This window comes from Pezoporus flaviventris, unplaced genomic scaffold, assembly GCF_033815535.1.
Source record: "Pezoporus flaviventris isolate CSIRO_AGI_PZ_B2104156 unplaced genomic scaffold, CSIRO_AGI_Pfla_v1 ptg000018l, whole genome shotgun sequence".
Lineage (NCBI taxonomy): Eukaryota > Metazoa > Chordata > Aves > Psittaciformes > Psittacidae > Pezoporus > Pezoporus flaviventris.
Genome location: NW_026892566.1, coordinates 4,765,150 through 4,826,135, shown reverse-complemented (window position 1 = coordinate 4,826,135; position 60,986 = coordinate 4,765,150). Strand labels below are relative to the sequence as shown.

The 60,986-nt window shown below is 38.6% G+C and overlaps 1 protein-coding gene across 2 annotated transcripts; it reads right to left on the bottom strand.

Annotated features, from left to right (window-relative positions):
• Nucleotides 1-5,626: 5,626 nt before the first annotated feature.
• Nucleotides 5,627-60,728, bottom strand: PTBP3 (polypyrimidine tract binding protein 3). 2 transcript variants are annotated; one of them, XM_061455147.1, is made up of 14 exons: nucleotides 60,692-60,728; nucleotides 32,113-32,227; nucleotides 29,979-30,148; nucleotides 28,981-29,127; nucleotides 24,219-24,383; nucleotides 20,123-20,233; nucleotides 18,486-18,660; nucleotides 14,518-14,595; nucleotides 13,746-13,882; nucleotides 11,168-11,201; nucleotides 10,084-10,176; nucleotides 9,303-9,519; nucleotides 8,087-8,164; nucleotides 5,627-7,386 (listed from the first exon to the last, which is right to left on the bottom strand). In XM_061455147.1, the coding sequence occupies exons 2-14, from the start codon at nucleotides 32,174-32,176 to the stop codon at nucleotides 7,254-7,256; spliced, it is 1,602 nt and encodes a 533-aa protein (XP_061311131.1). In that variant the 5' UTR covers nucleotides 32,177-32,227; nucleotides 60,692-60,728; the 3' UTR covers nucleotides 5,627-7,253. The 2 variants fall into 2 exon arrangements, with proteins under 2 accessions (XP_061311131.1, XP_061311132.1); XM_061455148.1 differs by having other exon boundaries at nucleotides 32,152-32,227; nucleotides 60,692-60,727.
• Between the last annotated feature and the right edge of the window lie 258 nt (nucleotides 60,729-60,986).

Below are 60,986 nucleotides of genomic sequence, written 5' to 3'. Positions count from 1 at the left end.
GAGGATTCACTTCAAGGTTTCTTCTCCTCTGCATCTATTTCCCATGCTTCCCCTCACCTATGTATTCTACCACATGATTTCCACTTTCACATCTTCTGTTTCATAGCCTTGTACTCACCTGCTACACTCTGAAGAACTTGAGCCAAATATCCAAGAGCACTTAAGAAAATGCAAGAAGGTTTTATTTTATTTAAAAAAAATACAGTATCTTGTGTCCAGCTGTGTAAATGGGTGAGCCCCAAGGCTGCAGAGTAATCTTTCGGCACTGATAAAAAACATATGAGATTTTATCTGATGGCAAATCCACCACTTACTGACCTTTCTATTTCAGGTACAAGTAAGAGAAGAAATTCTGGTACCAGAAAAATTATACTCATGCTTTTACAAGAGATTTTTCATTTTCCAAGATGGACACTTATATTAACTATTTAGGGAAAAATAATTACCTGTGATTGTATTACAGGGGTACAGCAGGCAATAATTTGAGATGGGATTTACTTTTTGGTTGAGGAGGAAAAGAAGTAGGAATTCCACTCTCCTACCACACTTCCTCTGGAAAATCAGGAGTTGCACTTGGGGACTATGTACCTAACATTTGGAGAATATGCATTTTGCTGAAAGCTTCAGTCCAGTCTAAACTGAATTAGATTTTTCTCCCTACAAAAGCATCTGCATTCAGTGATTGGTAGCAGCATAGTTTTCACTAGATTTGCTCACTGCTCTAGTCCTAGCCTTGAGACATATACAAGACTTCAGAGGCTTCAAGATCTGCTAGGCTTGTACTTAGTGATAAACAAATTCTTGCCAGACTGACTCAGATTTTTAGGTCAGTAAGAGGCACTGCGCTCCCGATATACCTCTATCTATTGCTTTAGACTACTGCCAGTTTACCATCAATCCTGAATTTTGGGTGCAAGAATAAAATCGTTTAAATTAGTGTTGTGTAACACAGAGAAGGACAAGCAGAAGAATATGAAAGAAAATCAATCAGCAGGAAAATTGAGAAGCAGAATGCTGACAGCAAACCATCTTTTTTCAGCCACTATTTAAGGTTTTTAAAGTCTGTGCAAATGATACAAACTTGAATCCTAAGGCTAGAAAGGAGTATGGCGTAGTAATATAAAAAAAGAATTCTAACTGATGAGGCCCTAAGGCTTAAAGTCTCAAAGAATGAAGCAATCTTCAACTGCTGTATTGGCTCACAGCTGTAGAATAGATTTCCATCCTCCTGAAAATTACAACTTCTTTCCTGCTCAGGGGAAAGTTTAGATGCTGCTGAACTTCAGCTGTCTGAAGATGTGCATTAGTCCTTTTAAAATACTTTTGATAAATAGCTTTTGCTTACATGGCTGTGTATGCTAAAAGAAAAAAAAACCAACAAAAAACCAACCAGAAAATAAGAGATTATTAGCTGCATAATTATAAGGCAAAAAAAAACAAAAAAAAAACAAAAAAACACACACACCCCCCAAAAACACCAAACCCCATAGCAATAGACAAGAACACAGGAAAATTTAGGAGAGTACAGTTGTAATGAGATTTATTAAAAGGTATGCTACTACAACTAGAGTTAGGAAAAGAGTTAAGTATTGATACCAAGCAATCAGCAAATACACTAAACTAAAAGAAACAGCATTAAAAAAAAAAAACTAATTAAGCATGCACTACCTGGTCAGAAAATAGATTTCTTTAATACTACATCTTCTTTTCAGTTCTAAGTCATATCAACAGACATGGAATACTTTTTATGCAATGACACAAAGATGCTTTAGAAATTAAAGCTGTTGCTTATTAACTTACACGTTATTTTTTTATATAAAACACTTTACACTTCCATTTGTTCTCCGGAACACTTTTGCCAGGTTTAAAAAAAACACAAAATGTGATGTTACAAGTATTTACAGCATTTTCTTTTGTTAGATGAACATTTTTATAAACTGAAAGGGAACATCTATGAACAGATCATGTAAAATGAGGGCATGTCAGCAATTCTTAGCCATGCTTTACATGTCTTTAATACTGCACTAAAAGTAGTCCATTAACCTTTTTCTTATCTCACACTCATTTTCCACTGGGTTTCATCCACCAATAGTGATCTCAGGTAAAGGCCACTTTGCATTGGGTCTTCCCATCAGAAATGAGCATGAGATAGAACACAGGTTTTCCAGAAGATGTCTCAGTAAAACCAGAACCATCAGTCTTTGGTCAGAGAATGAGGTGATGTTCTGATGCAAGAATCGAAGTGGCTAGCAACCTTTGTCTTGTGCTGCTGCAGTTCTAGGGTGAACCTTTGCAGAAAGTGGGTAACATATTCAAAAATAATTGGAAAGCACTTAAAATCAACTAAGTACATAGGTGATAGCTTCCCACTCATAAACAACGTGCAGTTTCCAAGAACTGAAAAACTGCTTACAGCAACAAAATAACCCTGCTAAGGTAAAATCTTTCTTCATCTGTGTAGGCATTTAATTTATTTGGGACAACATGTTATTACTATCCAAAGTTAGAAATAGGTGGGTTATGCTTGGATTCCTGCATATTGTGGTACGAAAGATAAAACTGCAATGGTAAAAAAAGCTGAAACAGCTGTAATTCACTTCTTGTATAGTCAGTAGACAACATTCATTTTTAACAATGTAAATATACAACTTATAGGGGAAGATAATGTGTTAGACTTAAGCCAGCAATAGATACGAAAAAACTCTACATCTAAAACTACTGAAGGCACATAAATTTTGGTCCAATTTTGTGTACCATCACTCCCCCTCCCCGCAATAAACCCTGAATGTAAATACGTCTGAAATTCTCCATTCTTTCTTGAAATAATTCACAATCCCTAACTGTTCAGATTTGCTTTGAAAAGAGCAGGCAAACCATCTTGCATATAGCAAATAAATCTTCAGAAGACAGAAGATAAAGTTAATACAAAGAAAAGGTAGTTCTGCTGTAGATAACAACATACAGGACAAAAGGTAAAGCGAAAACAATTCATTTTGTAAGCAGTTGACCTCTCATTTGAAAACAGCAGTATGACCAAACAGTATACAAGAAGTAGGTCCATACCCCTTATAAGAAAAAAACTCATCACTTTCCTACTGATGTGAATCAGAGGATGGCAAGATACTTGATTACACAAACCACACTGGCAGTATTATCAGAGAGGTGAATAGTCTTCTCAACATGCAGACAAGTTTGCCATCTATAATCGTAAAGTGTCATATGTAGGCAAATCATCTCAGGTATGTGAAATATCTTGGGCATAAAATCAGTGCACAAAAAATAAGTACAGCTGACAGGACCAGCAGACAAGGCAACCATGTCAAATCACAAACCGAAGTTTCAGAAATTCTTCTGATGTTCAAAGACCTTTGAAAAAATTCAAAGAACCAAAAGTTCTAACATTATGCAACAAATCACAGGTCATTTGAAAAGGCACTAAGCTGGTCCTAGGTTGTTAAAAAGGCTATTGTACGCTTTGAACTGAGGGTGAATTCGCAAAAAAAATACAGAGCTAGAGGTAACCCAAAGCCGATTGGTGGATTTAATACATACATAGGCAGAGAACTCTGCCCTCAACCATTCCAGTAATTGTAGTCAGGATATAACCACTAGTGGCTTAGAGTACAAGTTCTGGGTTACACTATGATTCACAAATAATTTAAACAGAAATTGAGAACTTACATTAAAGAAATCATGAACCTACCTTCAACAACTTAAGGCCACTGTATAGAGAAAATGGGGCCAGAATCTTCTTGTTACACAAGAAGTTTGCACAACTACAGGACAAAAGGCAACAGTCATAGGATGCAGTATGTTTAAAGCCTATTTGCATATTAGATAAAAAATGAGGGCAGTCCAGCACTGGAACAGTGAGGAGAATAAGGAATTTGTAAAATCTCAATTCTTGGAAATAACTGAAAACTTAACTGGACAATTCCCTGAGCAACTGCTCAAAGTTGGCCCTAATCCAACTTTGAGTCAATATTAAGGCCTCCAGAGGATCCTTTCCAACCTACATCACTAAGAATCTGTAGAATAATCCCATTCTTTCCCATATCTTGCTTTTTTTCTTTTTTTTTCCCCCCATAGGTATCACTGCTCATATATGCTTCAGAGAACCAAGACATGAGATGCAACTGTGCTTTAACAGCCAGGTACTAAAGAGCCAAACACAAAAGTCTAAGAATTACTCCTTTTTTCCTGATCCTTCACTAACAATTCATTATGATAAACAAGGGGTTATGGGTTTGCTTTAAATTATTTAAGGCAGACTACTGATTGAGATAAACTAGCCTTAACTAGTGCCTTCTTTCTGCAAACCAAACACTAAGATGCACTGTTAGTTTTGAAGCTTGTCTGCACTTCCTGTAAAAGCAAATCTCCCTAAGAAGCAGCATCTTTAAAATATACACAAATCTAAAATTAAGTTGACAGAAATAGCTCAAATACAGAAGTACAACAAAGGAGAATGAAAACAAGACACACAATAAATTTGTAACAAAACCAAAAATCCTTTATTGTTTTTTAATTTTTAACACACTCAGAGTTATCTTACACTAAAAAACCATAAATGTCTTCTAATTTAAACTACAGGTGTCTACATTTCAAACAGCAAAGAGTCCAGAGCTGATATTAGCTGTATTCTAACACTAAGTTAAAAGAGAAATTAATCCTTTCTCTTTTTCAGAGAAAGTCAGAAGCCCTCATCCCTTTATGCTTAAGCTTTCCCATCTTTTGCTGTCAGTCAATTAATTAAAATGCATGATTCACATGTTTGTATACACATATTATCAGTATCCCTGTACCACTCCTGATATTGCACATGTCAGTATTAGATCTCAAACTTAATGTTCCATTTTTCCTGCTTTAGAGTTACATTCATATCTAATACGATTCCTCTCCGCTGTAGCTGTAATTCTTGAGAAAAGTGACAAACCATATTTTATGGATAATGGTGTGGTATTATCAAAGCAATTTATGTGCAATAAACAAGGAATGTTCCCAGTCCAGCAAAATTCTCTATATCAGTGTGACTGCTAACAAGGTAAAACATAGACATGAATTAGAATTAAGTATCCTGGTGAAAAAGAGTCTATGCAAAAGAGCAAGCCTTCTTAAAACTGCACTTGGCTAAAATCATAAATGCGTAATTTTGTATCATGCTCTGGCACCCCAGATTTTTTTTTTTTCTTTTTTTAAAAAAAAAAAAATTGGTTTCAAACGTCACAAAACTGAATTAGCTATTTCTGAAAGAGGAAAATAGAATGACTACCTTAAATTCTAGTGGTAACATTCTGTGCTATTCTCAAGCCAATTTGACTTTTCAGTAAATAGTATATTCTGAATACTTCTTTATTTGTGTTGTAGAGCACTTATTATCACTGAATACGTATTTAGTCAGCATTTTATCTACTGTCAAATAGCACAATTTGTTGCAGTCTGGCACCATCTTTTACTGTGATTGGCTGCTGCAACTGATTTACATATATTAAAAGAAGGCAAGCTAGTTTTTCTCAAAATCCTGCTGATTTTGAGAAATAATACAGAGAAAATTTGAAAAAGCTTACTACAGAATACTTAAGGTCATGTGAGAAACATGCTTTTTCTTTGGGAAAGAAAGTCATACAATTTATACAAATTTATTAAAAAAAACAGAAGTGGCTAAACATTTCAGCAGGAGTTAGAAGTTAATAAATGTTATGCTTGAGAGGAATACCTCTCTAAAAGGTAGTTAACACAAGAAAGAAAATTTTTAATAATGACATTTAATTTTTTGAAATAAAAGTCACAAAAGTTTATATGTACTTTAAACACCAAAGCTAACTCTATCTCAGCATATTCTCCAAAGAGAAATATGCACTCACTATCAAATATTTCTGCCTACTTACAAGAGAAAGAATGACAGCTATTTATTACTTAAAAGATTAATACTGGGAGAAAAATGCAGCAACTCGGATGTCTCTTAAAATGTTAGATGAAGTCCAGAAACTGGGGTGAAATTTGCTGTGTAGTCTTTCTATACAGGTTTTTTTTAGTGCATTTTTTTCAGCCAAGTACTGGCATCAAGTAACTGCAACCAGGTAAATTTGAAGAATCCCCACACAATTACACAAGAAGTTAAACTCATTCTCACTTAAACTCGTTAAAGTCATTCCCACTTCTATCCAATCTCTATACCGAAGCACAAAAGACTGGAATTCAGATTACTCTGTGGGAACAAAAGTATCAAGGAAAACATTTCTAAGAAGACCACAAAGAGAAAGCCCACAATGTATTTTTCAAGACACTTCAGAGAAAACTCTAAGCTATTCTATCATAAGCATATAGTAAGGCACATAATAAGAAATTAAGTAAATACATAGGAATTTAAGTATTAGACATTATAGTGGTACTAAAAACTCTTGAGGTTCAATTTTTCTGCTCCAAAGATGACCTTAACAAAAATAAGTTCTTAAAAAGTTATCAAACCATCAAAGACCTGAATATTTTCAATAAGATTGTAAACATTTTATTCTTTAAAGAAATGTAAAAAAATTCACTGATTTCAGGACTATTTTCCCATTTTCTCTAAAGCACTATCATACATCGCTTCATAGGAAAAAGAAATTAATGCCGGGGCTAAGTCAAGCTAGGTGTCTGATAGCACATCTTGAAGAAACTTGTCAAATATCTTTTACATATTTATACAGTGAGAAGGCACTGCCTGTTCTCTAATAATTTAACCCATATGAACAGCACAGTTTGCTTTTAAAGGAAGTTATTGTAAAGATTTGCCAAACTATGAACACATACCCTGGTGACATAAATACTATTTAGAGGACACTCACAGCCAGTGCTTCCATTTCTTCAAGAAACCCAAGCATTATTTCACATTCAAATTAGCGTTTAATCTGTGTAGTGTAGATTGACTATTATTTTTGTTAGAAGTATTTTTTGTTTGGTATATTGTAAAAATTCTCTGAAGTGTTTTGTAAGGCAGATTTTAAACAAAAGCTAAAGGGATGTTCTTTATGTAGGAAACTTGGGGATAAATATTGTTGCTAAAGCACTTTCATAGAGGAATTTTTCCATGGATGAATATTAAACTTTGATCACATACTGGCAGCTAAATCAGAAAAGATAATCACCTAAAACTGCATGTACGAATGAGCTTTTTCTTTTAAGAGACAGAGCTGGTTACAGCTGTTTCAGTCTCTATTTGAAGATTTTATTTAATGTGTGATGCAGCCTTAAAAGGAAAGTTCACAGAAAAGTCAGATTGTATATTTTGAGAAGGAAATTCGGAGGTGATGCTTTTCTCCAAGGTCATGATTGTGAAGCTCAATGAGAGCATGAAATGCTTCTTCCACAGAGCCCAGCTGGATAAGAGCCATTCTGCAGTCTTTCCTGAAGTACAATAAAAACCATTATTCATCCTGAGCAAACTTTCATTGCACTAGCCAACACAGAAAAAGTGGTACAAGTATTTTTTCAGCCACATCACACACACTGGACACACTTGTACAGGGAATCAGAGCTAGTTATGCACATGCTAAAATGAGGAGATGTAGAAATATTGCAGATCAATGGCCTACAGCCATGCCTTTCTTCCGTTACACCATGCTTTGAAAAACAGGGTCAAAATAAGGCTTGAAGACCTCTAAGAAACGCGTGTTATGTCCATGTATGTGGGATTGTTTAGCTGGTATGATCATGCTAAAATAATGCTGCCAAGCAACTTTAATGAATGTTAGAGCAGGTTCATTGTCTTCTTTTATATGACATTTTAAGTATTCACAGCCAGTATTTCTTTTTAAAGAAAAGAGTATTTACTTTACTTGAACTTATTGTACTTTGAACACATGTGGAATTCATCAAAAGGCTGAATATTTTTCATTTAATTATGCTAACATAGTTTACCATTAAAAATTTTAAGATTTGGATTATCAAAAATTGCCATAGCTGTGCAGCTTTTGACTATAGATTTAAACACATGGAATTTTGCCTATACTTTTATTTATTTATTATTTTATTTATATATTTCTCAAAAACAATTATCCCACTCCCAGGGTGAAAATTTGCTCAGCATTTTTACAAGAGAACTTACTGGATGAATCTGAAGGCTTTCACAGTAGATCCTATTTTTTCAAAAAGGTTTTCCATGTCCTCAACAGTAACAAAAGGCCTATTTAAAATAAAGAAGAAAACAAAACTGAAACAAACCCCCCTCAACCTGTAAAAGAATACAGGATTCTGTAATAGTATCAAAATCTCAGTTCTGGATTCTAGATTAAATTTGAACAGCAAAAACTATCTCCACCAACAAAAGCCGTGTCGACTTTAGCTCAAACATCTTGGCTTTGACACTAAGATTTAGCACCACAGTGTGCTACAAATACATTTCAGATACACTCTACCACTTTTCATCCTACCATGTTCCTCTCTTAGTTAAATTAAGATTGCATAAAGATCATTTAAGATCTTCACCAATATCTTCAGAAATAGTTTCATCTGGTAACTGCTGCAGATGTGCTTCACATATTTTCAATTTTGAAAGCTTTCTATTTTACTCAGAAAGCCATTTTTTAAGTGGCTTTGTTTTTTAGTTTTTTGTTATGTGTTTGTTTTGTTTTTTTTTTAAATTTGGACAAAATTCCATAGTTTTCCCTTTTCCCTCTCTGCACAGCTGTTGAACAAAAGATGCTTGTAAAAACTTATGTTTGTTTCTCACTCCTCACATTGTTGACAACATTCTAGATAGGAAAAAAGGTTGGTCCAGTTTTAAAGAACATGCTTCTTAATACTTTTTCTTTATAACAACTTCCCCTCTACGTAAGATGTCTGAATTCTGTAGAAACAATTCTTTAAAAGTGTTAGAATTATTAAAAACTGCATCTACATTAAACAATGATGCCAGTCAGAAATCTGATGTAATGTAACTCCAGTACATTATCTCAAAAACCATGAATTTAATATTCACAAATATTTAACATTTATTTAAGTATTTAACTTTATTATACATATAACAGTTATTAATGTTTATTAAACACAGGACTTAATATTTGTAAAGTAAAAGCATATTCTCAAGCATATGTAAACTGTACTGAAATGCAAAGAAGAGCATTCAATCAGTTCTATTCTTTGCTAAGAATAAAAAGTAACAGTTAAAGGATTCACTTACTGCTAATTACACAGCAGAATGATCCAAATTCTTAGGAAACGGTAAAAGGCAAAGGCAATGTAAAGCTTATATCAGATTATATAACTTAAGAACATAACCTAAAAACCATCTTTACAAGAGGATCACACATGTAGATACTCACGGGATGTTGGAGAGATGCAGGGTGTCAGATGGAGGAAAGATGTTTTGGAAGTTCTTAGAGCCAGATTTCCTAAAGCGATGCAGAGGGCTATTGCTATAGTCCTTCGTCAGACCATTGCCCCTTTGTCCCTCAGGAGGAAGCTGAATTATTTGATGTTTTGAAAGAGTAGCATGGATGACCCTTCCATAAAGCTTCTGTCCATTCAAGTGACCCATAGCTGACCAGTGGAAATACAATTAGAACAGGAATGAAGAGAAAGGAAGCAAAAAGGATTCTTTGCCTTCTATTTAGTGTCAGATTTCACATTCTAAATTTAAACTGCAACTTCCATGTTTACCAGGTGGGCTATGTCATAACATTATATTTAAAACAAGTATAAGAACGTAAGATATCCTCCAGTTCAAAAGCAAAAAAAAAATGCAAACCAGTATTTCAATAACGAGCAGTTGATTATCCTTAAATAGCTAGATATAGGATAAACTACAGTAAAACTGCATGATGCATTAGTAAGATAAGCTACAAGAACCTAGCATAATGTTTTAATTCTATCATTGACTAGATGGAGATTCACAGGATTTATTTTTTTTTATCCACTACAGGAAAATAATTTTTTTATATGAAGCAAATATCATAACATTAAAAAGGACAAGCTTGTATGTAGTAAAGCATCACGATGATGGATTTCATTTGTTCATGCTTTTGTCACTCACAGATGGCAAATTCCTCATCTTTATCGCACTCACTCTAGTTTAAAGCATAACTGTGCCTTAAAAATCAGTACCTAACTGAGCCTGGGTTGCATCTGCCATCTGAACCAATGCGTTGCTTTTCTTCTTAAACATGATCTTCACACGATGTACATCACCATACATACCTGTGAAAATCCAGAAAGAAAATTTGTCCAGAGCATTACTACAAACAGCACAAGGGCAAATCTGAGGTTTTTGACTGACATTATGGTTACAAAGAATAATCACCTCATTAAACAGGTTGGTTAGAATATTAGTATGAAGGAGATCTTTAAATTTTGTGTATTATTTTCTGAGGCTCAGAAATGGGGGAAATCCCACAGGATTTTAGTCTCCTGTGTGGAGACCTCATAGCAGCCTTCCAGTGTCTGAAGGGGGGCTATAGGGATGCTGGGGAGGGACTCTTCATTAGGGACTGTAGGGATAGGACAAGGGGGAATGGATTCAAACTTAAATAGGGGAGGTTTAGATTCCATATAAGGAAGAAATTCTTCACTGTAAGGGTGGTGAGGCATTGGAATGGGTTGCCCAGGGAAGCTGTGAATGCTCCATCCCTGGCGGTATTCAAGACCAGGCTGGACAGAGCCTTGGGTGACATGGTTTAGTGTGAGGTGTCCCTGCCCATGGCAGGCGAGTTGGAACTTGATGATCTTAAGGTCCTTTCCAACCCTAACTATTCTATGATTCTGTTATTCTATAATACAGCATATTTATATTCAGCTGTTAAATAGTGCAACAGTGTTAATGTCCTCTTAATAGAGACATATTAAATATTACTATGCCAACAAACATTGTCCTCTGCAACTAACGTATGTGCCAATTCTTTACTCCATTTCCCCTGATTCAGTCTTTGTTTTTTTCATTTCACTTTGCTTTCCTGTTCTTTGTGGTAAACAAATTGGACCACACACTGAAATTCTTCTGATGATGTAAATATTGTGCCATTTTGGTACCTGTTGCCTACAACTACTGACTCAAACAATTGCGATTTTAAAACCAGCACATTCTCTTGTGCATTGTCTGAACAAAGATAGAGGAATGGATCTTGCATTAGCAAGCATACATCAGATAAATAAAAAGAATGTTAGCCCTCAAGGTATATTTGACATATCTTACCAAATAGGATGAAAAGTCCATGTGGTGTGATAGCCTGTTTAAATGATAAAATAAGTATATTATTTTTAAAGCCATGGAAATAGTCTATTCCATAAATGCATGGTAAACAAAAAGAATGGAAGAGATACATGAATTTGTCTCTTCAAAAGCCATTCCCTAACTACAATAAATACAGTGTATAGCATTATTGTTAATATGTATTTGCTATGCACATATAAAATATTTAAACACACTAACACTACAGCTTATGCTTTTTCATCAATAGAGACTCATTCTGTCATGCTGAAGAAGTTATCAATATTTCAAGTGGCTTAATTATTTGAGCTCATTCTTTCCAAGCTAGCAGTTTACTCTCTGAAAAACAAAAGACATTTGCTAAACTAGAAACAAAAAGGAACATTCAAGAACCCTTTTGTATTTTCTAAACAGCAGACAATACCTTAAAACTAAAAGCAGTTGTTTCAAAATGTTCAAATGGATACACATACCATGTTTATATATGAACCAGACAGAAAGCAGTATTTAAATTGCATTCAACTAGAAGCTGAGAACAGAAAGATAAATATTGAACAAAATAGCTTTCCTCCAGTGATTTTTAATTACATCCTTGTGTTCCAAGTTTTCCAAGCACCAAAGAGAAATTTACACCCTAATGCAGCCAAATTTGATTCAGCTGAGGCAAAGGTTTTGCCAGTACTGAGTATTAAAAATACCTGGGTATCAAAAGCACTACTCACACTCTTTAGTCTTATTCATTCTCAACTCACATTTGAAATGTGTACCAAACATATCTAAATTATTTCAAAACATCAGATAGTGCAGTTTAAGTGTAACCCCATACCCTTTTATCATCAGCATTATTACTAAATAGGAACAATTACTAGCAACATAAAATTTAAATGCTTCTAAGAGTTTGGGCTTTCTGGCCCAAATATTTTAATTCAGCACAGAGTTTATTTGAAGAAATTTTGTAACCAAAGGAGACTGCAATACTTATACTAAAAAAACCTTCTGGAAGACAAAACCAGTTAATTTAAAAGTCATGAGGGAATGCTAAAATGCACATTGAAAGCCTGCAATATGGGAGAAATATAAGTTGAAATAAGGTCAACAGATTTTCTATACACAGAAAAAGAAGTGAAGGGCTCAGACAACCACTACTGAAGAGCAAGTGTTACACAGTTGCCAAGAAATGTATTTACAATAATTTGTATTTCCAATAATAAGCACTGTTGTACATTCTTATTTCTTATCTTTTAAGAAGTTGAGCATTATTTAAAGCATTTATGTTGTATCATGCATTACAGCACAAGGTTCCATATGACAGCTTCTTGTATATGATTAGTATTAAGTAAAGCAGTCCAAAAAATAGCTCTGACCTTGCTTCACACATCCTTAGTCTTAAAAAACACACTATTTAAAGACTCAGATTGCTTGTGGATTGTGTATCCACAACAATCATAGAAAACTTACTGATCAGATATATTGACAAATTAAAGGAAAGTTGACTTGTCTTACAGTCCTAATCTGCAGCTGTTTCTTTTGATGCTTACTGTTAAGTTCAGCTCTCAGAACAAAGCCAGAAATACAGGAATTACTTAAAGATTAAATAAACTGTCAACAGATTTTTGAACTTCAGTAATACAAAAATAACTTCCATTTTGCCAATAACTCCTAATTTTATCAGTTGTTTGGTTAAGCAAGTCTAATGTGTGTGTAAAACAAACAATTGCTGTAGTAGAAGTGCTTATCCATAGTCAAGCAGAATTGTGGTTTTAGTCACGGCCTCTGTAAAGCTGGATTCTTTTTTATTTTTTATTTTTTTTAAGAGATGTACATTGCTTTTAGTAAGGCATAGAGCAATGTGTAGTATTTGAGTAACAGGAGTTACTATATAATTTTCACTATAAAAATAACTGCAAGCTGTCCTTGGCAATTCTACTGCCAACATATATATATATAAAATAATAAAATCTGTGTGTATTATGACATGTGAACATGTGTATTTATTAACTTTATAAAATTTTTTTTTTTTTTTTTTTTTTTTTTTTACAGTGATGTTAATAGCAAAGTGCACCCGTGATCTTCCTCTCCAACCTGGGATAAGCTGCAAAAACTAAAAGATCTTGCTTTGGAATGCTTTTATCTTCTTTTCTCTTCCCTCCTGTTTCTCTCACTCCTCATGCTTTGTAACAAATAAACGTCTTTGGCCTCTCTAATGACAAAGTAGCCCACAGAGGAGTCATATTAACAGAAGCACCATTAAGTTTAGTTGTATGTTATTTACCTCCTCAAGCATTTCTCACATCTGACCATGGACTTTTCTATGATTACCAGCTACCCTGCTAACAAAAGTTTTCTAAAGTAAATTGTGTTGGAAAGCATTTCACTGCTGACTGGATTTTTCAAACATCGTCAATTTTGCAAATTATCCCAAACAAGAATAGAGCTGTCCTTTTTTTTTGCATTATCAGCATTGAGATTTTCTCTTACTTCTTTAGCTAATGTCAATTTGCAAGGAGAATTCTGGCAGTTGGTACAAGTTGATACTTGCACCTGTTTCACCAAACAAACTTACTTCAGGGTTGAGGTTGCTGACTAGTAAAACAGAATTGGCTGGAACAGTATTAACTGCAGGAAGAGCCACTGGTGCAGGCACTGCTGATGTGGGAGCAACAGAACCACGTGGTGCAGGAGCAACTGGAAAGGAATAACCTGAAAGGGTATTAATAGCATGACTTCACACCTCAAAGAAGAAAAGACATTTTAGAAGACAAAAGCAGGTTACATTTGGCAAAAAAAATCAATACTCAATTAAAAAATGCTTCTAAGGAATTTAGTTATTACTAGTATTTGACCGATAAAGCAGAAAGCACCTCCCCTCCAGAAATGAAGAAATATTCTGCTATACCAACAGACACACAAAAAAGGGACAAGCCCAAGAAAGAAGAAAAATAATTTATCACAGAAAGGAAAAGATCACTGAGACTAGAAGACTATTTATTTCTCATTTTATAGCCAGAAAAAGGGAGATTTCCTTCTTTAGCTTTGAATGTCACTGAAGTCTTATGATTCTTACTAAAACATATGCTTAGTTTCTGCAACTGCAGGTAATCTTTATCATGGCATTTAATCTATCATATTTATTAAATGATAAAATACTTCAGTATCTGGGTTTTTTATTCAGAGATTAGTTTTGCTGAATAACATGAGAAAGAGAACCAGAGTGACTCAAATGAGCACTGTGTTCCAACTGCAATGTTTGAAAACAATTTGTTGTGAACCAGTGTATTCAGATAGATCACTAGCCACAAACACATACACTGCATTTTTAGAAAACGGAAGCTTACTTGCAACTGGAGTAAAGGCCATGGCTGGGGCAAACCCAGGAGCCCCTGTATATGACGGGATGATGAAATTTTGGGTGCCTAGAGAGAGCAGACACATCTAATTTTAAAATTTTAAAGATTTTAAAATTTTGAGAAAATGGAAGAGACTTCAGCAGTAAGAATCAGCTTCTAGTGTTCTGATCTCAGTCTGTGATTATGTCTTTTATAAAATGTTTGTGTTAAAAACTCTCATTAAAATCCAAGATTCAGTGTTTTACAAAGACAAATTTCAGCCACATTTGAAGACAAATATTCCACTTAGCCTCAATTTTCCTTTTTAAAATGAAGCCATAGCAAGACGTAATATAGACAAGTTTGAACAGTAAAGAACAGCATAGAATACTATCCATTAAAGTTAAGATACATTAAGATACCTGTGATGCAATGCAGCACACTAACTTGTATTCTAAGACGTAGTTATATATAAACTCAAGTTGTGCTTTCTTTCATATGTTGGCACACTAGACGTTTTTAAATGGGGTATATGTATTTAGCAAATACATCCTACATGCCTGGTAATCACAGAATCACAGAATCCCAAGGGTTGGAAGGGACCTCAAAAGATCATCTAGTCCAACCCACCTGCAAGAGCAGAGTAACCTAGAGTACATCACACAGGAACTTGTCCAGGCGGGCCTTGAATATCTCCAACGTAGGAGACTCCACAACCCCCCTGGGCAACCTGTTCCAGTGATCTGTCACTCTCACAGTAAAGAAATGTTTCCTGATGTTCACATGGAACCTCCTATGCTCCAGTTTACACCCACTGCCCCTTGTCCTATCACTGGACATCACTGCAAAAAACCTAGCTCCATCATCCTGACACTCACCCTTTACATATTTGTAAACATTGATGAGGTCACCCCTCAGTCTCCTCTTCTCCAAGCTAAAGAGACCCAGCTCCCTCAGCCTCTCCTCATAAGAGGGATGTTCCATTCCCCTAATCATCTTTGTAGCTCTGCGCTGGACTCTCTCCAGCAGGTCCCTGTCCTTCTTGAACTGTGGGGCCCAGAACTGGACACAATATTCCAGATGTGGCCTCACCAGGGCAGAGTAGAGGGGGAGGAGAACCTCTCTTGACCTACTAACCACACCCTTTCTAATGCACCCTAGGATGCCATTGGCCTTCTTGGCCACAAGGGCACATTGCTGGCTCATGGTCATCCTCCTATCCACCAGGACCCCCAGGTCCCTTTCCCCTTCACTACTGTCCAGCAGGTCAGCCCCCAACCTGTACTGGTACATGGGGTTGTTCTTCCCCAGATGCAGGACTCTACACTTGCCCTTGTCGAATTTCATCAAGTTCCTCTCCTCCCAACTCTCCAACCTGTCCAGGTCTCTCTGAATGACAACACAGCCCTCTGGTGTGTCAGCCACTCCTCCCCGTTTAGTATCGTCAGCAAACTTGCTGAGGGTACACTCAGTTCCCTCATCCAGGTCCCTGATGAAAATATTAAACAGCACTGGTCCCAGCACCGACCCCTGAGGCACTTCACTAGTCACAGACCTCCAGATAGATTCTGCCCCATTGACCACAACTCTCTGCCTTCTTCCTTCCAACCAGTTCTTGATCCACCTCACTACCTGATCATCAAGCCCACACTTCCTTAGCTCATCTATGAGGATGCTGTGGGAGACAGTATCAAATGCCTTACTGAAATCAAGAAAAACCTGTCTGTTTTACTACTCAAACCTCCATCATTGACTAAAATAGCTATATTCACTAACAGATGGTCATTGACAGGGATGATACAACAGTATAAGAAGTATCTGTTATGGATTACAAAACCAGCAAATGAAACAGACATCACAGATCAGGTACTCGTGAATGCTGCATCACATTACACCTCCTCTTATCTGTAGCAACAAAGTGTGATTCATACAAACAACTGAATTAATTTATCACACCAAAGGAAGTCATCATGTTCTTGAAATATACACACTGGTGCATTATATCCACAAGTCCTGGCAATATAGAAATGAATCACTTATTCACAATCCAGGAATGGTAATGGAAATATTAATGAAGAAATAGAGAAAGCACTTTTATTCTGCTAAATAACACCTGCATATTGCACACTGATACCAAAAATCAGGCATGCAAAAATTGTCAAACAGAGGTAATGCAGAAAGGTATGGAATTCTTTGTTGCACTTTTTATGTGTAAAATAATTTGTTTCATGGCTAGCTTCCAAAGCAAGCTAATTCATGTATTTCTGCTTACGCTCATTGGGTTAGGGAATTCTTTAAATGCAAAACATTCACAAAATCTGCTTATTTATAGTGCAGCATCTTTTCACCACAAGAAAAAAAAAAGGAAAAGGAAAAGAAAAATACAAGTTTCAAGAGCAGTTTAGTTTTTGTAGTAGGATAACTTCAAGTCTACAGAAAAAAATGCATGTATTATTCTGGTAGTTACCTGCTTTATCTTCTAGTTCTCCATCAAAAATGTACCCCCTAGTAGCAACATTGGAAGTGTTAAGTGCTAAAATGACTCCCAATATCTTTTCCTCATGTCATGCAACTGAGGACTATCAGTTTTGCCTATGGCAAAGTATGTGTGTTGTCACCACTGACTGAAAGGCTAGAAGCATGCTTCTTCCAGTCTACAGCTGTTTTTTTTTTAAAAGAAGAACATCTATGCAGCTGCTTCACTGTGACTGCACTACAAACAAATTTTGATGACGATATCAGAATCTTCTTTACATTAGCACCTCTGCCGTTCTTACTGTTACAGTAAATGTTCATACTGAAAACAGGACTACTAGCAATGACAAGGCTGGAAGACTCTGCTCTATAAACAAGTTGGTCCTTAATCTACTCTAATTTTACTTTCCCCTTTCATTGACATTTCAAATTTGCAAGTCTAATGAATGAGAACATCAGATCTATAACAGCATTTTTCTGTGATGATCTACAGCAAATCCTCAAAAACATTATAAAGATGGTTGCACATTAAGTTAGGATCCAAGGCCTGCCTTCAAGGGAACTAGCAAAACAATCCAGAAAGTAGTGGGTACAACTCACTTTCTTACTCTAATCTAATCTACCAAAGCCAGCTATCCAAAAAACCCAAGCCAAACCCAGCATCTGCCCTAGCTATCACAGAAAACTAAAGGAAAAACGGGAATTCTTCCCCAGCCCTTCCCCAACCTATTCAACATGCTGAGACAGTTCTTAGCTGTGTCTTAGTGCTAATGGTTGTCATTAGAGAGAAAGAAAAATAGCTAAAATCACTCAAATTGTATTGTGAGTACTTCTGCCAGATCATCATATTAATCTGTTTGGTGATCTGCATTATTACCAAAGCTGATTAAATGAGGATACCTGAGCTATTTACGCCAAAAAGGCTTCTCCAGTGTAGCTTCAAGCAGACATTGTATCCTCTACATCATGGAAATGACTTCTAAAATTCACAAAAACTTTCTAAAAATTTATCTTTTAGAAGGTGACAACAAAACATACATATATAGATATAGATATCTAGATGTAGTATTTCAAAGTTTCTCGTGGTTTTGTTACAGGAGGCAGTTATCCTAAAATAACAACAAATAACTAACACTCTTCAAACACTCATTTTCAAGCAGTTTTAGGCAAATATTGTCAACTTTGAATGACTGCCATTGGCCATTCTGATATGTAATATTTATTATACTACCTGTACCAATGATATAATTTCACAGCATTTTACAAATGCAGCTTTTTCACATCACTTTGAATTTGCCCAAGCGCATTCCTCATGTTATAGCTTCAGATACTCACGTGTCTTGAGTAGTACTTTCTGCTTTGCATACAAACTTTGTTTGACCCAACAAACAAATGTAAACAAAATGTACCTTTCTATGAACTTGATGTGAATCTAGAGCATAAGTGCAACACGAAAAGCATAGCAACCTTATTGTGTATCACTAAAAATGAAGGTTTCTTACCATAGGCAGGAGCCATGGGTAGCTCCGGAGGATGCTGGCCATCACCAAAAGGAAGATCAAGGCGAGTGAAATCCCTACTTTTCTCATTGTTGTACTTCACTTCAAGGCTACCTAACTTGGAGAACTCAATATGCAAGGTGCAGCACATACCGTAGATATTATGGCCATCCAGATTCTGAAGAAAAATAGCAATTTGTTATTTTTGTTATAATTTGTTTTCAGAGACAAATCACACAGTGGCAGCCACCACTGTAAGTTTGTTTTCACTCCACAGTTTTATCCATACAGAAAGGCATCTTGTTTCTAAGGTGCTGCTTTTACACACTAAGTATACAACTATGCTGCCGCCATCCTTACCTAAATGTCCTGTGTAGAGTACTTGCGCAGTCCACTAATTTGTATTACGTTGCCTCGTGCCGATGGACAAAGCAGCTTTAAACATGACTTGTCTTTCTCGCTGTGCTTCTAATCTTACTTGTCTCCCACTCAACACACAATATCAGATGCTAGTAGCAATACTAATTTGGAGCTTTTATTGCATGGAATTATCCCTTACATAAGCTGGTGAAGGACCAAGAGCGCAAGTCTTATGAAGAGCAGCTGTGGAAACTGAAGTTGTTTAACCTGGAGAAGGCTCAGGGTGGGATCTTAATCACTCTCTGCAACTACCTGAAAGGAGGATGGAGCAAGGTGGTGGTTGGTCTCTGCTCCCAAGTGATATGACGAGGAATCAGCCTCAAGTTGCACTAGGGAAGGTTTAGATTGGATGTAAGGAAAAATTTCTTCACCAAAAGGGTTGTCAAGCACTGGAGCAGGCTGCCCAGGGAAGTGGTTGAGTCATCATCCCTGGAGTTATTTAAAAGACCTGGAGACATGGTTTAGTGGTGGACTTGGCAGTGTTTAGTTTACAATGGGAATCAATGACTTCAAGGGTCTTTTCCAACCTAAATGATTCTATAAAATCGGTCTCTTTAAGAGTAGCTATGCTCAGAAAGACCACTAAAGTAGTGTTTTCTGCTTAAACCAGTCATAAAAGAATCATGATGGATGGTGTGGGGTAAAACACAATCAAAAGATACTGGCTTGTTATAATTATTTAACGTAATCTAGACTGGAATTATAATTTCTGTGACATCTTTAATAAGGTACATATTATTATTAATACTGTTCTTTAAGAAAAGATGGTATTGTTAACAAACAGGCTGTAATCCCACTTACCTTTAGTAATTTCCAGTATACACTTATTCACTAAAACACATAGTGAATTTACTTACTGGACTAACTTGCAAACAGCAATAGATAAATATTCTGTGCCTTTGATTTTGAAGCTGAGAATAAAAAGTCAATTTCAGTAACAGAAGTAGGGTAAAAGTTCCGTTCACTCTAGCCTATTGGTAATTTAAAAAAAACACCTCTAATGCTAAATACCACTTAATACTTAGCAGAATCTGTTCTTCTACATACCTTATATGGCAACTTTCAAATTGATTTTATTTATTTACTAATACTGAAGTGGCCACACAGATTAAAGAGAAATACAAAGTGTCTCAGGCCCAGCTATCCCTAATGTTCCCCATTTCCCTGGGAGGGTAGGAAGGCGTCCGGCAAAATAATCAAGCTGAATACACTACACTTACCATTTTGGCATAATATGCATTCATTGGATCAGCATACTGGAGCAAAGCTTGGAACTGATTGTTTCTAGTGAAGGTAACAATCCTCAAGACAGATCCAAACCTAGAAAAAATCTTGAGAAAGAAAAAATGAGCTTTCAGAAACAATGAATAACTTGTACATACTAAAATCTAGCATTTAATATATCACAAAGATTGCTGAAAATTATTTCTTTTGTGAGAGCTGAGGAGAAATTGAATGAACTTAGAGGTTTTTTCATATTAAAAAAAATAAAGAGGCTATAAAAGATAATGAAAAAGGATGAAATTTCCTTAAAGATTTAGCAATGGCTGTTCAACAGTCAAAGAGCAGGGAAGGGCAGCCCAAACAGGCATTTGTCCAACCCCTGCAGAGAAACTGTGGATAATCAAAGTTGAGGTTTGAGAAATGGACTTTCACAAGCCAGTTGAGATGGGAACTGCAATCTGCTTTTCAAGGCATCCACCTTTACATTCTATATTTCAAACAAGTTCTGCAAATTTGGTGACCAAAAATATATTTTAAATAGTTGATGTGTCTACAGATTAATTACTCACAACCACTGTCCAAACTAGAAGACAAAGAAGGAAAGAAGCAAGACAAAGACCAGGTTTGGGACCAATCCCTCTAATTTACAATTGAATGGCATTTAATTTATTGCAAATGCAAGCATTGCAAAAAAAAAAAAAAAAGAAGTCTGATATTAATATACATACACTCAAAATGAGAGTGTGAACTACATGAACATGTCTGTACAAAAGAAGAGCCACAAAGAATGAGGACAAAAGTATATCTAGGGCACATCACGTAAGTGCAGAAAAACTATGTCCAAATCAACAGTGGAAGAGGAAAGGTGAGTTTGGAAAGTACTAACAATTTTAGAGCAAATTGTCAGAATCAATGCAAGTCAGGAAAGCAGAACTCTTGCACCCCTCCCCCATCCCCAGAAAATACTAAGCCTGGAACAGAAAGAAAAGGGCAGGAAGGATGACCTTAGGAATTATAGGCCTGTCAGCCTGACCTCAGTGCTGGGGAAGGTCATGGAGCAGATGATCCTACTGAGATCAAAAAGCACATACAGGAAAATGGAGGGATCAGGCCCAGTCAGCATGGGTACATGAAGGGCAGCTACTGGTTGACCAACCTGATCTTCTATGATATGGTGACCCACCTGGCTGATGAGGGAAGGGTGTAGACATTGTCTATGTGGACTTAAGTAAAGCATTTGACACTGTCTCCCACAGCGTTCTCCTGGAGAAATTGGCTGCTCATGGCCTGGATAAGTGGATTCTTCGCTGGGTTGGAAACTGGTTGGATGGCTGAGTCCAAAAAGTGGAGGTAAATGGCATGACATCTAGTTGGCAGCTGGTCCCTAATGGTGTCCCTCAGGGCTCAGTGTCAGGGCCAGTGTTGTTTAATGTCTTCACTGATGAGCTGGATGAGGGATTGAGTGCAGGCTCAGTAAATTTGAAGAGCACACCAAGTTGGCTGAGAGTGCTGATCTGCTGGATGATAGAAAGGCTCTGCAGAGGGATCTGGACAGGCTGGATTGATGGGCTGCCGCCAGTAGTATGTGGCTCAACAAGGCAAAGTGCTGGGTTCTGCATTTGGGCCAAAACAACCCCATGCTATGCTCCAGGCTTGGGAAGAGTGGCTGGAAAGCTGCTCATGGAAAAGGACCTGGGGGTGCTGATGGAGCTGAACATAAGCCAGCTTGTGCCCAGGCAGCCAAGAAGGCCAGAAGCATCCCAGCCCGTATCAGCAATAGCATGGCCAGCAGGGCCAGGGCAGTGATCATCCCCCTGTACTGGGCACTGGTGAGGCCGCACCTCGAATCCTGTGTTCAGTTCTGGGCCCCTCACTACAAGGAAGACATTGAGGTGCTGGAGCTGGCCCAGAGAAAGGCAACAAAGCTGGTGAAGGGTCTGGAGTACAAGTCTTATGAGGAATGGCTGAGGGAACTGGAGGTGTTTAGTCTGGAGAAAAGAAGGCTCAGAGGGGACCTTATTGTTGCCTACAACTACTTGAAAGGAGGTTGTAGTAAGGTGGAGGTCAGTCTCTCCTCTCAACTAACAAGTGACAGGACAAGAGGAAATAGCCTCAAGCAGCAGCAGGGGAGGTTTACATTAGATATTAGGAAAAATTTCTTCACTGAGAGGTGCTCAGACATTGGAACAGGCTGCCCAGGGCAGTGGTGGAATCACCGCCAAGGAAAGCATTAAAAAACAAGTTGATGAGGCCCTCAGTGATATGGCTTAACAGTGGTCTTGGCAGTTCTGGGATAATGGTTGGACTTGATGATCTTAAAAGTCTTTTCCAACCTAGTTGATTCTATGAGATACGGACAAGCATCTCTTGCCAGCTTATTAGGCCTAGAATTATGGATATGAGACACACTACGCCAACCCTTTGCGCCCAGTTTCCAGGTTTTCAGAATCTCAGAAACAAGGGTTTTATGCTGCAGTCATCATTTTGTAATAGAAGACAGAACAAAAAGTTTTTCATAGCAATTTAAAATTAGCCACTGAGTTCCTGTTCATAAAGCACTTCCCCTTAAGAAAGGCCTAAATGCAGCTTCTGAACATAGGCTTTTCCATGTATATCCATGACACTAAATACACCTTTTTAAGATAATGAAATTCCATTTATTCCTGTTTGCTTTTAAATCTAAAACTCACTGTATATCAATTTTGTTTCTGCGAAGATGACACTAAATGTTCTGTTTCTTATAATAAATATTGTAAGGTGAATTCTTGTTAAAAGAAAGTGTTAGTTTCTTGACAAGCAATTGTAACTTTAAAAATACAATCTAAGTTTTGGATGACAGCTTGCCTATTGGAGGTCCCTCTGTACTTACCCACTACATGCTTAGTAAAACAAAACGAAACCCCAAAAACAAAAAAAAAAACCCAAACAAAAACCCCACAACTAAACAAAATCCCATACAAGATTACATCCAGGAACTACACTATTAATCTAGTACAGCTCCCATAACCACAGGAGTTTGTTCATGCGTTGAGTGCACTAATGATCCTAAACAGTTGACAGTATTTGCACAAGCTCAATAATGAGTAAACAACACTCAGAGATACAAACAAGAGTTTAGATAGGACAAATTGCTACATCACAGTGACAACTAGTATTCTACTTAGTATCGTGGAGGAGAGACATTGAGAAAGAAAATATTAAGAGGTAAAAGGAAAAATAAAATGTTGGTAACAATCAACAACTGTTTGAGATGCTAGTAAAGCAGCAAAAATCTTCCAAAACTGCAGGTTTTTGCAAAAATACACCAATTGTTTTAAATCACATTAATTTAAGAAACTCAGATTTGGGGCATGTTTCTTTTTACGGCACACATTTACTAGTAATTACGAAAGCTTCAAGTATTAAAGCCTTTGCAATATCTGAAAAAGCAACAGATTCTTTAGGCACAAAGACATAATCTTATAAAGTTACTATTTTTAAACTTAACAGCTCTCAACAGAGCACAACAGTGCACTAGGATAGCACAACCACCTAGCAGGAGTTAACGGTAATGTCTTTCATAGCTATAGATCACCTTTGTGCCAGGCTTTCAGAGGTAAAGTAAATGGCATTCTAACAGATGATAAACAATCAAAAATATTTGTCCAAGCAACTACACTTGTATGTTACATCACTTGCCTCAAATTATAAAATTGAATATAAAAGTTTAAAATATAATGAAAACTACAAAAGTTACTCAATAGAAAGAATATGGGTCCACAAGTTCATAACAATCATTATTTTACTAGCTTATCATGTGGGCATAAATTAGAAGTTACACCTCAAGTTTGTGGCTGCTTCCACAGAAACCAAGGAACTAAACAAAATGAAAAACAACATGTAAAGCTGTAAACAGAAGCCCTGTTTACTATGATTCTTTTTTGTGCAAAACTGATTCAAGCCTAGATCCTCATACTGCAATAAATAATTTTAAAATTACAGTCCTCATTCAAACAATTAAGGATGCACAGCTACTTAAAGAAAGAAAAAAAGTTAATTAATTTACAATGGAACAGATTTTAACTTTTTTTTGTTTTTTAGCAATCACATTACCTGATACAACACTTCTATAGTGAGAGGGTAGTGAAGATTTTCAACAATGATTCGAAGAACTGAACCTTGATAGGGACGGTGCCCACCTTCAACAGCATAAGTACTTGGAACAGCCTGGCTTCTACGCTCCATAGCATTCTCAGCTTCCAGTGCAGCTTGGGCTCTCTGAAATGATGACACAGGAGACACCACAGTTACACACATACAAATTATTAGTTTCTAAACAAAGTTCTCATACAATGAAAAGCATGTATAATGCATTTAACATGCAGCTTTGAAAAAAAAAATATTCCCTTTATCTATTATCAGTTCAAATTCCCTGATAATAGGAAAATCATACCACTTCCTTCCCTTCCCTTGCCCTAAAAGAAGTTAGATCATAGTTTCACATAATTATGACTCTTTTTTAGTTAAACTGTTCCTACTTTGTAATGCCACATAGACACAATTTTGCTTTGGTTCAGTAAGCTTTTGTTACTCTAGAGAGTCTCCAGCAAATCATTATGATGACAATACTGTAATAGACTAACAGTCAGTGTACCAAAAACTATTAGCTCGGCTTTACTACGACTGCATTCTCTTCAGGAACTAAGTTTTGCTGGGGATAAGCTTAAAGGTGCATAGCCTGCTCTTCCTTCTGAGCCAAACTATCAACACAAAAATAACCCTGAAATCTCACTCACCAAACTACCTCATTGGAACTTTCAAAGTCTCTATGCTTGTTTTTGATGGGCTTTCCTCAGAAAAGTCTTCAGACTACCTCTGAGAGAACTATGGATAGGTGTTCCTTCCCAAATGTAGTGCTGTGACTTTAAGTCATGTCTCAGTAACACTATTTCCTTGGAAGATGGACTAAACATGGCACACAATACAAATGTTAGCTAGTTTCAGAAACCCCTGCAAAATAATCTGTACTTTAGGCCTGAGCCTAGACACTAAATCAGTAATGTAGTGTTCAGCCACTCTGTTAGTGCCTCCAAAATTTAAATAAAACTCAAATGTAAAAGTGGGGGGGAAAAAAAGTAAAATAAAAGTAGACAATGTTGTTTTTAGAGAAGGAAAAAGCAGGTGTCATGCACTGAGCTGAAAATAATCTGAGAAACAGCTACAAGCAGCCTTATTTGCAAATATGAGTAGAGTTTTCCTGAGGCTGTAACACACACCACATCCTTAAAAGAAAAAATAAATAAATCTTCTTTATTTATTTGTTTTTGCAGATAACAATCCAATCCAGCAATCTTGAATAAGGAAAGATACAAATAACATTTATTAGATTGACAAGCCTGCAAGTTTTCAGGGAATTGTGTCGGCACAGATTAAAAATATGCACTTATTTTTGCCCAATCACTACTTGCAACATTCTTACATGAAATAAAATCATGATACACACATCACAGTATATAATTTATGTATCTAAATGGGAGGTCAATTGCAATTCATCCAGCAATCCAAAAATCCAAACAGATTTCCACTGCAATATGGTGGTTTGTATCCTTTGATATTATTGTGCAAAGAGTTCTTTTGTGTTTACAGATTAGGATTTAAACCACCACCTACAATGTTCAATTCATATTTTTACAAAATCAATTTTTGTATTTCAAAAATGCAAGAAAGAAATTAATTATATTGTTTGGCATGAAGCTGCACATAAAACTGATACTTTATCAGTGAAAACACCCATTTTATTGGCTCTATGGTTTTTCTTAAAATAAACAATCAACATTAAGTTTAGTCATGTTATCTTTTTAAAATTTGAACAATTTAAAGACTATGATTTTCCTGACTTTGGCAAGGTCTTGGAACAGTGACAACACCATGAATCTTTCAAAAACAAGTTACATGACCCGCCACAATAACATTCATATCTGACAAAGTGAAAAGCTTCAAAAGAGCTGCTTTTGGGGCAGAAAGTGGTTCATCGTGTATCAGCTGGGTTTGTTCTTTCTTGTGTTCTTCAGATAGCATCTACAGACCACATAATTAGCAATTAAGTTTAAGAAAACACAAGCATAGCTTTTTGTGGTATTCCTGCTACTATATTGTGGACATGGGGAAAAAATCAGGACTAATTATTCAGAGAAAAGATTTACTGGAGAAGACATAATATTTTCTTCATGTTCTGAAGCTACTGAGAGCTGTTACCTGTTAAAAGTCAGGAATGGCAAAAGTTCTTTCAAACATAAAGTAAGCAAGTATTTCTAAGTAGTGTAGAATACAATAGCAGGCTCACCTACAGCAGGCTGCTTAGAACTGTTTCCCACCAGGTTTTAAATGTATCTGAGGATGGAGATTACACAATGTCTCAGGGCAACCCATTCCAATGTTTGACCACTACGAGAGTAAGAAAGTTTCTTAAGTGGATTTTTCTGTATTCGAAATAAGGCACATTGCTTCTTGTCCTGTCACTAGGTACCACTGGAAAGCATCTCCATTTGCAGACATTGGTAAGATATGCCAAAGCCTTCTCCAGGCTGAACAGTCTTTAACCATCTTCATGGCCTTTTGCTGGATTAGCTCCACTATGTCCATGTTTCTCCTGTACTGAGGAGCCCAGGACTGGACACAGAATTTGAGATGTGTCTCATCAGCGTTGAGTAGAGGGAAGGTTACCACCCTCAACCTGGCAGCAACACTCTGACTTCTGCAGCCTCGGATACTGCTGCTGGGCACCTTTTCTTCAATGGCATGTATGTTGTCCACCAGGAACCTCAGGTCCTTCTCTGCCATGCTGCTTTCCAGCTGGTTGACCCCAGTGTACAACAGTACTCAAGGTTACTCCTCAGGTGCAGAAGTTGGCATTTCCCTTTGTTGAACTTAGTGAGGTTCCTCCTATCAGTCGACTTCTCCAGCTTTTCAAGGTTCTTTCTGAATGACAGCAGAACCATCTGGGATGTCAACTATCCCTCCCACTTCTGTGTTGTCAGCAAACTTGCTAAGGATATTCCCCGTCTCATCATCTGGGATATTAATGAAGATATTAAACAGTACTGAACACAGGATCAACCCCTAGGGTATTCCATTAGTGACCAGTCCCCTGCTGGACTTCATGCCACTGGCCACAACCATTTTAGCCTTTCAGACCACTTCACAGTTTACTTACCTAGACTGTATTTAATCTGTTTGTCTACTGGGATGTTACCAGAAATAATGTTTAGAGTCTTGCCGAAGTCCAGTTAAACAACATCTACTCCTCTCCTCTCATCCTTCAAACCAGTCATCTCACTGTAGAAGCCTATCACATTGGTCAGGCATTACTTCCTTCTCAAAAACCCTTGCTGACTTTTCCCAACCACCTTCTTGTTCTTAGAATGTATGAAAAAGGTTTCCAGGATTAGTTGCTCAATTCCCCTTCCAGGCATCTAGATTAGGCTGATCAGCCAATGGTTCCCTCGATCCTCCTTGTCCTTCTTTAAGATGGGAAAGAGATTTGTTTTCTTCCAGGCCTCAGGAGCCTTCTACAATTGCCATGACTTTTCCAAGACTGTAAGAGTGGCTTTGCAATGACATCAGCCAGCTCTCTCAGTACTCATAACTGCATCTTATCAGCACCACAGACTTTTGTTTAGCCAGTTTGCTTAAATGTTCCCTAGCGAGATTCTTCTCTACTTCCTTCATGAAGACCTTCACAATGTCCTCAGTGGCTTGGTATTCTGAAGGGCAAGTTGTAACCACTAAAGTCTGAGAAGAAAGCATCCAGTACTTCAGCCTTTTTCATTTACTTTATAAGCAGAGCCCCTTCCCCCATTCAGCAGCAGGCTCCACATTCCCTAAATCTTCCACCTGGGGCTGGTTCACTTTGCGGGGCCATTCTTGCTGTATTCACATTCCTCCCGGAGCCAACTCCATGTAGTCTTAGACTCTTCTAACCACATTCCTGCGTATTCAGATAATGCTCTCTACATTATTCCTCCAGAGAACAATATAATGTCCTCTGTATTGTAGGGACAGATACAATCACCTGTCCGTGATTCTATCTGCCTCTTTTTTATGTCTGAGTTCAGTCAGGAGCTCCTTGTTCATACAAGCAGTCCTCCTGCCACCTTCACTTGATTTTCTCCACATCAGGGTGAACGATGCTTGAGCTCCTCCACAGTAATTTCACAGACAGAGTACTCCCTGTCTGAAAAAAGTTACCTCTTGGATAACAAGAGACAGAAATAATATCTATTACAATTTGACTGTTGGTGTAGTGGAAAGTGTTCTGTTTATTTACTAAAGTTGTGGTTTAACACTGATAGGCAGCTAAGTACCACACAGTTGCTTGGTCACTTCACCCCAGCAGTGTGGGGAGAGAACAGAAAGGGTAGAACTGAGAAAATTCATGGACTGACATAAAGACAATTCAATAGGTAAAGCAAAAGCTGCATGTGCAAGCAAGGCAAAACAAGGAATTCCTTTACTACTTACCACTGGCAGGCAGGTGTTTAGACATTTCCTGCAAAGTAGGATATCGTGCGTAACATTTACTTGGTAAGAAAAACACTGTAACTCCAAACTTCCCAACTTCCTCTTCCTTCCCCCAGCTTTCATTGCTGAGCACAACGTCATATGGTACAGAATATTCCTTGGGTCAGCTGGGGTCAGCTGTGGGGGCTGACCTAACTTCTTGTGCATTTGCTGGCAGGGCAGTGTGAGAAGCAGAAAAGGCCTTGATATTATGTAAGCATCACAAGCTACTATGAAGAAAATTAACTATCCTAGCCGAAACCAGTATACAACTCATATGCAATTCTATCCTGGTAAATGGAAATACTATACTTACAGCCTGATATGGTGAACTTTCAATCTTAAGTTCTCTGTGCTTGGAATACTGAACATAAACAGGCTGACTGTGGAGATGAGGTATAGAATAATTACAGTGGTTCACCACAGCAGCAGCAGCTTCTTCAGAATCCATTTCCAATAATGCCTGCAACCAATACATAGCACTTTTCAGTGTTGTGTTGTTTACAGGAGGGAACAAAGCATCAAAGTACCATATTCCCAATTCTACTCTCACTAGAAAATGATCATGTGAATGTACAGCATTGATTTGTTCAGCATTAAAATGCATGTTTATGGGGATATTTGATCTGTGGGTTTTCTTAAAAGATTTTACATTGTAAGTACAGTAGGTCATTAAAGATAAGTATGACATATGGGAAGCAATGCAGCTAAAAATACCACACTGCTAATGAATTTATTAGATTCCTGAAAGCAAGCACTACTACCTAAGTAGCAGATACACATATTGATTGAAAAAATAGGAACAAGACACTAAACATCAGTTTGTGCATATTAATCCAGCTCACTGCTGCAGACAATTTTTTTATTAGTGCCTATTATTTTAGCATTTCAGTGTTTATTCATAATGTGAACTACCCTATTGTATCTAAGAGGAAAACACAAAATAAAAAACCCTAAGCAATTTATTTCAGATTAAAAAGTTAACATGCATGTTAGTCATTTAATCAGGTGGGGTCATTTCAAGACTTATATCGACTTCAATAGTAACAGCATAGTTCTTTATCATCTATATATACTTACACAAGGTGGATATTACCAACAAGTTACTAGATCATTATTTAATCCAAGTGTATTAAAAATTAATATAAGTATCAGTACATTTTTCACCTTTGAAAATTATTAGAATCTTGAGCTATCAATGAAATGTCTAGAAATTGTTGCAGTCATTACAGCCAAATGCAGTATCAAAAGGGTCATAACATGAACTGTATCCCCAGCCTTGCTCTTATAATAGAAACATTGAAAATTACATACCTGACATTTTCGTTTCAGCCTCAAGAAGTTCGTTACTTTGCCAAAAGGCATGCCTAATGAAATGACTTCTGCTTCAGTAGCATCACTTGGAATTTGACGAATATGAAGGACACGTGAAGGGGAGCATAGTGATCTGTCTGCTTTAAATTTCTTCTTATCATTCTCATTATCTAAAATATTTTAAGGAGGAGAATGGACAAGCAAGCAAGGCAAACTTTTTAAACAATGTAAGTACCAAAACCTAAAAAAAATATTAACTGCTGTCTCAGCACTTACGTTAGCTTACTTACAGCTCTCTGAATCCTAAGAAAGTTCATGTATAACCAAAGGACAGTTTAAGAAGATTCCTTTTGTTGGTTCCAAACCTCCACTACAAGTGGAGCGTGTGGTAGGTTTGTTTTGCTTTGGTTTAGTTTTTGGTTCTTTGGTTCCTTGGGGGCTGAGGGGAGGTTTTTGGGTTTGTTTTTTGGTGGTTTTTTTTCAAGTCTTACAGGTAGAGAGGCTAGTAACTTCTTCCCAAATGCCCATGTAACATATTTAGAAAAAGTTAATTACATGGAAGAGGGGAAAGTAGTAATTGGGAGGTTTTGTGGGTTTTTTTTTTTAGTTATTACTAACTGACCTTCCTGCGTCGTGTGGATTCAGCTGTTATTATTTTATTTTATTTTTATTAAAAAAAGCCTGCTGTCCCACATGATTGTGAATTGTAAAAAGTATCTGGAAAGGATAGACAGCAGTAAGGTGTGAAATCCATGCAGATTCTAATCTCTTCCACTTTAGCAAAATGCTTTTTTTCTTTCTCTTTTCTTTTTTTTTTTTTTTTAACATATGCCTATTTGCATCCTCTAAGAGGTAAGTGACCATTGGTTACATTTCAAGGAGATGACTTGCAGTCCTTGAGAGCCCTTTTAAGCAAAACACCACATCTAGAACAGGCATATAGCTCTCAATGCTATCACAATGGAGTAATAACTTAAAAGTAGTAATAATGAAATTCATTAGCCAAGCTACAGATCCCAGTTAGATATTGTCCTACGGCAAGCTACAGAGGCTTATGAGACTTGATGAAAAAAAATTCTAAACTGATTTAAAGACAGTCTATTTGACGGAAATTGTACTCAAGTCTAACTGCATACTACTTAAAGGAAGAAACATTGTTTGCTGTTTTTCTCACTTATGTGCCACAAACAGCTTCACTCCATTGAAACAGCCTTTACACCTCATGTGCTACATTTAGCCTTCCAAGGATAATCAGAAAAGATTAAGAAAAAATACCTGTTTAGGCTTAGTAAGTAATTTCATATTTTGCTGTAGGTTTTGAGTACAGTCTAAGGCTGAGAAACAGTTCACGTAAGTCATTCTGTATAACGACCTTTAGAGAGGACATTTTTACTAGTCTCAACCATGCCACGCTCAGAAGCCAAGTTAAGTAATTCTCCCACCTGGGGTGGGGGAGGGATATGCATTGACTTTTCCAGCAAGAAATTCTAAATGGCATCATGTACATTCTGAAAAATATACACATGTGGCATTCTTGTTGGGGCTGAGACTTTAAGACAAAGAAAACCATATTAAACTCATATCAGTACCAAGACACAACAGGGTATAATACCATCAAAGCCCTACAACCCATATAACCCATCCTGTTTTATTAAATCTACTTTTCAGGTTCAAAAGGACAAAATATCCTTGACTTTACTATGTTGAGGACTCCTTGACCAAAGAAACCAGGAAATTAAACCTAACAGGAACTTTGCCTTTAGTTTAAGGTGAGAGGCTCTTGCAGAAGCAATACTTTCTGGGTTCTGACTCATTATCAGAAGCAATGAGATGGAGCTAAGTGGCAAGCTCAACATTTTCTCTTTACATCTTCACTGAGAGTTACAGGAGTTTTCAGATCAGGCAGTCAGCCAAAAAGGACAACTGACTTCAGAGCTCCTCAGTATTTTCATTAGGTTGCTGGACTCCAATAGGTTGCTGGAGTCAGATTACAATTCAAGCTTGGTGAGGATGCTCATGGTGACCATGAAGAACACACACACACACACACACACACACACACACACACACACTCTTCCTACCCTCACCCCCCAAAGAAAATAAAATTAAATAATTGACAGAGAAAAATACACACTGTTCATGAACTGTGATAAAAATCTTTTCTTATGTATACCCGCAGCTTGAGTAGGATTGCTCATGGTAGTAGGCCTGTTACTGACACCAGAAGAAAGAAGCTCGTCACGTCCACACTAAAAAATAAGAAGCAAGATTACTAGTAAAAGTTGTTATAGAGAAAGAGCTTCATACAAAAGTGCAAAAACTCCTGTAATTTATTCTTCCCAAAAATGTCCTCTTTCTATACACATAATCAACCAATGCTGTGAACTCACTTTTCAGGAAAATGTGCCAACCACACAAATTTTCCTTCTCTCTCAAGAAGTTAGTAAGTTCAGCGGTGTTACACTTCTTACTTCTCTTAATATTTACCATACTACAGTTTACATTTTAAAAGAATAGCAAACACTTACAAAAAGAAATGAGCTTGCTGCCAGGTCCGGGTCTGCAATACAACATTGCTTCTAGATGTAAGTAAACACACAACCACACAGATAAAGTCAGCATTTGTGACTGGACACAGTGGACCTTGAGGAAAACTAATTGAAGACATATTTAAATATACCTATGGCACTTTTGTTAAAATGTAATTCTTGTCCTAAGAACTTGATGGTGGACCATATCTTCTTTTAAAAATACTGAATATCTAAGTGTATGTTTTAAGAATGCTGACAATTTGAGGCTCTAAAAGAAAATAGCTCGAGAACTACAAGTTCTTCATTCAAAAATCAGTGCCTAGATGCCAGTTAAATCTATTTACTCTTTAAGACTGCTACTGTATGGCCAGCCAAGCCTCTAAAAGTCCTCCAAAACACCAAGAAGAAACAAAATACCACAACACCTCTAAAAGGCAGTTAAGGTTCCTGAAACTTTCACCACACTCTTCCGTAAGAACATTTTCATTAAAAAACTGAGATTAAGGTCCCCTATAGGTGGGATCTTAGTCCTTCCACCTAGGACTTCGGTGGAAGGAGAGGTTCCCATCACCCTTGCTCCAGTATTTCCACCAGCTCATGATCATGAGCTGTTTATCCTGCACCAGTTCTGGTCCTTAAGAGATTTTATATGAGATGACTCAGTCCTCCAACCAGGCAGCACTCTATGCTGAGTTATATCAGCTAATCAGCTAAAAGAGGGGTTGAAAAGTGCCAGAATCCAGTGTGAAGAAAGGGGTAGAGATACTTGAAGGAGACAGAACTAAGAAAGCATCCTTTAGCAGCAGCAAGCCATCATTTTGGCCTGTATTGGCTGTGGAACTACCGCTCACAGAAGACTGGTTTATCAGTTGTCTGTGCTTAAGGGAGCAGTTTGGCTCTTTTCATTCATAACCATGTGTTCAGACTGCTTCTCCAGTGTAGGGAAGGTCATTAACAACAGAAGGCTGTGACCAGTTTAGGGTGGTGAAAAACCTTTTCAGCCATACTTAGCTGCTCATAAAGCAGCACAAGTTTTAGTGTAGGATAGAGGAAAGCATGACAGTGTTCATTCCTCTCTGGCAGCAGCACAGACAGTATTCGTTGTTACTATTGTTACATGAAAAGAAATAAAGACTATAAACAATACATTTTAAAGAATTTCCAATTCTCATTCTTTTCAGTTGCCACCAGTTAAATCCATATGCAATAAAAATATAGGCTAATATAAAGAGCAGCCTATTCAGCTGAACAAAGAGCACACCATATATTATACATGCCAAGAAATGCTTCTTTGGATGGTCACATTTTAAACTGATCTCTTTAAAGTTTGTCAATTAAATGATTATTACAAAAAAAAACAGCAACAAAAAAACCCCAACCAAAACTACAACAGACTTCTTAAGGAAAAAAAAAAAAAACAACCAACCTCTTCTGTTTTTAAAAGTTGTCTTAATTGATTCAACTCGGTATTCAAATAAGTATCTTAGTGCAGAAACCAGAATCTACTACTTTGACAAGCTATGTAGTTACTGGTTTTGCAGAAGGAAAGAAAATGTGCAAGATATTTACAAATTAGTCTAAGTTGTCTAGGTATTAGTCTACAAGTGAGAAAAATACATAAACTAGGAACTGTTAGACACATATATGTCATGAAAGTTATAATTTACAAAGAAAAAATTTGTTTTCAACTTAAATTTCACTGCCAGCATCAGTAATTTCCAGCACAGACCTCTTTGTAGGTTTGGAAAGATAATTTAGCTTTCTCAGATCAAGTTCTAGCATATTCTAAAAGAAAATGTATGTAATCTTCACAAGAATTATTCATCTCTTTTAGGCCATCCCACTACAATAGTTTCATTCAGTAATAATACTGCTTGTGGGAATTATAAACAGTTGCTTGGAAAGCATAATTTGATTTTGGACATTTCTTTAAAAACAGGTAAAATTTATAGTGCTCAGTAACCAGACCAGTAAGGGGCCTCTACAAAGTGTAGCACTGAATGATAGGTTAATTAAATGAATAATTCTTCTATATCTACCATGGTCAATTTTCCTGAATAAATAAGGCATATTACACAATTTCAGACTACAGCAACAGATGCCTTTCCTGAAACTACTTAAGCTCTTCTGTGATTTTAAATTTCTGATAGTAATACATGTTAGTGATTCTGCAATTCAAGTAAAAAAAAACCTGTGTAAATAAAATACTGCACTCATAGCAAAGACGTCTAACAAATATCTGAAAGTCAACAACTCTAGGTTTCTAAAGTCTTTTCAAGTCATGTATAGTTTGGTATTCTTCAGAACATGTCCATTTGTCAGAACTCTGGCAGGTTTAAATAGATTATCATGTCAGTATGAAGTTTTGTGTACTTCTCTACAAGATTCTACATGGCAACAAATTATTATTAATTACTTAATTATTAATTATTATTAATTACTGTTCCAAAAAAGTCACACTCCGAAACATCACAGTATCAAGCTATAGCAGTGAAAAATTATTGTTAAATGTAAATTAACTGTTCTAATGTATACCTTATTAATTTTTATAGTACATGATTGTAGAAAAAGAATAAATCTAAGGGTCATAAGAGTGGAAATTCCCATTACCTTCTACTTCTGCAGTAAGCTTTTGAAATACTTGTTATATTCCTTTATTTTTTCTTCCACAAACCATGTTTGCAGAGATGCAACTCCTACTTCCAAAATGAGGATTTCATGCAAAATGCAATACCACTTATGCCAAAATAAAAAGTTTTCGAAGAAAGTGTAGGTAAAATAAGGGTAACATCAAAGTAATAGATTTGCATTTAAAATGTATTAAAAATAAAGTGACTTACAAAGAAAAAGTGCCATTTCAATAAGCTGAAACATAAGGAAATTATAAGCAATTATCACAATCAGGCAAGCCTCCTTTCCTCTGCTGCAAAGATCCCTCGCAAACACATTGGTTGAACAGTCTGATTGTCAGTCATTCCAGAACCACATTGTTCTCTCACAGGTAGCTGCTTTTCTGCAGGCTTGAATGGTTAGTAGCTCTGTTACCAACATTGCCTGCTATATTCCTTCTATTACCAACTACTGAAGCTTCTGGCTATGCTCGTAACAAGACACTGTACACTTTCAGTCATGCAACAGTAATTAAAAAGTGAAAAGGAAAAGAATTAATCAAATTTTAGCCTTGTTGATTTCATTAATGAAAAGATAGTGTTCTTTTTAGAACAACAAACAATTAGAAAAGCTGCAGTAGTATATACTGTCACATGAATTAAATCATCTTTCCTAACTGTGATTAGGAAAGAGTTTCTATGACACAAAAATAACTTTGAATAAACAATTCCTAAGGCAGATGCCATACTGAAGTGGGAATACAATAAAGACTCCAAAACAGCCTAATATGCTACACTGAGTATTTAGAAGAATTTAAAATCCAACAATTTCAAGAAGTGCATAAGAAGTAATTCTAGTAACTGTCCAGTCATCCCATCTTAACTTTTGCAATGTAGATGATGGAATCATGGAATCACATCACCATTTTTTTTATAAAACAGATAGAAAAAATTGTCAATAATAAAACTGATTACACACATTTGTGCTGTTGTCTTTACAGCTATTCCTCTTTTTAGTGGTATAAACTGTTATTTAAGATTGATGCAGCAGTTTAAAATTTAAAAAACAAACAAAAAATTATTTTTAAAACCACATAAATGCTAACTGCATTAGAGACACATCTTAAAAATGCAAGGAGATGAAGAATCCAACTGCTCTTGCATATTTTGAGGTTATCCATAAAGGCAAACATCCATAACAGCAACTTCCATATCCACAGCAGGCTGGCAAAGCAGGTCACCATCTCCCCATTTTTAAATATTTGCCTTGCCACATATAACAGATGTTCTAGTAATAGAAAGTATAACCACTACATAAAAATTCTGAAGTGTAATTCTAGTGCAAAGCCAACTCCCTATTTTTGGATGCAACGCACGAGGCATGAAACTTCAGCAGACTTTGAAAAAAGTCGATTAAGCAGTATCAAACTTAAAACAAGTACTCTAATTCTATACATAAGGAGTAGATAAAGAAATGTAGCTCTGACAATAAAAGCCCTGAAGTCATATTTTAACCATTTTCAACATTTTGCATTCAGTCAGTTCTATTATTGCCACTTAATACTCAAGTTTACCCCTCACTATAGTAGCAGAAACCAGAAATCCAGGTACTTGTTTGAAGAATTCAGGTTATATTTAACTGAACATTTTTTCTACTATTAACAGTACTCACCAACTACAGTAACAGAAAAAGTGAAAACATAAATTGCAAAAGGACCTCAGCCCCATGCCCTAAAAATGACCTAGGCATTTCCCTTCTCTACTTTCCACACATTCTAAGAATTTTATTTTTCCATTCTTCCTAAAATAAAAAGGCAACTAAATGTAAGTCAGGTATAAATACCATGAGTTTTCATTAAGCAACATGATCAGGAAGAATGCAAGAGTCTTTTTGTCTGTGTAACTAAGAAGTATTTAAAATTTGAAGTATTTGGTCACTTTATCAGCATTCCAATTCCTATATAAACTGAAAATACGAGAATGTTTATATTAGGTCAGTCCAAAAAAAAAAAAAAAACAACAAAAACAAACAAACAAAAAAAACAAACCTAAAACAAAAACAAAAAAAAAAAAGAAAAAAATCTAATACCTCTAACCAGTGATGCCCAGGAAAGACTTTAAGAAGAAAACAAGCATACAAGATTATTTTCTCAAAATATTCTCCCAGAACCACACAAACATACATGCACATAAATACAAGTTAACTGAAGTAGAAAAGGCCACGATACATATCCAAAAGCAAGATTAAACATCAGAGATATGAATATACTAAACACTCCAGTAAGTGTGTTAGTATTGTACACCCCTGACAGTGATGACTTGTACCACACAATGAAAATCAACATCTAAGCAAAGGAAGAAGTAGAAATTACATTTGTCCTTAAAATACTTTTATCCTGTGCACAGGTGAATTGTTTTAATGAAACTTCCCTGTAGGGGGACACTAATACCAGTAATCAAGTAACATATTTCATACAACAAAATTCACTGCAGAATTCACTGACTTCTAGAATGCCTTCCCGAATTTTATAGCAGTTAGCCTGCAGAATAAGGTTATATTAATGTACAAACTAAGCTTGAAGTAACAAACTTTTATGCTTCTGGGACATACATTCCTTATGCGTTCCTTATTGGTTCTGACCTTGTGAAACACATTGCAGGACCAGAGGATAAAGGGATAAACAAAAACTCAGAAGACGTTTACAGACAAGATTTTGTCTACTTACAAAAGAGAATCATAGAACGGTTTGGGTTGGAAGGGACTTTAAAGATATCCAGTTCCAAGCCCCCTGCCACAAGGCAAGGACACCTTCCACTAGACCAGGTTGCTGAAAGCCCCATCCAACCTGGCCTTGAATGCTTTCAGGAATGGTGCAGCCACAACTTCACTGGGCAACCTGTGCAGGACTAGAAATACAGTTTCTGCATGTCAAATAGGAATGTGGACACCACTGTCTTCATACTGACATGATTAATGAGCTTGTGGCAATGGTTCCACCGATAATGTAAAAAGAAACTGATTTTAGATGTTCACTTAGATGTTGATTTTCATTGTGTGGCACAAGTCATCATTGTGAAGGAAACAAATTTTCTCACCACCCTCACAGTGAAGAGTTTATTCCTTATATCTAATCTAAATCTCCCCTCTGTCCGTTTAAAGGCATTCCTCCTTGTCCTATCACTGCATGCCCTTGTAAAATGTTTTGGTTATATCCTCCGAGTCAGGGGCTGAGGGTTTGCCATTTAAAAATGGTCCTTCCCACACTATTGTCATTATTCTCATAAGGGCAATGGCACACCCAAAGGGCAATGGCAACCATCTAAACATCAGTACACAGGCATAACCTGAGCCACTTCCTCTGGAACATGACATCAGTGGACAGACTTGTGGCTAGGACTTCCAAGAACTGATCTGATCATCCTTCAGCTTCATGCATTTCTACCACCTACTGAACAGGACTCCAAAGAGCACATTTCACCTTGACCCACCAATAACGTGACAAGAACCACCTCTGCAGAAGGCATAAAGCTTGCCATATACCAGTTTTCTGAGCATGGGGTAGCACCCTGCATTATTATCAGATCATGATTTATGGGCCATTTTATCAGCACTTGTATAAGGCCTGGATGCCCCTGTTTTGCCATCTGATCCCACTGGGTAAGCAGGGCTGTCCATCAGCGCAGGTAGAACTTGATGATGAGCTAAAGGCATTTTTCCTTTCAGCATCCAGTACCAGAAGCCAAAGGGCAAGCAGCAGTCATGACTCCATTCACCACCACTACAGATGCTGACCAGAGTCGCACATAGATGGTTCATTCTTCTTTTTCTGTTAGGATATAGTTTTCTGAGGTTGGCAGCAGCCTTGGGTTCAGAATCCAAGGAAGACTTCTGTCTCTCTTTCTGCCATAGTGTGCTTTCTGCCATGAACTCCGCTGGTTTGACTGGTCTCCTGCTACTTGTGTATAGTACATGTACATATAGTTCGATGAGAAACTGAACATGAGCCAGCAGTGTGTGCTCGCAGCCCAGAAAGCTAACCGTATCCTGGGCTGTGTCACAAGGAGCATGACCAGCAGGTCGAAGGAAGTGATCCTGCCCCTCTACTCTGCTCTCGTGAGACCTCACTTGGAGTATTGTGTGCAGTTCTGGTGTCCTCAACATAAAAAAGACATGGAACTGTTGGAACAAGTCCAGAGGAGGGCCATGAGGATGATCAGAGGACTGGAGCACCTCCCATATGAAGACAGGCTGAGAAAGTTGGGGCTGTTCAGCCTGGAGAAGAGAAGGCTGTGTGGAGACATCATAGCAGCCTTCCAGTATCTGAAGGGGGACTACAGGAATGCTGGGGAGGGACTCTTCATTAGGGACTGTAGTGACAGGACAAGGGGAAATGGATTCAAACTTTAACAGGGGAAGTTTAGATTCCCTATAAGGAAGAAATTCTTCACTGTAAGGGTGGTGAGGCACTGGAATGGGTTGCCCAAGGAGGCTGTGAATGCTCCATCCCTTGTGGTGTTCAAGACGAGGTTGGACAAAGCCTTGGGTGGCATCGTTTAGTGTGAGATGTCCCTGCCCATGGCAGGGGGGTTGGAACTAGATGATCTTAAGGTCCTTTCTAACCCTAACTATTCTATGATTCTATGATTCTACATTTCAGGCATTTGGACCCATTCTGGCACATCTCAGCACAACAACATGTGCAATTTTTTGCTTTATCTGGTCAAAAGCATTTTGTTGCTCAGGCCCCGCTCAAGTGTGGTTTCCTCCCTGGTGACTTGGAACAGTCAGAGTGAATTGACTTTATCTTGTATGCATATTCACCAAAATCCTACCATTAAAAAAAAAAAAAAAATAGTTTCCTTTTACATTATCGGTAGAACCATTGCCACAATCTTATCAATCATGTCAGTATGAAGACAGTGGTGTCCACATTGCTATTTGATACACACAAACTGTATTTCTAGTCCTGCAAGCCCCTTCACCTCATTCCTCTTTGACTGTAAGTCTCACATTCAGTCAAATTTCAGCTATCCTTGTTATCCACCAATTGGGCAGTGCTTCCCTAAGCTATGATGCCATCAGCATACTCCATGTGATCTGGGTCACTGTACTCCTCCAAACCATTTGCGTAAGTCTGTGACAGATGCTGGAACTATGCTTCCATCCCCACAGTAGGTGGTTCCAGGTCTGTTGTGCTCCTCTCCAGGAAAGGCAAACTGCAGTTTACAATCTGAGTCCACAGCAATCAATAAAAACACACTAACTGTGCCAATGGTCAAATACCAGGCAGCACTTTTTTTTTTTCCTTTGAGTTATACTATAGTTCTAGCATAACAATACTGCAGCACTCAAGGGTGCTGCTGCCTTATTCAGATCTCTATAATCCATGGTTAAATCCAAATCCCTGTTGGGTGACTACACTGGCCAGAGATGGCTACTAAGGGTGAACAGGTGCACGTGACTATTCATCGATATTCTACTCCTACAATAAGATAATATATGGGACAGCCCAAGTATCTTATGTAACACACCAACATACCTGTTAGGTTTATATTGTTGTCTGTGCACTGCATTGCAGTTGGCTCTGATGGAGTCCTGCTTACTGACCCTACTCCTGCAGTTACAGACAGCTAACACAGCAAAGTGGTGCTCTCACTCACATCCACAGCTGCTACACCAAATGCCCACAAATGTCTGTAGGGGTTCTTAGTATCTCTATTGCTTAAAATGGCAAAGCCCAAGACGAAAGCGACACCAGATCCCATCTACATTGTCACGGTTTAAGCCTAGCCGTAAATCAGAACCACACAGTCTCTTTCTCACTCCCCCCCTTCCCCGCCCACCCCGGCTTCCGGAGGGATGGGAAGAAAATTGAAAGAATGCCACTTCCACAGGTTGAGATAAGAACAGTTCAGTAACTAAGGTGTAACACAAACCACTACTGCTGCCACCAATAATGAAAAGGGAAATAAGAAGGGAAGAGAATACAAACGCTCACCACCCACTGACCCGACTGAGCAGTCATCTAACCCTTATGGGTAACTGCCCCCAGTTTTACATCCTGGGCATGACGTGCTGTGCTATGGAATACCTCTTTGGCTAGTTTGGGTCAGGTGTCCTGTCCCTGCTTCCTCCCAGCTTCCCCTCCTTCCTGGCAGAGCACGAGGCTCAGAAAGTCCTTGGCCAGACTAGGCATTACTAAGCAGCGACTAAAAACATCGGTGTTATCAATGTTGTTCCCAAGCTGAAAGTCAAAACCACAGCACTGCACCAGCTACTATGAAGGAGAAAAAAATGACTGCTGAACCGAAGACACACATGTTGTGGTGCTTCCAGTTTCTTTTCGTAAGACCCGAGTTTGGCTTCTACCACACAGACCTTCCAGTGGACCCTGGTGACTCTTTTGATGATGAGTTGTACTCTTTCCACTAAGTGTAAAAGGGAACAAGGTGCATTAAACCTCTGTGTCCACTAAGGCTTGATGTCTTCTTGGTGCATGTGTGCCAGATCACCAGACTCACAGTCAGTAAATTCCATTATCGCCTGCAACATCACCATCCTCAGCTGGCTGTGGGCAGAACCTCACCAAAGCCACTTCTTGGAGGGGGGTGTAGGAGAAATTCTAGGCTGGCAGGACCGATAGTGTGAGGCCTTTCTCAGCCTGTTGTGGCTTAACAGCTGTGTGTCAGAATGACAAGGACCAGCTCCCCCACAAAGAATGAGGAGCCAGGAGCAGAGAACAGTAATTGAAGCCAGCAAATCAATGCCTATCCCATGGTACGCAGGTGAGATAGGGAGAGCAAGTGCCAGGTTCCACTGAAAGCCCAAATCCTTCAACAAGTCCATAGTGGCAAGGGAAGTTCACAGTCAAGCTGGGAAGTCAAAATCAGGTGCAGTGAGCATAATCAGCACCACATACAGTCCAGTGCACAACAAGGCAGGACCCAGGTCAAGGTGCAAGTCAGTCTGTGGGTCAGGGTCTGGACCAACAAAGTTCTCAGCTAGCCATAAGCACGGCTGTGATGGAGCTGCAGACAGGCATGCATATGACACAGCCTGGGCAGTGTCTGAGGGCCTAGGCCTGAAACAGAGCCCATGGACAGAGGGTGTGGGTGGAGGCCCCAGGGTCATAAAGATCTCTCAGTGCACCTAGAGGCATGACAGTGTCTTTCTTGCTGCTTGGATTCATGCTCCCAAGGTGGCCAACTCCTTGATTATCCACAGTTCTGTCATTGTATATAGATCCCAGCCACTATGCCCAGTTATACACCTTTAATCTACTGGTACACACATCCCAGCATTTAATCATCAAGTTGTTTGGTTTTCCTCTACTCATTTATAATCAGTCTTTAAATCACTATTTAAGGGTCATGTGGTTTTAGTTTCTTATATTTTTAATGGTTTTTGTGACTTTTCAGTCCTTCTCCCGGTCTAGCAGAATCTGCAGCAAGAAACAACCTCTTCACATGGATGCCAGAGGAGAAAAAGATACTACTACTTAGAGCACAGCCATACAGCCTTGACTCCTATTTACTCGAACTGCTCCTTAAGGAGCAGAAACTGTTCCTCCTTCTCCTCAGTCCAGGAACCACAGATGCCCTAGACAGTGTAACGGAGATTTGCTATTTCCACTATATATTGGGAGCTGCTGAAGGACAACAGAAAAGAGGGGGAAAGGAAAAGCTTTAATTCTAGTTGTTACTGGTTTACATATTTCAAGACGATCTTATCTACACTATTAAAACACTGTATCAAGTAGGAGTTAGTGTTATCCTACATCCAATATTGACACATCATACTGAATAGCAGCCAGTGTTACACATGTGAGTTGACATACACTACATACACTATTAAGCACACCTTACACAATACTGGGTACGCTTCCTGCCATACCACTGGCTGTCTCCCAGAGCACCAACTCAGCAGCTGTAAGTGGTCATGGCACCATGGAGACCTTTGGACAGCAGGACACTGTACAACTGTCTTTTCATATTCCAAAGCCTCCTTCATATCCTGCATCTGACACCAGCTTTTTATTCATGGCATGGTTTAGGTCAGGATAGTCTGACATTGACATTAATTAGTATGCAATAACTGGATTTATGTGAAAGAATGTGGGGGATTTTTTGCTTCTGCAAACCAGTGATTAATAATGCAAGAAACAGCAGAGTCTTACAGAAAAGCGGTTTTGCCTATTTCCCCTCCTTCCTTGATGAAAGGAGCAGCAGGTGTCAGAGGATTAAGGTGCTGAGTGTGCCAGTTCCAGACATACAAGCTTGATTACAGATGTCCCTGGACATCCTTGATGGTCAGGCCTCCCAAAAGATAAGAGAACAATACTTCTTTACTGGTTGGTGGACCTCTTTTGTTACTTGTGGACTGGTGCGCAGAGTCACCAGGTAAATATTCCTATGTAAATTCAGTTTGGCCTGAATCACACCACCTTTTTTTTGCTATCATCTGCCCAATGGTTCTTAATCTAACAAAAATCCAGTCCTTAAAAACTATGTAGAAACATAAGGGAGGCCCAACTGTGGGCATCTAACATCACCTTAATTACTCAAGTGATGTCAGCTCAGTAGGCCAAGACATATGTCACTGTGGCTCATTAACAAGTGATCAAGAGAAACTAAGTAGTTCAGATGCTAAAACACTAGCAAACCCACATAAAGAATTTTCACCTACTTAAAACTCTATGTAGATTGTTACAGAAAAACTCACACACATATCAATGACTTGAGACTACTTAATAAATCAACTGAGATATTTCTTTGATAATTTCAACATTTAAATGTGTATTAAACAGGAAATAAAACATTAATAAAATAAGGCATTGTCAATTTTCAAGGATTCCAAACCATCAGTGACTACTCCCCCTTGAAGAGAATTCATAGAAGTTAAATTTTGTTTAGCATTCTAAATCTATGGATGACCTTTCAACATGCTCAATATTACAATAAAAGATAAATTGATTACTAGATGCATTAAAATGATAGTTTGTCAAATTGGAGTCCAGAAATGCACCCCCAGGGAAGACATTTCACATCCCTCTCTCACAATGATTATATAGAATAAATCATAGAATAGTTAGGGTTGGTGTCATGGTTTAAGCCTAGCCGTAAAACAGACCATGTAGTCTCTGTCTCACTTCCCCCCTATCCCCCCCACCCCAGCTCCCGGAGGGATGGGGAGGAGAATCAAAACATGTAACTCCCATGGGCTGAGATAAGAACAGTCCAGTAACTAAGGTATAATACAAACCACTGCTGCTACCACCAATAATAATAATGATAAGGGAAATAGCAAGGGAAGAGAATACAACCACTCACCACCCACCAACCAATACCCAGCCCAACCGAGCAGTGATCCACCCTTTCCGAATAACTGCCCCCAGGTACAGATACTGGGCATGACGTGCTGTGGTATGTAGTACCACTTTGGCTAGTTTGGGTCAAGTGTCCTGTCTCTGCTTCCTCCCGGCTTCCTCTCCTCCTGGGCAGAGCATGAGACTCAGAAAATCCTTGGTCAAGGTAAACATGACTTATGGACAAATGAAAACATCAGTGTTACCAGCACTGTTGCCAGGCTGAAAGTCAAAACCACAACACTGCACCAGCTGCTAAGAAGGAGAAAAATGACTGCTACTGCTGGACCCAGGACAGTTGGAAAGGACCTTAAGATCATCAAGTTCCAACCCCCCTGCCATAGGCAGGGACACCTCACACTAAACCATGTCATCCAAGGCTCTGTCCAACCTGGCCTTGAACACTGCCAGGGATGGAACATTTACAGCTTCTCTGGGCAACCCATTCCAGTGCCTCACCACCCTAACAGGAAAGAACTTCCTCCTTATATCCAATCTAAACTTCCCCTGTTTAAGTTTGAATCCATTTCCCCTTGTCCTATCACTACAGTCCCTAATGACGAGTCCTTCCCCAGCATCCTTGTAGGCCGCCTTCAGATACTGGAAGGCTGCTATGAGGTCTCCACACAGCCTTCTCTTCTCCAGACTGAACAGACCCAACTTTCTCAGCCTGTCTTCATATGGGAGGTGCTCCAGCCCCCTGATCATCCTCGTGGCCCTTCTCTGGACTTGTTCCAACATTTCCATGTCCTTTTTATGTCGAGGACACCAGAGCTGCACACAATACTCCAAGTGAGGTCTCACGAGAGCAGAGTAGAGGGGCAGGATAACTTCCTTCGACCTGCTGGTCATGCTTTTGGTTAGGCAGGATTTCCCCTTACTGAAGCCATGCTGGCTGTCACCAAGCACCTCACTGTTTTTCATGTCCCTTAGCATGCCTTCCAGGAGAATCTGCCCCAAGATTTTGCCAGGCACAGAGGTGAGACTGACTGGTCTGTAATTCCCTGGGTCATCCATTTTCCCCTTCTTGAAAATGGGGGTTATATTTCCCTTTTTCCAGTCATCAGGAACGTCACCTGACTGCCAGGATTTTTCAAATATGATGGACAGTGGCTTAGCAACTTCATTCGCCAGCTCCTTCAGGACCCGCGGAGGGATTTCATCAGAACCCATGGACTTGTGTCCTTTCAGGTTCTCAAGACCATCTCAAACCAGATCCTCTCCTACAGTGGGCCTAAGGTCTACATCCTCACAGTCCCTATGTCTGCCTTCCAAGACTTGGGTGGTGTGGTCAGAGCATTTGGCAGTGAAGACTGAGGCAAAGAAGTCATTAAGAACCTCAGCCTTCTCCAAATCTAGGATAGTATATTCTACAAGACAACCTGTTGGACTCTGGGCTGAGCTTAAACATAGAATGGAAGGCTACATACAGAAACCAAATTCTGCTCTTCCACTGTTTGTGACAGTGCTTCTATGTACTGGTTTACTTGGTTATCCCAAGTTAATCCTTTCTCCAGGAAGTTACACTGCAGTTGACAGTACAAATTTAAGAGCGAAGCTCAGTGCTTTTCACATTCCAGAGTCTTCCTCAGCCTTTGCTTATAAGGGCTTCAAATATATATGTAAACTTGTACTGTATTGTTGAATTAAATTGAAAAGTTATTAAGCAACATTTTCAATTATGAAAAGCATCATTCCCACTTTTTGTAAAAAGGAAATAACAGTCATTTAACTTTTTAGCTGAAAGCATTTATCTGCATTAAGCGTTAATTGTTTTCAGAGAACTGCATAACTACTCTATGAAGTAAAACAGATTCAGCATGTTAGCTTGAGCTCAGATGAAGAGACCTCTATGCAGACTACCAACACAAGGAAATTTAAGCCTCTAATGCTCCTGGACAAAGATTCCTGACATTTTAAATAGACATTTCCACTGCCAAGGTGTTCTAAAGCAGGAAGTATCATACAGTACACACCTCTGCTTTATATTAAGACACAAACGCACTGAATTCTCTACCCCTTAAGGTCTGCAAAACTGTGCAAGTGTTGGAGCAGGAAAACAACAATAGTAGGTTATTCCACATAACTGTTTTTCATTTGTTTGTAAGGTAATTTGTCTTTCCGTGATGAAGGCATGACAAAAATCAATCAGCACAACTCACTAAGTACATCATTACCATTGCTTTCCCTTCCTGATCCTGACAATATTCAAGGAAACGGATACATATTAAACTTTCACTTTACTTTTTCCTGCTCTTAACAGAATGACACACTTTCACATTTCCCACAGCTATTCAAACTGCTGTTTGTATATGAAGATTGGCTTAATGGTGTGAAATATAAATAAAACTAAGGACAGTTTAACTCTCACCAATTTGCTCCTAGTGCAGTAGGTAGAATTCAGCAGTGTTCTCCTGCTATTAGTGATGTGAAAGACAAGAAACTGTTATCTGCACTTGTCATAGAACAGCATCACACAGTCTTAGGAACTGACATGATCCTTTTGCATCACTATCAGATAATATATTTGGGATATAAGACAACATATGGGGAACCAGGCAACCTAAAACCAAATCAAAGGAAACTCAAAATTAGCAATGTTGAAGTAACATTGTTGAAGTGATCTGCAGATCACTTTTCAATACAAGTTGTTCTCCTCTCTCTGAGGAGCTGCATTTATATAATAAAATAAGTGCATTCCATGCATTTCCCCTTTAATAATAACTTATTAGCAAATATTACTTCAGAAAATGAAGTAACATACACAAGACTACAGGAGGCACATGCATATTACCAAAACCTTGTCCACACTTATTTATCCAACACTGCACACTAATTTGGCTTTCAGTTAAACAGAATAGATTAACTGGAAAGTAATTAATCTGAAAGTCAGAATAATAATTTATGTGTTGCATGTCCCTGTTGTTTCCTTCCCCAGTGTACTAATACACCCTATTCAAAATAGCAACTAAAATAACACTAGTTTAAAAGTTAATTTCTCAAATTTATTGAGGGGTGTTCCCATTTAGACATAGTAACAACTTTGTTTTTGCAACAACTTTGTTTTTGCAGCAAAACAAAAAGGTGTCTGGCTTGTACACTAGCAGAACTGCTAAACAAGCATCACCAATATCAAAGATGTTTGTTTCTTCCTAAGCTTATTAGGGTCTCTGAATAGCGTAGTTGAATATAAGGTCCAGCTATTGCTTCACTAAGTGCACAAACATGAGTGCGCAAGATAAGTGAAAATCACAAAATACTCCATTTCTGCATCAAAGACATTTACACTCTAATGAGGATATGGTATAGAACTGCATTGGAGGTACCAGTCTAACAGCTGTTCACTTAAACCGAACAATAATATGATACTTCACAGACTTTCATCATTACATTTCTTTTATTACTAAAGAAAAAGAATCAGTAATGCTAAGTCTGCATCCAGATGTGCAGAAATCTTTACACTTCTAGGTGTCACACTTGGGACTGACTGCTTGAGTAATTAAAATAAGATACACCATTACCCAGTGTATCACATCTGCAGTTTGATGCAGAAAGTCCAAAAGAGGCATCATGACCAGACTCTGCAGGTCAGAACACTATAACATTGTATACTTTGTATTTATGCTTGATACAGGGCAAGAACTTCCCAATGGTATTTTGGTTTGGTTTTTTTGTTTGGTTTTTTTTTTTTTGTTGAGGGTTTTTTTTTCTTTTTTTTTTTTTTACTGTTCATTTAAATATAAACTTTACTAGCAATAAAGACTAACGTTTCCCTTGAATACATGAGAAAGTTATTTCAATATATTCCTTTCAAATATATTTTTTCAAAAGATCAATATAATGCTCAAAACAAGCTTTCCTAAAAATTTCAACCTAATTCTTAATAAGCAATTGAATGGGTGAGCATATCTGTAAATAAACACTATACAGAATGAAGTCCTCTACAATGAGAAGATATCTTGCCTTAAACTTGACGTTTTTTGCTGGAAGTCACAAATGTATCTGTATGATGTCATGTTGTATATAGTTTTGCACCATTTTATGCTTTATAATGCACAGAAGATGCTTACATGTAACAAACATTCAGTAAGCCATCTCTTTTGAATTTGGCCAGAAGAAAATTTATGTAGTCTTATAAAGTACAAGTACAAAGTACTTATAAAGTGCAAAAGTCTCATAGCTGAACAATCTGGTTTATAATTCTTTATTATTAAAAGTTAAAAAATGAGAAAGAAATACAGCTAAGATAAACAGAACAAAACCATGAGGCTTATGACTGTCAATACAGTTTCAGAAAAACAATCAAAAAAAACCCACCCCGAAACAGTAAAGGCTATAATAAAAGTAGCAATGAGTGTATGTGAAAAGCTACGAAAAAATTGCTATCTTTAAACACACTGCTAAGAGATCTGTAAAACAAAGTTAAAAAAAAATGAAAACGGAAGATGTTAGCAAATTATCACAAAGCTAAATGGGTTAAAGAAAGAAAAACATAGCTACGAAAGTAAAAATGTGATGAGCTATGGATTGCTTTCTCTTGAAAATGAAATAGTTTAACAATGTACAATACACTTAAAAAAGAAAACAACTGGCAAGATCACAATAGCAATCAACAAAAATTTCTGCAGAATTTCTATTTGAAACATAGTTTTACTGTTAATTTTAACTGTAGTTCCTTCTGAAAACATAGAGATGCATAAACATGATTCTGGTGTCAATCAGCAGCTCTAACTTGGATTATGACAGATATCTACTTTTGTAACTTTGATTTCCATTGTTCTGCAGAATTAAATATACATAACTTAGTTTAAGCAAATAATATCTGGGGAGAAAAAATCTTGTTTTCCATGCCTCTAAAAGCCACCATGAATTCATAGGAAGCTAACAAAGAGATTTGACTCTCAAGTGATCAATCATTCATTTTAAAATCATGAAACTAATTTTTCTAACTTACAAATTTTCAGAGCCTCAAAAATAAAAACAAAAGCCCCCAAAAAACAAAACAAACAAACAAACAAAACCTGTTCTTAAATTAACCATGACACTCTAAAGACACATGTTTTGGATTGCTTGTCTTTTGAGTATTTAATTTTCAGCTTCACATTTAAAGCTTTTTTCAGAGCAACGAAAGCTAGAAATTTCATACTATTTAAAAGGAAGATTCATGTTCTCAAACAATTCCATAACTCTAGGACTAAAGCTCTAAGAATTGCACACTTGAAGTCAAGTGGCTAGAAAGTAATGGAAGTCTGCATGATCACATGCATCGCATATATTAAGTATGATTTGTATAAGATTTGTCCTAAAAGATGAAAGATACACATCAAGATCAACAACAGTGAATAATACTTCTATTCACAAGCTCAATTTTCAGTAACTACTTAATGTTTTCTAGGACAGTAGAGGTGTATGTAGGAAAAATAAGGTCACACCTACAGCACACAGTTCTTGTCCTTCCTCCCCACTTCCTTAGCAATGTTTCTTATTGGTTTCTCACTGCATGACACTCTTTCATGCAACAGTCTCTGTTCCTCAGCCCAATTCTGCTTCATCTATTGGAACATTTAATAATAAACTAGTTCTGTAAGAATCATCCTTTAGATTAAATCTTCAGTATTAACACACTAATTATATAAATGAGGTCAAAGCCATAATCTCAGGCTGTCTGGAGACTTGGGAGACAGCATAGCATTAATATAGCCCTGTTTTAGTTTCCATTCTCCCGCATATCCAGAAAGCCTACATCTTTTGTTTAAAGTGTTTTGCCAAGTGCAAGGTCCTACACCTGGGTTGAAGCAATCCCAGGCACAGCTACAGGCTGGGCAGAGAAGAGATTCAGAGCAGCCCTGCAGAGAAGGACTTGGGGGTGGTGGTCAATGAGAAAATGAACATGAGCCAGCAGTGTGTGCTTGCAGCCCAAACGGCCAACCATATCCTGGGCTGCATCAAAAGGAGCGTGACCAGCAGGTCGAAGGAGGTGATCCTGTCCTCTGCTCTTGTGAGACCTCACTTGGAATACTGTGTGCAGTTCTGGTGTTCTCAACATAAAAAGGACATGGAACTGATGGAGCAAGTCCAGAGGAGGACCATGAGGATGATCAGAGGACTGGAGCACCTCCCATATGAAGATAGGCTGAGAAAGTTGGGGCTGTTCAACCTAGAGAACAGAAAGCTGCAAGGAGACCTCACAGCAGCCTTCCAGTGTCTGAAGGGAGCCTATAAGGATGCTGGAGAGGGACTCTTCATTAGGAAATGTAGTGGTAGGACAAGAGGTAACAGGTTCAAACTTAAGCAGGGGAAGTTTAGATTGGATATAAGGAGGAAATTCTTTCCTGTTAGGGTGGTGAGGCACTGGAATAGGTTGCCCAGGGAGGTTGCGAATGCTCCCATCCCTGGTGGTGTTCAAGGCCAGGTTGGACAGAGCCTTGGGTGCCATGGTTTAGTGTGAGGTGTCCCTGCCCATGGCAAGGGGGTTGGAACTTGATGATCTTAAGGTCCTTTCCAACCCTAACGATTCTATGATTCTATGATTCTATAAATGAATGCTCCATTTTTTCAATATATACATACAAGCTCTTCTCTTTTATTTCCTCTCCTAAATATCACCAGTCACACAAAATGAACTTTTCCCTTCAGCTTTACCTCACAATAATACATGCTCTAGCAGTCTCCATTTCTTGCAGTTCTCAGTAGAATGCACAAGTTATCTGGCAAAATTATTATTTCCTCCAGTCAAAGTATACTGGGAACTGATTTAACAGTAATAGTAAAATCATTTTACTGTTAAGCATGACTTCTTTAGTTTTAACCCTACCCTTTTCCTAATAAAGATACAACCAACTACAGGAGAAATACAATTCTGAGAAGAAAACCTATGCAGCAAATACAGCTCTTGAATTTTATTAATACTTAAAAACATGCATCATGTTAATATTCTCTGTATTTTATAAAGTATTGGTAACTATATGAGTTACCATCTTCGGGCAGTCTACAGTTTTAAATGAGACTGCTTTGGCTAAAGATCAAGTTACTAACACTTAGTCTACAACACAGTTTTAATCTAGTTTTGGAGTGCATATTTTTGAGAACTCTGGATCCGGCTGAGACCCGTCTTTTTTCTGGCCGTGTGTTATGAGTCCCTCTCCCTATCTTTTAAGGTACATACTGAAACAGCAATTAGTACCATATATACATCCTATAAACAGCTCCTCCAAGAGAACATTCCATGGGATATAGCCCTAGAGGGCAGGGGGGCCCAAGACTGTTGGTTGATATTCAAGCATCACCTACTACAAGATCAGGAGTGTTGTGTCCCAACTAGAAGGAAGTGCAGCAGGAGGGCCAGGAGACCTCCTTGGATGGATAAGGAGCTGCTGAGGAAAATTCAAAGGAAAGAAGAGGCTTATAAAAGGTGGAAACAAGGACAGGCAGCCTGGGAAGAATACAGGGATGTTGTCTGGGAAGCTAGGGACCGGGTTAGGAAAGCTAAGGGCCAGTTAGAATTAAACTTGGCAAGGGATATTAAGGATACCAGTAAGGTACATAGCAAATAAAAAACAGACTAGGGAGAACGTAGGCCCCCTTATGAAGCTCTACGGAGAACTGGCTACACAGGATTTGGAGAAGGCTGAGGTTCTTAAGGACTTCTCTGCCTCGGTCTTCACTGCCAAACGCTCTACCACACCACCCAAGTCTTGGAAGGCAGACATAGGGACTGTGAGAATGTAGACCTTAGGCCCACTGTAGGAGAGGAACTGGTTTGAGACCATCTTAAAAATCTGAATGTGCACAAGTCCATGGGTCCTGATGAAATCCATCCACAGGTCCTGAAGGAGCTGGCGAATGAAGTTGCTAAGTCACTGTCCATCATATTTAAAAAATCCTGGCAGTCAGATGAAGTTCCCGATGACTGGAAAAAGGGAAATATAACCCCCATTTTCAAGAAGGGGAAAATGGATGCCTCAGGGAATTACAGACCAGTCAGTCTTACCTCTGTGCCTGGCAAAATCTTGGAGCAGATTCTCCTGGAAGGCATGCTAAGGGTCATGAAAAACAACGAGGTGCTTGGTGACAGCCAGCATGCCTTCACTAAGGGGAAATCCTGCCTGACCAATTTGGTGGCCTTCTACGATGGGGCTACAGAACTGATGGACAGGGGTAGAGCAGTTGATGTCATCTACCTGGACTTGTGCAAAACATTCGACACTGTCCCACACAACATCCTTGTCTCTAAATTGGAGAGACATCAATTTGATGGATGGACAACTAGGTGAATAAAGAACTGGCTGGCTGGCCACACACAAATAGTGTGGTCAATGGCTCAGTGTCCGGCTGGAGACCAGTAATGAGTGGTGTCCTTCAGGGATCGGTGTTGGGACCAGTCTTGTTTAACGTCTTCGTTGCTGACATGGACAGTGGAATTGAGTGCGCCCTCAGCAGGTTTGCTGATGACACCAAGCTGTGTGGTTCGGTTGATATGCTGGAGGGAAGGAATGCTATCCAGAGGGACCTGGACACGCTTGTGAGGTGGGCTGATGCCAACCTTATGAAGTTTAACCATGACAAGTGCAAGGTCCTACACCTGGGTCAGAGCAATCCCAGGCACAGCTACAGGTTGGGCAGAGAAGAGATTCAGAGCAGCCCTGCAGAGAAAGACTTGGGGGTGTTGGTTGATGAGAAAATGAACATGAGCTGGCAGTGGGTGCTTGCAGCCCAAACAGCCAAACGGATCCTGGGCTGCATCAAAAGGAGCATGACAAGCAGGTTGAAGGAGGGGATCCTGCCCCCTCTACTCTGCTCTCGTGAGACCTCACCTGGAGTATTGTGTGCAGTTCTGGTATCCTCAACATAAAAAGGTCATGGAACTGTTGGAACAAGTCCAGAGAAGGGCCACAAGGATGATCAGAGGACTGCAGCACCTCTCATATGAAGATAGGCTGAGAAAGTTGGGTCTGTTCAGTCTGGAGAAGAGAAGGCTGTGTGGAGACCTCATAGCAGCCTTACAATATCTGAAGGGGGCCTATAGGAATGCTGGAGAGGGACTCTTCATTAGGGACTGTAGTGACAGGACAAGCAGTAACAGTTTAAAACTTAAACAGGGGAAGTTTAGATTGGATATAAGGAGGAAATTCTTTCCTGTTAGGGTGGTGAGGCACTGGAATAGGTTGCCCAGGGAGGTTGTGAATGCTCCATCCCTGGCAGTGTTCAAGACCAGGTTGGACGAGGCCTTGGGTGATATGGTTTAGTGGGAGGTGTCCCTGCCCATGGCATGGGGGTTGGAACTTGATGATCTTAAGGTCCTTTCCAACCCTAACTATTCTATGATTCTATGTTTCTAACATTGCTCACAACACGCTAGGCCACGCTTGTCACATGCGTGCAATAAAACGTTGATTTTGCACACAAAACAGGTAAACTCTATGGTTCAAAAAAATAAAAAATGCCTAAAGAATCATTATCTGTTCCTTGATGATTCTTCATCACAGACAGTATTTATGTTATTATTGTACAGTCCTCAGCCCTACCAAGGCCAACCATTACACAGCAAAAACGAGCAACGGAAAGCAGAGGCAATAAGGGAACACAGCACAGAATGAATGATCTTTACATTAACAATCAAGTACCATTAGTGTATATACATACAAATATACGCACATACACTCGAGACTTACCTTACATGATAGCAAGACAAAAATTGCCGTTAGTAGCACCGTTAGCACACCAGCTTCCCTACAGAATCTATTCCCTATGTTATGGGATGCTGCAGAGAAGACCTAGCAATGAAAAGCTATTTTCAAGCTACTGTTACATTATTAAAGCACTCCATTTTACTTCAGTACAGCTTTTTTCTTTTTTTAGAGAAGAGCCATTGTATGTGCACAAGCTCTATTCCAACAAATTGAAAGGTGGACAGAATAGTAGTTTACAGAATAAAATAAAATTACATATAAACAAAGTCTTCTTCAGTGACAGACTTAGGTAACACTTCCAATCCAATTAAGTTAAGACAACTCAGTTTCTGAAGCAACAGATCACTGCTTTTTATTTTTGAGGGAAAAAAAAAACAAACTAGAAATGCATAATTATAGATACTAATTTATTTTATCAGGAAGTGATGTTTGTACGCATTGACCTTTCCTTTAAACATTACTTTAGCTCATGTATTAAGTTGTCCTAGAACACTGGAAAATATACGTAGTTTTGCCACCTGTATTTTCAGCCACACTTTGGCATCCCACATGTATAAATACTTGGTTGCCTGGTGGAGAAATACCAAGGAGAGCAGGGTAGGTATTATAAATTAAAACTCTCAAACAGCTCAAGAGACTGTGGATGTCTACAATTTGTGCCCATCTTCAGAAACTGATAAGCTTTATAAGGAGAGCAAGCTTTTCTATATCTCTACAAAGTGTTATTACACAGAAACATGTTTGCTAGCACTGACAGAAACCAAACAAAAAACAGATCACCTACTTTTGAGTTCAAAAATTTTCCCCCACAGAAACTGAGTTTTGCACTACAGCTTCCACCACATTGAAGGTCTCATAATGTGCACAGAATAACTTTACAGAAGTTCATTACAGATTTCAAACTGGCTGTGTTTTGGGAAAGGACAGGTAACCAAAACAAGGGGGAAGGAACAGACATGAAGCTAGAGTAATTTTTCTGGTAACATAAGATCAGAACAAATAGCTCGTCTCTCTGACATGGAGCAAGAAGGAGAAATTAGAGACTAGAAAATAGAAACAGGTGAACTGACAAATCAAAAAAAAAAAAAGAGTATGAAAATGAATGCACTATAGTGGGTAGCAAAGTGAGAAAATGAACAACAAAAAAACCCACAGAAATGGAATAGGAAAAAAGTTCCTAATCAAGCCATGCACAGCTAGGTAGGAAAAGAAGGCCTAACAAAACCAAGAAGGATTACTTGTAATTTATGGATTAAACTAAAACACCTAGAAACATAAGTCAGTAAAATACTCAGATGTTACAGATACTATACGTCTTTAATTTGCAGTGATCTTTGGGGTCACTGTGGCAATATGGATTTATTTCATGCTGACTGCCGAACAGAATTATAACTGTTTCCAGCCTAGTAAATGTTACGGTTAAAAGGGTGAAGGCATATAGAATAATGGCATCATTCAGACTGAAAAAGACCTTTAAGATAGAGAAATCTCTGCCTCTAAGGGCTGTGCACAGTTTGCACATTCAAATGCAGCCCCTGAAGTTATGTTGTCACTCTGGACAAGTGCAAAAATGTGCTTGAATCCTCTATTCAAAAATATCTATGGTCTTTTCCAAGTATTGCAGTCTAGAAATTTCCTAGTAAGCAAGAGCCAAAAGTTGGAGCGATACTCTTAACCAAATCACTGCAAAGTGCAGTGGAACAGATCTGCAGAGAGCTGCTTTTCGTAACACCTGGGAGGTATTTCACATCCTTCTCATGCGCCACTGAACATGTAGCTACTGTGCCACCTAAAGACAGGAAAAGGGTCACCAGTCCCCAGATTCACTGGGTCTCATCCCAAACCAGAAGACAGAGATTCTATTTCTGCCTACTTCCAAACAGGGTTTGGATCTTTCTTATTCCCATGATTAATGCAACCATACTCCCAAGAGATTGCAATGTTTTGTTTAAACGGTAAGATCCTACTAGGGCATACTGACCCCACCATACACTTGGCATGTGTAGTATGCATCCTTGCATGCATACTTTCACAGAGTGTACATACAGAAACATTGTTTTGATTCCTTTGCTTCTGGTATTTCCTATTGAGACAGAATGATCAGTCTTGTCCTGGACTTTAAATGCTATTATAATACCCCATATCATTTAATGGATAAGAATGGCAGCAATTTAAATTACCTGTAGTACAGTGTGATTAAGAAAGTTCATTACAAAGATAATGGTTAGATTATTGAATCATATAAGCATTCATAACACTGGCTTTCAGGAAAAGTTGGGTGTGGTTTCCTGGTCAGTTGGAGTGAGCAAAGGCAATTATGCCATTCCCCACCTTTGTATTTTCACAGCTTTCCCTACAGTGACTAAGAACTGCAAGGCGGCATGGTAACAGAATAATTTACTACACAGTCCACACATGACAATTGCTACACCACAAGGGGGTGCAGAAATGCACTGCTGAGGTTGGTGCTGCAATTCCGGCAACAGTCCTGAGTCTGAAGAACTTCAGCTAACAAGGAAACAGCACGAGCAGGGAAGAGTGATATCAACAGTAACAATCAAAATACTTTTTCACCTACCCACTCTGCAACACGGCGTCCAGAATGCTGCCTCTTACTGAAGCATAAGTCACATTTGCAGACCTGAAAAGATACGCTGTGTTATCACATCCTGAAATGAGAGGGGGGGGGCAAAAAAAAAAAAAAAAAAAAAAATCAATTCCATGCAACTGTTAATGAGTGCAAAAGGAAAGAATTAATAACTGTACCTTGAAACAGTGGATGTAGGCACACTTTTATTATATAACCAACTCCCATCCTCATGTTTTGACACAATACTGTTTAATCAGGACACCCTTTAAAAGAAAGTCAACCAAAACACACTTGTGCGTACCACCTAATACCTCCAGAACGCTTCAATTAGCACAGGATTAGTTCAGCATCAAACTTAATAAATACTTCCTGGTAAAACCCAGCATACTTAATTGCTTATCTCCCCCACCAGGTACCAAAATCAAATAAATAGTAGCTTGACAAGTGGTAAGGAAACAAGATTGATTCATATTTTGCTATTCTCATGTGTCCGATTGTGACAGGTGATTCCTGTTTCAGATTATATCAGATAATAACAGTAAACAAGTTTGTTCAGTGAACCGCCAATTCGTAAGGAGAAACAATTCAATTCATACTAAGTCTACATTAGATATTTTTCAGAAGCACTTAACTCAAGGTGGGTTAGAAACAGGGACTGAAGCAACTACAGGATACTTTTATTCTATCTATATTCTACCTATATAAATCCGAAAAAGGCTTGCAAGCCAGAAACCTAAGGATAACAATGTGCAGGTGGTTGACGTCTCTAACAGCTTGAATATCATCTTCCAAAATTCAGAAACATTGTTAAACCTGAAGATTTAATCTGTTACTGGAGTGGGCTGAATTTAACCTGCAATTATAAATTCCGCTACTGCGTTTACTGATGGTCTTGGCTTTTTCCCCTTACTAGCCAACAAGGAAGCTACTAACCTTAGTTAAAAAAACTGGGCTGCCTTCAATAATCAACAAAATAGTGTAGTTCATACCATTAGTAACTTCTTCAAATTTAATTATGTGAACTTGAATCACATTTTCCACCAAATGCAATAATCTTAAATAAGGAGCCAAATTCTTTGCCACGAAGCAGTGGATTTTTTACAGCTTTCTAGAAAATCTTCCTGACCCAAATAAAAACTGTTTCTCTGTGTTTATGTATTGTTGTCCTCTCTACACATAAGGTTTGGATCTAAATCAGCCTCAATATCCCACAGAAATAAATTAAGGCCTGTATTTAATTTCTGTATTAATGTAAATGAAGTGAATGAAGTGTAAGTTTACTTCTTTTACTCCTCCTCTTTTGAAGGCCATTTAACAAAGAAAAAAAAGGAAAGATAAAGAAAAAAAAGGAAAGACAAAAAAAAAGTCACAAGCTGGTTTACAAAATGTTTTAGGTAAGGCAATCACAGTTTTAACAGCCTGCATCCTCAACTAACAGCCTGAAATCTCAGAAAGTACTTAGCATCTTTTACCAAAAAAAAAAAAAAAACCACTCTCAAATCACCAAAAACCACATCTTCCTGAACTGTCACAGTCAACATATAACAATTCCGAGCTTACTCAAACCTGCAGTTATCATCAGACACCTGTATTATTTCCAGAACACCTAAAAAGCTCCGCTTCAGAAAATTTCTTAAAAAACTCCATTTAGCTGATTCACCTTTACTGTGCCCTTCGTCTTTGCCTTACTCTCTGACAAGCAAGTTTATTAGGAAGGTGCTATTTTACAATGTTATGTACATTTTAAGAACTACATACATTTGCTCATACTATTTCTACTCGAAACGTAAGTAATATCAACTTTAAGTTTAGTATTAGCATCTCAGGGCAGTACACTGCCTAATGCATACCTTTCTCCATTCTCTCTCAACTGAAATAACAAATCCTTTATAAAACTTAAAGAAGTTTGCATAAGAAACTCATCATACTAGTTGAAAGATAATAGGAAGACGACAAGAACCATACACTCAGTTTAGATAGCAATTCCACAAACTAAAAGGAAAATAAAAAATTATTCTCAAAGGGATTAAAGTAAAATTACAAGTAACTCATAAGCACAGCTAACAGATTAAAACAGATTCTCACTCCAGTGAGAACCTTCTTAATTTTCTTTTGAAATTTTCCAAAAAGTAGTTTCAAAGCAAATGTGAAAAAAAAACAAAATACTGATACATTTTTAAAGAAAGTTCTCCAAAAAGGTATTTCCTATGACTATTGGCTTTTTCTCATTAACCAGCATTTACACAAGATTGGTAGATTGGTTTTGTCAACCTGCTTCCCTATCACGGCTTCCACTGCAGCAATGTGAAAATATGCTGGAAAAGTTTGAGTGGTGCTGCTTTGATCTGTCAGAGAAAAAAAAAAAAAAAAAAAAAAAGAGAATAAAAAGTCGTCCTAACTTCTGTTGCCGAATTCCTAGATTTCAAGAGCACTTAAGATTTTGCAGGTCACAGAGGGCCAGGACGCACTCCAACTTAATACCTACATATTCACATTAAATTTCCGTTTTCATGTATGTGTACTATTATGATGAAAAAAATAAAAGAAACAGTAGTGCACTTTACTGACATTAGGCATAGTTAGTTTCCTGGGTCTGCCGAATTTCCCACTGTGGTCAAACTTCCCAAGCTTTGGAATTTGAAGCATCAATAGGCAAAGAAAAAATACACCAGCAATCATGTTTGCCCTTAAACACTAGTGAAGGAAGTTAGCAGTACACATACTGAACTTTGTTTTATTATTTACTTTCAAGTTAAGAAAATTTACGAAGACATATGACAGAAGTCAGTGCACATCACGCTACCGCAGCAATGGGACTCAAACTTGTCCAAAATACTCTTACCTTCCAAGGACGACATACCGTATAAACTTTTATCACTGTAACAACTTACGTGTACTTAAGGCCTTCAGCACGGTCTATAAAAATGCATTTAGGACTACACGAATAACCATTCTGATTATAGATTAACCTTGCAGGATGGATGTCAATCAGTTCACTTCCACATATGCACCTCTATTAGGTACCAGCGGCAGACCGCAGCACACAGCAGCACCGCCGTGTTTTCTTCTGCTACATTAAGGTACTTGAGGCATAAACCTTTAAAGCTGCCACATGGAACTGCAATCTCTAAAAGCTCATCACGACGCCCGCTCACCGTTACGAGAGTAGCGCGCCAGTGAGCTTTTCAGCACGCTAAGAGAGGTAACCCTACAGTACGGCTAAAAACCCGACAGCAAGCAGCAGCACCCGAGCGGGGGGCACCACCTGGGCCGGCAGCCCCGCGGCGGCATGGGGGAGCGGGCGGACCGAGCCCCGCGGCGCAGCGCACGCAGCATCCCGAGCCGCAGCTGCGCTCCGCTTCCAGTGCGGCACCGGACGCCGGCCTCGCTACCGGAGAGAAGCCAGCCGCGATCAGCGGCACGGAGGAAACACGCCCCCAAAGAAAAGGAGAACGAGGAGTTGGGAAACAGAGAAAAAAAGAGAGAGAAGAAAGTGGAAAGAAAGGAACCCAAACGCGCCGGATACCACAACTCTCTGCGAAGGGTCCCAGTCTCTCAGCACGCTCCGGTCACAGCCGCTGACTTCCTCCGTCCACAAGTACCTGGTGGAACGGCCAGCGACAATACTCCCACCCCGAGCCCGGCCCCTCCGAAACCCGGCCCCCCTCCGACACCCACCTTTCCCCTCGTAGCGCTACCTCCACCGGGGGCGGGGGGTAACCTCCCTCGGCCCCCCTCTCCCCACCCCCGGCGCGGCCAGCCCGCTGCTCCAGGGAGGAAGGAGCGGAGCCGGGCCGGCCCCCCACCCCCGGAGGCAGCGCCCCGCCCCAGGAGACACCAGGTGAAGCCTTCCGGGGGGTCGCGGACCCCCGCCCGCCCCTCTGTGCTGCCGCGGCTCCGGCGGCGGGGCGGCGGCGGCAGTTACTAACCCATCCATGGCCCGGCCAACGGGGCCGGTGCCCGCCAGGGGCCGGGGGGGCGGGGCGGGGCGGCAGGCGCGATGCGCGGGTGACAGCGAGCGGCCACCGCCCCCGCCCCGCCCCAACCCTCCCCTGCCCTCCGCCGGCGGTTGCGCATGCGTACTGGGGGCCGGCGGGCGGCGGAGTGAGGGCAGCTTAGAACTCGCGCCCAACTCGGCTTACCTCAGCTCCTCCGCCCTCATCCCCTCTCCTTCCATCGGCGCATGCGCGGTACTTAGGCGCTGAGGCTGCCCGGAGCTTTCCT

Excerpts from the sequence above, each read along its gene's own strand:
- PTBP3 (XM_061455147.1), bottom strand. The coding sequence starts at position 32,176 with ATGAGCAATCCTACTCAAGCTGCGGGTATACATAAGAAAAGATTTTTA. Across the intron at positions 18,661-20,122 it reads ATGCATATTATGCCAAAATG|AATCTGGATGGCCATAATAT; the intron begins GTAAGTGTAGTG and ends ATTTTTCTTCAG. Across the intron at positions 13,883-14,517 it reads GGCCTTTACTCCAGTTGCAA|GTTATTCCTTTCCAGTTGCT; the intron begins GTAAGCTTCCGT and ends ATACCCTTTCAG.